Source organism: Eubalaena glacialis, chromosome 3, assembly GCF_028564815.1.
Source record: "Eubalaena glacialis isolate mEubGla1 chromosome 3, mEubGla1.1.hap2.+ XY, whole genome shotgun sequence".
NCBI lineage: Eukaryota > Metazoa > Chordata > Mammalia > Artiodactyla > Balaenidae > Eubalaena > Eubalaena glacialis.
The window spans coordinates 185,272,555-185,333,385 of NC_083718.1; the positions used below are offsets into that span (position 1 = coordinate 185,272,555).

A 60,831-nucleotide genomic window follows, 5' to 3' on the forward strand; every position below is an offset into this window, starting at 1 on the left:
AAGCCAGCCTTGGTTTCCTAATCTGTAAATTGGGAGTAAATATCATGTACTTCATAAGAGAAGATTATGAGAATTCAGTGAAATGTCACCTACAAAGCACTTCGTAAAATGCCTATCACGTATAAGGGATCAATAAATGTTCAACCCTCTCTTCCCTTTGTGCCTAAACCAAGTTTATTTTAATAACAAAATCCATTCCTTTCCCTATGTTAGAGGAGTAAATTTGGGAAATTGGGGCAGAAATATCCCAAAGGGAACAATTCTAGATTCTCTTTGAAGAGGGGATTCCTGAACACAAAAGCAGCTTGTTATCCCCATCAGAGGATATGCTGTGAGTCTGATAACCAGCACCTCTGTAACGGTATCTGTTGAACAGCAGATGCCTAGTCACAACTTACATCGATTCAGCCTGCTTCACACAAACACCCCTATGCATTCAATATGATTATCCCCATTTCAAGGCAAGAAAACTGAGGGACTAGGAGGTTAACTAAATATTGGGACTCTAATTGATTCCAGACCATGTGTCCTCCATCACTCTGCCTCCCGGAAGCGGCTTTGCAGAAGCGGCTTTGCACAAGCAGCAATAACAAATCCAGAATGTGTCTCTTCAACTTAAAATTAAAACTGTTCTATCCTTTGGTGATGACATAGCAGGGAGTTGTTTCACTGTAAGGAGGTCAGACCCTTGTGGGGGTTTTCCTACGATAAGTGCTTTGAAAATTGAGCCCCGGGCACTGCCTTAATTGATTCAACCTTGCACAGCAATTTGCAAGAAACCAGCTGCAATGTTGGAGCAGGGGTGTTCTAGCCAAGAGCAAGCCTTGGCAACCTGGGAACAAGGAGCCAATCTGCTGACTCTGGCATCCTTTGCTTTATGGAGACAAGGATGTTAGAGGCAACACACCAGTAATATTGTAGCCTGCCCAAACTCCTCAACTGATTCTTGGAAAGGTTCATTTGAGTTAAGAAATTTTCCCTTTCAAGTACAGACCTGCCAACCAACTCCATCCCACTCGACCAGTTGTCAAGCCAATCAATTTTCTTTTTGCTTTTGGGATTGGTGGTTACGATACAACTACTTCCCCCAAAGCTGAGACCTGCTAGGAAAAAAAGGGAATGGGACAGGCTTCTTGGTAGCATCTATCAACATGTAAAATTGTGCAGGGTCAAAAGTCCTTCTTGAATCTATCCCAGAGAATCACAAGTGCAGAAGGGGGCATGTGCAGAAATGTTCACTACAGAATTGTTTGTGAAAAACTGGAAAGAGACTAAATGTGTCCACCACTAGGGAATGGCTAAGAACTGTAATATGCCATACCATGGAATACCATGCAGTAGCTAAAAAGAGCAAGATATATCTATGTTGTTTACTAGGCTAGATTTCTAAGATACGTTGTTGAGTGAAAAAAAACTCAAGTGGCACAACATGTACAGAATAGTATCTGTTATATACAATATATGTCAAAGTCATTCCACAAAATAATCCTCTATATTTTCTGTGGGTACATATCTGCATGTGTGAAAGCATAGAAACAGGTTTTCAAGGGTTGGAAAACCTACCCTCCACCCCCTAAAAAAGGTAATAGTGGATGAATCCAGGTAAAAAGGAATAGAGTTGAGGGAGGGTGGTAAAAAGACACTTCAGCCTTATGTCTAAAAGGAGAATTTTTTTTATAAAGGAAATTCCCTGGTGGTCCAGTGGTTGGGGCTCTGTGCTTTCACTGTTGAGGACGCATGTTCTCTCCTTGGTCTGGGAAGTAAGATCCCGCAAGCCACGTGGCACGGCCAAAATAAATAAATAAATAAAAGGAGAATATATTTGTGTATCACTTACATAATTTAAAATTAAATTTTAAGGTAGAATGGAAATGAAAATATTATGAATGAGAGTGTGAAAAGCTGTAATATTGTCCAAAAGTAACTGTCGCCCCTCTCCGGGGAGGATTACGCTTCCCTGTTCTGTCAACATCAAGCTTGGTCATAGGACTTGCTCTGGCCAACAAAAGGTGAGCAGAAAAGGTGAGCATCACTTCTGAGCAGAAGCTTGGGGAGCCAGTGTGTGATTTGTCATGTTCTTTTTCCCTCTGCCATGAGACTGGAGATATTTCAAAGAGAGCCTGTATCCAGGAATAGACGAACGTGCAGCAGAGCTGTCGCTGACCTTTGAGGGTCATGTAATAGGTAATTGAGCAGGAAATAGACCTTTACTGTCATAAGCCACTGAGACTGCAGGGTCATTTGTCACTGCAGTGGAGCCTAACCTGTACTAGGACAGGAGGAGAGAGCAGGCAGGCACTCTGGAGCAGAGGATGCAGGGGTAAAGGGAGACAAGGTCTGGGGTCAGGCAGTCAATGAGTTCCTGGGTGGGGGTGAGGAGTACCCTGGGGAGGACACAGTTTTTTTCTACTTTGCCCTGAGATCTTGTCCTCGATTGCCTTCTGACAAAAGAAAGCAATCTGGGATGCAACACATTATTTTCTATCTGATGGCACTTGCCCCCGCCTAACTGGCAGCTCTTTCCAGCAAAAGTCCTGGGAACTTACTGAGAAAACACTCCCGGAGCACCTGGGCTTAACGGTATGGGGGTGTCCATCTCTCCTGAGCCGTATTAGTGGGGCACATCAGCTGTGCATTCCTGGAGTGGGCTATAGTTACCAATTCCAACGCCATTCAGACTTAGAGAAAGCTACAGTCAAGGAAGCAAAACAAACAAACAAAAATGATGGCAAAAAGACTTGACGCTATCAATCTAATTCAGATCAGAGGGAGGCTGACACCCAGCTGGATGGGAAATGACTCACATAAGGTCATGTGGCTCAGTCGTGTCTCTCATTTTAATTCTGAATGATAGGAAAGAAAAGAGCTAATGGACCATGGGGCTCAGCCAAAAAGGTTTGTTGTCAGACAGACCAGGGCTGCAATGCTCAGTGCCTGGCCAACTACACAGCCTTGGGTAAACTACTGAATCAGCTGGCCTTGAGCCTGACTGGAAAGGGTCAGGAAATGAGTATTGTTATTAATGTCTCTGGGCCTCAGTTTCCTCATCTGTAAAATGGGCTTAAGAATACCCACTTTGGGGGAGGGTGGGATGAATTGGGAGATTGGGATTGACATATGTACACTAATACGTATAAAATAGATAAATAATTTTAAAAAGAGAAAGAATACCCACTTTGTAGAATTCATGTGAGGCACACATGGCGGGGGGCGGGGGGGCAGTATAGCTGGTGTATTAAATTAAGACTATGCAGATGATGACCTGATGAATGAGGGGGCACAAGCAACCCACAAGGGGTCAGCAGGGAGCTCCCCCGCCCCGCATCTGAACTCCTGCTCTGGGGAAGCGAAAACCCAGGGGTCATTTCAACTGAAGGTGCAGTTTCAATACACTCACACAAAGGAGGTAAAGTAACAGGATTTATTATTATTAATGAGCAGTGGGGAGAGCAGTCCTCTGTTCCAGGTCATGAGTGAGCAGGATATGGCCAGCAGGGCAGCAAGCAAGCACCTGTTCCTTTAAGGTGATTGGGGTGGAGGTCGCTAACTTTTCACAGGCTCAGCTCTAAGTGGTTATTTTAAAAGGTGACCAGGGCAAAGCAAAGCAGGAACTTGTGGTAGGAATCCTAAGCTCGGGTCTTTATCAAAATGTCCAGACTCTGGATGTGAGCAGGGCTGTCGTACTATAAAATGCTTAGGCAGCAACCCAGCACATCTGTTTCTCATCACAATGAGGTGGTAGATTTAAACAGCCCAGTATGGAGCCTAGCATGCAGCTGGCTCTCAGTGAACATTTATTCCTATCACTTTTCCATTCCCTGAGCCTCGTGACGGGCTGCAGGAAGAATAGCAATGAATTGGTAAAGGAGAAGAGATGAGCACTGGGTCTCCAGATCAAACCAGCCATTGGGGGTGAAAGTGCTTTATCTCTCCCATGATCTGCAGAAGGAAGCAGCTTCAGAAATGAGCCCAGCCAATAGTTCTTCCAGACACTAAAGTGTAACCCACTCATCTCCACTGAGCACCATCTTCCTGTGGCTCACCCACTCCTCACCACCCCACTGTAGAAGAGCTGACCACCCAAATTTCCCGAAGGCCAGCTCATGTCCCTCTACCTATCTCCAGAGGCAAGGGTGAATCAAGACAACAATCCAGGAGGGGAGCCTACCCAGACTCAACTCGGAGGTCTGTCTCAGAAGGGACAGTGCTCCCCAACAGCTGAGTGGCCACCAAAATATGTGCTTTCAGTGAGTGGTTCCTATTTCTCCAACAAAGCCGGTCTTCCTGCTGTGAATGGACCAAGAAGCCATCCAATGGGATTCCTCTCTGTCCCATGTTTCAGCATGAACTTTCAACTGAAAGCAAGGTAAGGGCAAACATGGGGTCCTTTGTGCAGTAGACTTGGATATTGGCCTATAAAAGCCACTGGCCAACCAGGAGCAGAGCCTCCTGAAGGCCAGATGGGGCGAGCATGAGAGCCTGGGCCATCCCTTTCAAAGGAATTTTTATTCCTAAGTGGCAGGTGGTCAACTTGCCCAGTGGTTTTTGGCACCTCTTGCCACTTCCAAGGTCCTTGACTCAGGCTTCAATTTAGCTTGTATAGTGGAGTAAGTGTTAATGCGAGGGAGTACTCACTCCATCCTCCATGCCCATCCAAGCACCAGGTGGAGTTGACCCCATCTTCCACCCCAGGGATGGCATGGGACTTGGGGCTAGTCAGTCATAGCATTCCATCCTCTTGGTTTTAGCAACTAGATACACCACTCAGAAAGCCAAGAAAGCCATCGAGTTGCAATGTGATTTCCACTGGGACTGCTGAGAATTAGGCAAGTTTATAATAATGGATTTGACTCTGGGAGAATACAAGCATGGAGGTACTCAGGGCCACAATATAGAGAGAGGAAGGTGAACTTCACACAGAAGAGCATAGACTGGAGAAAAGAAGAGAAGGCAGCTGGTGACACTGTTTGAGTTCCTGGATCAAATCATGCCTGATTTATCCCTGGAATTTGTAGCTACATTAGCCAATACATTCTCTCTTTGATTTAGGCCAGTTTGAGTTGGTTCTGTGTCTTAAAACAGATACAGTTCTCACTAACACGTCTTCAGTTCTTTGGGCCCTCCTCTGATTTCCACTGTGGACATGGTTGAGTTTGGTCAGACTTTGTCTTCATGGGTCTCTGACTTGGGACTCAGCTTCCCTCTGGACTCTGCCCCTCAAACATGTTGCTTCCGGGGCCTTGGTTGGAAGCCTGACTTTGACTCCAAGATCTCCAGAGCTCCGCCAATCAGGTGGCTCCAGTCTTCATCTGCCACTAGGTGTCCACCATCATGGAAAACCTACCCAATCCGTCTTCACTCTTCCAGCCCAGCAGTTGAGACTCTGAGCTCAGAGGCAGAGAACGGCGGGAGAAGTGTCACCACGTACCCAGAGGAAAAGGGTGAGACCAGTTTCTCCACGTCCACCCAGCACTAGGACATCAGAGCCCTGCCCTCTGAGCCAGATTGGAAGAGGCCCATGAGACTGCCCATGATGTTTCTGGGTTATTCCAAGGCCCAGCCAAGTAGACACTCCTGTTGCCCACAGCCTGGTCAGCCTGAGCAGCCTGAACTCTCCCTCGGGGAGGCCATGAGCAGTCTTTATATGCTCATTCACTCTTGCAAATGGTCACTGAAGACTGTCAGCTCAAATTTTCCCTACAGTGAACATGGCTAGAGAGCCCCACCCTCCTCCCAAACCTGTCTCTTCTACTGCTCTCCTTCTAGATATCAGAAACATGCATTCTAGGATTCTAGAACCTGAAGCAAGAGGAGATGGCATCCTCAACACTCTCCCCAGCCCTACTCAGCATCACCTACAACAGCAACAAGGAGCCCCAATGGGAACTGGATGATGGCGGAATTCACACTCTTGCAACTGCAGCAGGAAGGAAAGATGGTCACAACTCTTTTATAAAATGGACCGCAGCATTCAGAATCCTCATGGAGCAGGGCAAGTACAAGTAGCCCAGGTCAAGGGTGACCAACACCCCGTGAAAACCATCCTCCCTGTGGTGCCAAGTCACTGGGACTCCCAGGTCCTCCAGCCTCTTCTTGTACAACAGCGAATGGTCCTGGAGAATATCATACTCACAGCTCACGATGCAAGCTTTGGGGAGCTGAGACACTACTTCATCATCTGCGATCAGGGGTGAGTTCGTCAAATCTAGAATGATGTTTGTCTCCAGACAGGCAGTTTCATTCAGGGGCTCATGGGACATGTAGCCTCTCTTCTTAAACTTATCTGGAATGTTTTCTGCACCCAACCACTTTCTGTACTTTTCCCAGACTTTGGCAGGCAAGTGGGCTCCTTTCAATACGGTGCTTTTCCAGGAGGGGCTGATGTCCAGGTAACCACACCAACGGTAGAAGGCCAAATTCTGCCTGAGCAGTGGAACGTTCTTGTTCTGCTGATAAGAAGGAGGTTGGAAATCCAGGGCTTGGAGAGCGGCGTAGATCAGGATCTGAGCACGGATTTTAGGGAGATCAGAACTGTCCACAAGGTTTTGACAAACTATTGTTGCCACGCCCCCACCCACACTGTCACCACAGACCACGACCTGGGCTGGATCTGCCCCATATGTATTCAAGGACTTCAAGAAGTGGATGGTAGCCACCATGGAGTCTCTCACTATCACCGGAAATCTATGCTTGAGCATCCTGTGATATCGGAAAAGGAAGTAAGGAACACAGTTTCCACTCACCACACAGCCAAAAACGCCTGTGTCTAACATCCTTCAGCCCGGATTTCTTCCATTAACGTCTTTTTCTGAAGCCTGGGCAGGTGACGTTAAGGTAGAAAGCTTGAACTAGGTGACAAACATAAAGCCTTCAGTGCTGGGCACGTAGGCTCAGAAAGTGGTATGCTATTCCCACTGTCTCAATGCCAACTGAGGGGACAGTCTGTGACCACAAGAGCCCTGACATCCACCTAATGGTCAACAGCTTAGCTATCGCCAACATGATCCCCAGCTTTCTGAACCTACCTGATGCTGCTTCCCTGACTCACACCTGTTCTCATTCTTTTATAAGGCTTGCTTGCGTGTAGATTATAGGTAATCCTGCCATGCTCACAAGTTTTGTGGGAGGATCTTGAAGACTTAAATACCAGAAGGGGCTAGCAGCTAACATACAGTCCCTCCAGATCAGCCACGCCCACTCCAGACCGTGGCTCCATGTTCATGCGGCTACGCCAGCTTGGCAGTGCTAGATCGCCTCATCTTTCAAGAGATTCCAGAAATCTGGGGTTGGCAAGAAATTTCACCATTTTAAATGCTGGCCTCACTTTTTTTTTTTTTAATTTAATTTTAAAAAAAAAAAAAGAATACTTTATGGACTCAACAAATCTTCTGTCAGCCATTTCTATTCTGATGCTCCCTGTTCTAAGATACCCTAGGTTCAGGCTGGGACAACAATGCTTTCAACTCCAAAACGCCATCTCCCTTGGAGTCATAAAATAACTTTCTTGCAGGGATTTGCTAGTATATTCTACTGATGATCTCTTGGTTCAGCACAGCCAGAACGGTAAGGCATATAGTGGCCAACAACTGGGTCAAGATTTCCATCCCATTGCAGAAATGGTTTTGGAGCCAAGAATTGTAAAGTGAGGAGTTTCTCCAGGTCTCTCTCTCTCTCATCCAGGACTGACTTCTGTAATTTTTACTTACTCCACTGGCTGTATTCCCACCAAGACGTTGGCAGTGGATATTTCTTTATGGAACGTGGCATTTAAATAAAACTTCAGGAAGTGCTTGATCAGGAGGAAGCACCCTGGCCCTGGTGACGATGTGTCAGGCAGCAGGGCAGGAGGGCGAGCCCACACCACTATGGTGTTCAGTATGCTCCTCATATCTGTCCAGTTTGCCTGATGTGGAGACCCAGGGAGGGCCCGTCCCAGGTCTCTCCTGCCCCTTCAAGGTTCCAGATTGTGTGGTGACACTCCCAGATTGGTTAAGAGAGAGAGTGGCTTTTTAATTTTTCCTTCTTCCTTCTGTGGCTCTCACCAGGGTGGACCTCCCTCTTGGGAGCACTTGGAAATGATGTGGCAGTGTTTGAAGTTGTCGGGCTTACAGCACAGGGCACTGTGGGCATTTAGTGGAGGGAGGTGCTAAGAGTTCGGAATGTGCAGGGCTGTTCTGCTCCGTGAAGAGTGTTCCACCCAGATGTGCACTGGTTGTGAAGCTCTGCACTGTATTTGCTTCACGAAGACCACCCCCCAACGCCATCCAGTTTCCAGATGATGCAGTGCTCAAAAGGCATCCTTCAAACATACCTAAGGGCCACCCGCAGGAAGGAGTGCCCCATCTCTGCCTCTCCCTGTCTCTCCCTTCCTCTCCCTCTTCCTTGCCCTCCTGCTCACTGGCTTCTCCCAGCCCGTCCCCTGCTCCTGCTGTCCCTCCACCCCCAGCCTCCCTCCCCATCATTGCCCTGGCACTCCTGGAATCCCAGCACCTCTCCGTCTTCCCCTTACTCACCCAACTGCTAGAACCACTGAGTCACTCTCCTTGCACAAATGACAGCATAAGCCATGGTGAGTTTCTAGAAAATGAAAGGTTTGAAACATTCAAGCTAGGAAGGCTAGTGGGTTTCCTTTGCCAGCCATCCTCAACTGCCCTTCTCACTAACAACCATGACAGACGGAGTGCCTAGGTTGATTCTAACAAGGTTTTGCAGACTCTCCTCTAGCTCTCAGCAGCCTTCCTCTCTCAACCTTCTCACTAGCTCTCCTCTGTGGCACTGTCTCAACAACTTTCTCTAAGACTCACCCCCCACCAACCCCATCAATTCTACAATTCATTCACAGCATCTGAGAAGCTGTCTGACCATGGAGCACAGTGGTTCAGGGGGTGAGCTCTGGATTCAGACCCAAGTTCAAATCCCAAATTTGCCTCCTTTTAGCTTGACCTGAAGTAGTAGGGGGCAAGTCCCTTCACCTCCCTGGGGTTCAATTTCCTCTTCTGTAAAATGGAGATAAAGACAGTGATAGGGCTGTTGGGGGCTTAGATGAGATCCTACATATACACAGCTTCCACAGTATCTGCCGTGTAAATATTAATATTAATAAAAGTCAACCAATAAATATTGGCTATTACTATCATTGATAATGCAGACCAAATCAAAACCATGGTCACATTAAATCCCTTATTCTCAAAGACTACACGACCCTGGCATTCCACAGATTAGAAAGCACTATATAAAGGTGGTTTTTCTCCCTAATTCATGATGGAAAAAATTAAAACAATAACATTGTCTCAATTTTGCATTTTTTCCCTCATTAATTTTTCGCAACTCTTTGTTGAGAAAAAAAAAGAGTTGAGAAAAACTGTCTGTCTGTACCAGAATTTGTCTTCATCAATAGCTACTGTGAAACACAATTGTGTGTTTAATTATTTTTATTTTTTTTGAAATCCTTATTTCCAGCTAAATAGAGGTGGTGGTCACACAACATTTGAATGTACTGAATGCCACTGAACTGTACACTTTAAAATGGTTAATTTTATGTTACGTGAATTGTATATATTTATATACATATATACACACACACACATATATATACACACAGACACATACATAGATACACATACACAGGCATATATATACATAGGTACTATAGATATCTATATCCTCACCTCCAGAAAGTGGTCAATACACTCCATATCTTAGCCTGAATGATCTGGGCCCCGCTAACTGTCCTGGTCATAATAGCAGCTTTGAGACCTTGGGGAGATGACGGGAGCGCCACCGCCCGCTGGAAGGTGGGTGTCCAGCCAGCTCCGCTCTGAGAAGATCACACTCCGGGCGGGGGGCGGGGGGCAGGGTGGTCTGAGGGAAGGACTCTTACTCAAGCTCCGTACGATGCCCCCACCGCCTTGCAGAACACGATGCCAGGCCTGAGGGTGCTTGAGGACGCCTTGGGCTGGTACAGCTTCACGGGGATCGTCCCGTACCAGAGGTCCTTGACTATCCCATCCGGATCCTTCTTGAGAGGCGCCAGATCGTGAATGAAACGGACAAATTGGGGCATAGAACAGATTCTCAGTTTCTCAAAAATCGTCCCCTGTTGGTGAGAGAAGAGGAAATGGGGCGGGGAGGGTTTCAGCGTGTGCCGTGCCGGAGCCCTGCCACCGCGGCACCCTCCGCAGAGCGGCTGGAGGGCAGACTGGACCGCAGCCCTGCAGGTCCCCCCACTGTGCCTCCATCACACCTGCAGAAAATCCGCCCCCGCCCAGGCCCACGATGCCCCAGCACCAGCCCCTCTCCATCCTCTCTCCCGAGACACCGGACACCCAGCCCCACAAACCCGGTTTCTGGCCACCCTTCGAGGGTCCCTCTAACCTGGAACGCCTCCCACCTCAGCCTGGACGGGACGTCTCTTCCCAGGGAGGCCCTCTGGACCACCCTAGTCAACATGGCCATCCTGAGCATTTGCTGCTATTTTTAAGACGTGATGACTGCATTGTGGTTATGTTTTTTAAAAGGGATGGGGAGACAGTTCTTATTTTTTAGAGATACCTACAGAAATATTTTTAGATAAAATAATACCATGTCCAGGATCCACTCGTGAGAAAATGGGAATGAGGGTAAATGTGGGAGCACAGATGAAATGAGATTGGCTGGGAGTCAATAATCACGAATGCTATGGGTTGGGTGCCTGGGGCTTCTTTATATTATTCTGTCTCCTTTGAGTTATGTCTGTAAGTTTGCATGATAAAAAATAAATATAAACAAGTAATGTGGGCTCTCCCCCAGGCATTCTCTTTCCAGCGGTTCCTCACTTTTCCTGTACCAAGGCCATTTTGGCTTTTAGTGAAGCTCGTGGACCTTATCACAGAATACCTTTGAATACATAAAATAAAATACATGGGATTATTACATTTTACTGAAATATGGTTATCAAAATACTAGAGTAAATATGCTGTAATAATATACCTTATATGCTTCCTTATTAGCACACTAAATAGAAGATCTAGTGGCTGGTCTAATACTACCATAATTTCAAAGGAATGAGGCACATATGAGATTTTTTGCAATCTCTGCAGTAGCTATAATATGCTCTGAAGATATCCGTGATTCCTCTTGGTGACAAAGTCAAGGGTTCTGCTATCCCAGTGGTAGTTTGTCCCCTTCATGCATAATGGAAGGAAATAATACTACATTTGCATTAGAGGTTAGTGAAAATGGCGCAATTTCCACCCCATCCAAATTCATGGGCTCTTTGCATTCTGTTACCCTTGGAGGGTTCTAGGAACCCCAGGTTAAGAAGCCCTACTGCACTCTACTGCCCTGTTTTACTCTCCTCACAGCACCTGCCACTCGGTCACTTGGTTTATTTGTAGTGAGTTTGCTTATTTATTGCTGCCTCCTCACCTCCCACTGCCATGAGTGTCCAAACTCCCTGCAGGCCAACTCTTGTCTGGGACTTTATTTCTCTTGCCCATCACTGATCCTCCGAGCTGGAAAGGGAGAATGACACATAGCAGTTACACAACACAACTTTGTAGAAAAAAACAAATCAAAAACTAGCAATAAGGCTACTATTTATGAACGGCTTACTCTGTGCCAGGCATGTAAAGCCCACTCTGGATAGATTAACTCATGGCATCCCCACCAAATGCTCTGAAGTGGGGTCTCTTACTTTCCCTGATTTTGCAGATGAGGAAACCGAGTCACTATATTTGGAAACCTGGAGTGTAGACTATGAGAGTCAAGGCCAGAAAAACCACAGAACTGAACCATCCCATCTTGTAAAAGCTGACCCTGCAGGTAAGAAAACTGGTTCCTGGGTTCTCCTCCCTCAAGGTCTGCAGTGAGAACAGGTGCTTGCATTCACTTTTCATGAAGTAAGAGACTTAAGAAACATATTTTCTATATTCAGTCTCTGTCAGCCCTTCTGGAAAAGTACAGCGAATCCTTATTGGCAACATGTACTAGATCCTCACCATGATCTCCTTCCAAGGATCTGATTAAATTACACACACCAGCAACAATGAGTGGAATCTGACTATAGGACAGAAACAGTTTTCCATCTCTCAAAAGCAGCAAAATATTTTTCTAAAAAGTCACATTCTGTAGTTTTGCTCATCTGTCCTAATTTATCCATCTGCTACATTTCTTCATTGTGTTACTGTTGTTGTTACATTTCTTTATTGTTGTTGTTGTTGTTACTACCTACCTGCTACCTTCTAGGTAGCAGGTAGGTAGTAACAAGGGCCCTGTGAAGGTTATTCCTATCGTCACAGCTTCACAGAGTGGTGGGTGCCGTGAAGAAAATAAGACAGGAGGCAGGATGGAATTTCTCTGTTACCTGAGAAAGTGAATCATTTTTTTTTTAAATAAATTTATTTATTTATTTTTGGCTGTGTTGGGTCTTCATTTCTGTGTGAGGGCTTTCTCTAGTTGCGGCGAGCGGGGGCCACTCTTCATCGCGGTGCGCGGGCCTCTCACTATCGCGGCCTCTCTTGTTGCGGAGCACAGGCTCCAGACGCGCAGGCTCAGTAGTTGTGGCTCACGGGCCCAGTTACTCCACGGCATGTGGGATCTTCCCAGACCAGGGCTCGAATCCGTGTCCCCTGCATTGGCAGGCGGATTCTCAACCACTGCACCACCAGGGAAGCCCAGTGAATCATTTTTTGGATGTTGTGGCTCTTAGCCCAGTCCAGCTTGAGAAACACCAGGAAGAGGTTAAGGACCATGTTACCCGATAGGAATTATTCAGGTCTGAAATATGCTGTCAGCCTCCACCGCCATGATACGACTATTAATTCAACTAGAAGATTCTGGCGCGTGTTTCCCCAGCTCCCTCCTTAATCCTCAGAAAGAGCAGACAAATAAAACACAAAACTCACCCGTGTCACCAACAGCTGGAAGAAGCAACGGAGGACCTGAAGTTTCACGGGGTGGCCAACGGCTGCAGGGATGTCTGCAGTGAGGAAATGGTTGCCGACAGCCCACAGCCCAACCCCCACGGAGAACACGCAGGCTGTAGCAAGGACCAGAAGCAGGAGTGAGAACGTCTTGCTGATTCCACCACGGGAGAGGCCTGTGCTCAGGAGGCTGTGCTCAGGACAGGCTATTTCGGACTCGGATGGGAGCCAGCAGACCTCCTCCACTTATACATCACAACCTGCCCTCACCGCCTCCCCATGTGCTGCAAGCACTGGTCCAGCCAGGTGAGTCACAGACTCAGGTGAGGGTCTGGTTCCAGGACACGGCCCGTGCGGAGGAGAAAGTGGCTCGTGCAACCTGATTTAGCTGGAAGGGAGAGCTCCGAAGTCTGAGCTTGCATCCTGGAATTGCTACTAGAAATGGCCTTGGATAAGTCACCGTGGACATCACAAGCACTATTCCCTCCACCAGCCCTGTGACCTCATCACCACCTCCTAATTCCGCTCTGGTTGCACTTACTGAGCCTCAGCCTGCCAAGGAGGCCCCAGGGCCTAGGCACTTACAGTTCCCTGCACAACATTCTTCCCTGAGACGTCAGCTCACTTCAACCCCTCCCCTACTGCGACTCTGCGACTCTGCTCAAATGTCACCTTCTGAGTGAGGCCATCCCTGGCCACCTTATTTAACACTGTAAGTCCCCACAAGCCTTCCTATACCCTCCCTGGTCCCACCTGCATACTCTGTCTCTGTGGCCTTTATCATTGCCTGAGATACCACGTGCTTCACTTCTTCACTTACTGCCTTGAACGTAACCTCTGTGAGGACAGGAATTTTTGTTTTCTTACTTGCTTTGTCCTCAAAGGCTAGATCAGGGTTTGGTACATAGTAGGTGCTCAGCAATGTCTATTGAATGAAGGAATGAATAAACAGGCTTTGTCCTTTTCATCATAAAGCAGAAAAAAAAAAAAAACTGAGCTCACCTGCCTTTCCAGGTTGGGTCAGAGATTGATATCAGTGTTCAAAGTCTTCCCTAACAACAAAGTCCCTCATCCTCTGTGATAATGATGATGTCTACTATCTTTCTCACCTCCCCACCGTGGTGTCAGGGCAGCGGTTTTTACACAGGGGGATTTTACCCCCCAGGGCACATCTGGAGACATTTTTGGTTGTCACAACTCCATGGGGGCAGGGGCTGGCACCGGCATCTCGCCGGTCGATGCCAGAGATGTTGGGAAGCATTGTACAGCGCACAGGATGGTCCCCAGAACAAGGAATTATCTGGTCAAATGTATCAATAGTGACGAGGTTGAAAAACCCTGAGTTAGTAAGACTTGGATTTGAATCCTGCCAAATGCCAGCATTCTGATCATAAGCAAGTTATACTCTCTAATCCCCCAGTTCCAAATCTGTAAAATGGGGTGGATAATAATAGTATCCCCATGGGGTTGTTGGGTGCATCAAAGGCACCGTGTCTGTAAGCATCTAGCCTGAGTCTGGGTGTGGGAACCCTTAATAGATGTCAGGGAGCAAGGCCAAGACATTTCTATGTGTTCTCCAAACCCCTTCACTCCCCTTGTAGAGGGAAAGGCACACAGGTGATAACACTTAATCTAGCCCCTGCTGCTTCTGGAGTGACCACATGATGTGTTCTGGCCAGGGGCTGTGAGTCACCACGCTGCCGCCACTTCCAAGCCTGCTATTAGAATGTTCATGTGATCCCTCATGCTCGCTCTCTCCAGAAAGGAGGGACTCCTGATGGCTAAGCTTCACAATGGCAGAGCCTGGATCTCCGTGTCAGTCCTGGAGGTGAGATGCCAGAAAGGGGACCCAGCGGGAGCACCTGTCTGGTGTTGCCTGATGGGGTATGCAGGTTGGTGGTGTTAAACTACTGAGATATAGGATCATTTGTCATGGCTACTAGCTTCTCCTGGGTCGTATTGCTGCAGTGGCAACATGAAAGCTGGGAAGGACTTCTGCAACGCCAAAGTCTAAATTTGCTTTAATTCTGTGTAACTCTTGCTTATTTCCTTCCGCTTTTATCCTTCGACTGCAAGACACTGAACTCACTCCCAGGAAAGCCACTGATCCTGATACCTGAACCCTGCATCCACCGCCATCTGAGGTGAGCAGTGAAGGAACCCAGACTGGCAGACACCCAGGCGCTCTTCCACCTCTGCTTCTGACCTAGCACGATAAGACTGGGCAATTTACTCACCCCCTCTCTGCTGGCAGCTTCTTCACTTATAAAGCAAACTGGGGTCCCAGCTCTGTGTCCGGTGCTGAGCCAAACCCTCTGTGTGTGTTAATACATTTAGTTCTGCCATCAACCCTTTATTTAGGTAGACTCTCTTCTTGTCCCCATTTTACAGAAAAGGAAACTCAGCCTCTGTGAGGGTAAGTAGCTTCCCCAAGGTCACAAAACTCATAAACCTAAGTTGTAGGGGAGCCTCAGAACCAAGCAAGGCTCTTCTCAGGCCCTTATTTTGAGCGCTGCCAAAATTTAAAGGAATAAAGAAAACGCTCAGCAGACCTTACCTACGCCTCAACCAGTCTCCCATCCAGCCGCTGCGGAAACGTGGCTGAACAGCAACGACTCAGCAGGAACTCCCAGCTCATTGCGTAACCGGCAGCCACGTTAAAAATCTGTCAGGCCTAAGATTTATTACTTTATGACAAAGGTAAAGAAGAGTCTATCAGCTATTCAGACTTACTGATTTTTTTAAAACATCCTTTTTTTTTTAAATTCTGCAAGTAGTATGCATTGATTTTGGTGTATCACCATACTGACTTCTTTCCACACTAGCAGCAGGGTCCGTTGCCTGTAGGATAGAGCTGTGTCAGGCATTTAAATAATACTTTCTGGATTTTTGTGATGTTGGTGGCATTTTTAGCTTTTAAAAATTTGTAGTTTTCCCATAATTCAAAAAGAGACATGTACCACAATGTTCATTGCAGCACTATTTACAATCGCCAGGACATGGAAGCAACCTAAGTGTCCATCGACAGATGAATGGATAAAGAAGATGTGGCACATATATACAATGGAATATAACTCAGCCATAAAAAGAAAAGAAATTGAGTTATTTGTAGTGAGGTGGATGGACCTAGAGTCTGTCATACAGAGTGAAGTAAGTCAGAAAGAGGAAAACAAATACCGTATGCTGACACATATATATGGAATCTAAAAAAAAAAAAAAAAAAGGTTCTGAAGAACCTAGGGGCAGGACAGGAATAAAGACGCAGACGTAGAGAATGGATTTGAGGACACGGGAGGGGGAAGGGTAAGCTGGGACGAAGTGAGAGAGTGGCATGGACATATATACATTACCAAATGTAAAATAGATAGCTAGTGGGAAGCAGCCACATAGCACCAGGGAGATCAGCTCAGTGCTTTGTGACCACCTAGAGGTGTGGGATAGGGAGACTGGGAGGCAGACGCAAGAGGGAGGAGATATGGGGATATATGTATATGTATAGCTGATTCACTTTGTTATACAGCAGAAACTAACACACCATTGTAAAGCAATTATACTCCAATAAAGATGTTAAAAACAAACAAACAAAAAAAAAACCTTCCTGTACTTCAGCTGATTTTCTTGTATTATCTTTTCTCTGAGGTATTGGATATGAAATTAGTTAAAAGAGTGTTTACTGTTCCATGAATATTAAGTAGTATCATCTTTATACACTGGTACTAAATAGGCTGTGAAAAACCTCAGCTGGGAACATGCTTGTCAAGCAACCAAAAAATTTTCACCATTGTGTACGTGGCCTTGAATGACTGTGAAAGCACCATGAGTATTGATTTCAATAAATAATTCTATCGAGAATCCATGAATAACAAGGATGGACTATGTTTACTTCAACCTCGTGTTACTGTTATTGAGTAAGTGCTTCTCTTTCCGGATAAGTTATAATCTCCTCGAGAGAAAGAGCTGTGTTTTATTAATCTCTATGCTTCCCCCACAACTAGCCCAATGCCTTTCTCATTTAAAAAAAAAATTGCTAATTGTGTCTTTTTTTAATTAATTTTTATTGGAGTATATTTGATTTACAATGTTGTGTTATTTTCTGCTGTACAGCAAAGTGAATCATACATATACATACATACACTCTTTTTTAGATTCTATTCCCGTATAGGTAGAGTTCCCTGTACTATACAGTAGGTTCTTATTAATTATCTAGTTTATATATAGTAGTGTGTATATGTCAATCCCAATCTCCCAATTTATCCCCCCGCCTTTTCCTCCTTGGTAACCATAAGTTTCTTTTCTACATCTGTGACTCTATTTCTGTTTTGTAAATAGGTTCATTTGTACCATTTTTCTTAGATTCCACATATAAGTGATATCATATGATATTTGTCTTTCTCTGTCTGACTTACTTCACTTAGTATGACAATCTCTAGGTCCATCCATGTTGCTGCAAATGGCATTATTTCATTCTTTTTTTATGGCTGATTAATATTGCATTGCACATATGTACCACATCTTCTTTATCCATTCCTCCATCGGTGGACATTTAGGTTGCTTCCATGTCCTGGCTATTGTAAATAGTGCTGCAGTGAACCCTGGGGTACAAGTATCCTTTCGAATTATCGTTTTCTCTGGATATATGCCCAAGAATGAGATTGCTGGATCATATGGTAGCTCTATTTTTAGTTTTTAAGGAACCTCCATACTGTTCTCCATAGTGGCTGTGCCAGTTTACATTCCCACCAACAATGTAGGAGGGTTCCCTTTTCTCCACACTCCCTCCAGAATTTATTGTTTGTAAATTTTTTGATGATGGTCATTCTAACTGGTGTGAGGTGATACCTCATTGTAGTTTTGCTTTGCATTTCTCTAATAATTAGTTCTGTTGAGCATCTTTTCATGTGCCTCTTAGCCATCTGTATGTCTTCTTTGGAGAAATGTCTATTTAGATCTTCTGCCCATTTTTTGATTGGGTTGCTTTTTTTTTATATTGAGCTGCATGAGCTGTTTGTATATTTTGGAGATTAATCCCTTGTCAGTAGCTTCGTTTACAAATATTTTCTCCCATCCTGTAAGTTGTCTTTTCATTTTGTTTATAGTTTCCTTTGCTGTGAAAAAGCTTTTAAGTTTAATTAGGTCTCATTTGTTTATTTTTGGTTCTATTTTCATTACTCTTGGAGGTGGATCAAAAAAGATCTTGCTGCGATTTATGTCAGAGAGTGTTCTGCCAATGTTTTCCTCTAAGGGTTTTATAATATCCAGTCTTACATTTAGGTCTTTAATCCATTTTGAGTTTATTCTTGTGTATGGTGTTAGAGAATGTTCTGATTTCATTCTTTTACATGTAGCTGTCCAGTTTTCCCACCACCACTTATTGAAGAGACTGTCTTTTCTCCATTGTATATTCTTGCCTCCTTTGTCATAGATCAGGTGACCATAAATGTGTGGGTTTATCTCTGGATTTTCTATCCTGTTCCATTGATCTATATTTCTGTTTTTGTGCCAGTACCATACTGCTTTGATGACTGTAGCTTTGTAGTATAGTCTGAAGTCAGGGAGCTTAATTCCTCCAGCTCCATTTTTCTTTCTCAAGATTGCTTTGGCCATTCAGGGTCTTTTGTGTCTCCATACAGATTTTAAGATTTCTTGGTTCTAGTTCTGTGAAAAATGCTATTGGTAATTTGATAGGGATTGCACTTAATTTGTAGATTCCTTTGGGTAACATAGTCATTTTCACAATATTGTTTCTTCCAATCCAAGAACATGGTATATCTCTCCCATCTGTTTGTGTCATCTTTGATTTCTTTCATCAGTATCTTATAGTTTTCTGAGTACAGGTCTTTTGCCTCCTTAGGTAGGTTTATTACTAGGTATTTTATTCTTTTTGATGTAATGGTAAATGGAATTGTTTCCTTAATTTCTCTTTCTGATCTTTCGTTGTTAGTGTATAGGAATGCAAGAGATTTCTGTGTATTAATTTTGTATCCTGCAACTTTACAAAATTCATTGATGAGCTCTAGTATCTTTCTGGTAGCACCTTTAGGATTTCCTATGTATAATATCATGTCATCTGCAAACAGTGACAGTTTTACTTCTTTTCCAATTTGAATTCCTTTTATTTCTTTTTCTTCTCTGATTGCCATGGCTAGGACTTCCAAAACTATGTTGAATAAAAGTGGAGAGAGGCAACATCCTTGTTTTGCTCCTGATCTTAGAGGAAATGCCAATTGTGTCTTAACAGCACCATTAGTGCATAAAACTAAACCAGAGGATTGAGAGTGGTAAGCACAGTGAAAATGTTTATAACCAGCCAAACAATGCAAACTTATTGAAGTACTTGACCAGTAAAATGGTTTCCTCAATTACTATGAAGTTTGAGAGGACCTCCCATGTAAGGATAATCTTTTCCAAAAGGACTTTAGCAACAGAAGAGGCAGTAGCCTGTCTGTAAGGGAAGGCTTCTCAGTCCAGTGTGAAAACGTACAGATGATGACTAAAACATATTTATATCCATGAGATGGAGGAAGTTGTATGAAATCCTTTTGCCAGACTGTGAATGGTTCATTAAGCAGTTTTAAATGTCCAGGAGCAGTAGGAACAGGCTTCCCCAGGTTGTATTGTTGGACAAGTGGGACAAGTGAGGTAGGCAATTTTGCAGCCTTTTTAATATTCCCTCAGCAATATTCAGCTCATGAATGCTATCATTTTTGTCAGTAGACCAATTGTTTAATGCAGGTACAGTGGTGAGGAGTGGGAATTTTAGAGTCTCCAGTTAGGACTGGGTTATTTGGTCCAAATCTGAGTTTTCTCTTCTTATCAAACCAACAATTGAATTTCCAATCTTGTTTTTCCTTTTCTCAGGCCAATTGTTGGGCTTCTCTAGCCAGTTTTTCTAAGTTATCTTTTGGGGAGATATCACTTTGTACCATGACAGAGGTTTGCCTGCTGTTGGTCCCTTTAAGGACAGCATTCCTTGTGGAAATATCAGCAAGTTGTTTCTCTTAGCTTCCAGAGAGTCAAGTTTAAAACTCCCCAAAATCTTGATAATGGCTAAAGCAGTCAGTAAAATATTGCATCTAATAATTCCTGAACAAAGAAGTCACTTTTAATTTTATTTCTGCTGGAAGTAAGGAAACCATGTTGTTTCCACAACATTCCAAAATCATGAGCTACTCCAAAATCATAACTACTATCAGTATAAATATTGGCAGTTTTGTCCTTGGCTAAAGTACAAGCCTGTGTAACAGTGTGTAATTCAGCTTGTTGGGCTTAAGCAGCCATAGGTAAAGATGCTGCTTCAACAACATCAAAAGGAGCTGTAATAGCATCCCTAGCACAATACCGTCACCTTTAAATAAGAACCATCAGTGAACCATGAGAACTCAGTGTTACCCACAGAAGCTTCTTGTAGATCACCACGAGGAGTCAGAATGTGATCCATCAGCATCAAGCAGTTGTGAAGGACTTCCTCAGTGACAGAGGGGGGAAGAGTAGCAGGGTTAAGGTTATTACAATGTAAAAGAGTTATGTGAGGAGGCTGAAAGAGAAATGTTGAGTGTGACGGCAATTCTGGAGAGCTTCAAATGCATGCGGTACGAAAATGGTTAAAGGGAATCCCACAACAATTTTCTCCATGGTCCTAACCAAAAGCACAGTGGCTATGATGGCGCCAAGGCAAGGGGTATCCCAGTGCCACAGGGTCCAGTTGCTCGCTATGATACCATATGGGTCTGTGATGGTCTCCATGTTTTGGGGTGAGTACCCCAAGGGCATTCCCTTCCTTTTTTTTTTTAAATATACAGGATAGCCCATTCGAAAGGCTCAGACCTTTATTTGTTTATTTATTTTATAAATTTATTTATTTATTTATTTTTGGCTGCATTGGGTCTTCGTTGCTGTGCACGGGCTTTCTCTAGTTGTGGTGAGTGGGGGCTACTCTTCGTTGTGGTGTGTGGGCTTCTCACTGTGGTGGCTTCTCTTGTTTTGGAGCACGGGCTCTAGGGCGTGTGGGTTTCAGTAGTTGTGGCATGCAGGCTCAGTAGTTGTGGCTTGCGGGCTCTAGAGCACAGGCTCAGTAGTTGTGGCGCACAGGCTTAGTTGCTCCGCAGCATGTGGGATCTTCCCAGACCAGGGAATGAACTTGTGTCCCTTGCATTGTCAGGCAGATTCTTAACCTCTGTGTCACCAGGGAAGTCCTCCCTTCCTTTTTATATACAAAAAGGAAAAGGGAATCTGATAATTGGGATGCCAAGGGCAGGTGGGTTCATCAAACTTTCCTTTAAGACCTTGAAAGCTATGTTGTCTGGTTTTCCCATTAAAAAATAAGTTGGGGTTGTTATTCTTTAGTAAAACATACAAAGTTTTGACCATGAGAGAAATTTGGGATTCAATTTCAGCAATAACCAACCAGCCCAAGAAAATCTCACAATTGGTGCTTAGTTTTGGATTTGGGGGAACTTAAAACACCATGAAGTCTGTCTGGATCTAGGTGTATCCCTTGTTCTGATATCATAAACCTTAAATGTTGAACATGGCTTTGGTCAAGCTGCAATTTTCCTTTGGTGACCTTATATCTCTTTATGGCTAAAAGCTTTAGCAAGCGGATGCTGTCTTCCTGTGAGGAAGCTTGAGAAGAAGAAAAGAAGAAAGAAACCATCCACATATTGCAATAGCATAGAACTCCTAGGGAGGTTTATATCATAGGTCAGCCTTCAGGATTTGTGAGAAATAAGGACTCTCAGTAAAACCCTGAGGCATTACTGTCCAGGTGCATTGCTGTCCATGCCAGGTGAAGGCAAAAAGGTATTGGCTAACCTTATCAACTGGAATAGGAAAGGATGTACTGCATAAATCAATTATAGTAAAGAATTTGCTTCCAGTAGGAATAGATGTCAGTAGTGTCGGGGAGGTAGGAATGACAGGGTTTAAGTGATAACAATGATGTTTATTGAGTGGAGGTCCCTGAAAAACCTCCATCCTTGGTCCTTAAGTTTCTCACCAGTAAAACAGGAATCTTACAGGGAATAGTGCAAAATAATGAGACCTTGAGAGTTGTAATAAATTATGGATGTTAGGATTTGAAGTGCTCCTTATTTATTGGGTATTGATTAATTCTGGAAAGAGGTTTGAAGAGATCTTTTTGAATTTTTATGGGAGATATGCTGTGCATTGTGCCAAAATCAGTTGGAGATTTTGCCTTGGTAGCTGATGCACTAGGGACAAATGAGCAGTGTTTCCAGAATCAGCTCTAGTACCGTCAGAGACAGCAAATAAAAGATATCAAAGGGTCATTTAATTTACCTGGTTGGATGCTTTTATGACCACTGTCAATTTCTAGAATTATTTCCCCCTTTGGGGAGAAAGAAATGTTGGCATGGTACTTCTCTAAGAAGTCTTGGCCTTATAAATGGAAAGTTGTAGAAGAACTAAGGAGAAAAGGGTGTGCATCTCTCAAAGGGCTAAACCAAAGGGAATAGGTTCAGAGACAGGAACCTCTTCAGATTTATTAGAGATCTCCACTATTTGAACTCTTTTAGGACTCCATGGCAGGGACTGTTTTATAGTAGTGTGGTTGAGCACTGAGAGTGTGGCTCTACTGTCAGTTAGGACTGGAAGAGATTCATCTTCAACTTGGAGAAATGTTCTCCAGGCTGATTAAGATGAAGGACTGGAAAGAGCCCCTGTAGTTCCTCAGAGCCCCATTACTGAGAACTGGGAGGACATTGGAAAGTCTGGTTAGAAGACTGAAAGTGCCTGAAGCACTTAAATTTATAACAATCTCTTTTCCAATGCCCTGGCTCTTTGCAATAATAGCAGAAACTAGAAGCCTTTGGGTTTGGGGAGGGGGGGTGCCTTCATTTGCTGGTGTTGAAGATTAAGAATTTTGGTAGTCTTCCTTTGAGGTGATTCATCTAGAATGAGAGAGAGCTGGTTTGACAAATTAACTAAACCTGGTATGGACATAGTTTCCATTCCATCCTGATCCTTTTTACTAGAAGGAAAAGGTCCCAGTTCAGCACATCAATAAACACAGGGTTAAAAGCTATCCAGGTGGAATCAATATCTGAAGGAAGACCAGACTTTTCTTTTAAAATAATCTGACATCCATTGTAATAGTCATGAACGGGTTCATCAGATTTTTGTGAGGAAGTCTAAATCTGGTTTCAATCTACAGGCTTTGGAAAATCCCCAGGAATTTCCCAGTGAAGTTGCCTAGCAATTCCCTGAGCCTGATCATATAAGTTAGTGGGCTGGTCTTTTGGTTGTACTTACAGACCTTTCAGGATATTCGCCATTAGTGGTTTTCATCCAATGCTTGGCCTGGCCTTCACCAACAAGCATATGAACTAGCTGATATAAGTCAGAGAAACCAGATTGATAGTTTGAATAACTATATTAAATTCCTCAGCAAATCTGTGAGGATCTTTGGTTACTTTGGGAAAATCTTTGACTATGGTTGGAGTTCAGCTTTAGTCCTGGGAGTATAAGAAATTAAGGGGTTAGCCTCTGTATCCTTGGAAGGCTTCATTTTAAAGGACAGGCTGTGACCTGGATGGACCTATATGTTGTTATACAGAGTGAAGTAAGTCAGAAAGAAAAATAAATATCGTATAATATCGCTTATATGTGGGATCTAGAAAAATGGTACAGGTGAACTTATTTGCAAAGCAGAAATAGTCACAGATGTAGAGAACAAACTTATGGTTACCAAAGGGGTAAGGAGGGTGGGATGAATTGGGAGATTGGGATTGATATATATACACTACTATGTATAAAATAGGTAACTAATGAGAACCTACTGTATAGCACAGGAAACTCTACTCAGTGCTGTATGGTGACCTAACTGGGAAGGAAATCTAAAAAAGACTGGATATATGTATATGTATAACTGATTCACTTTGCTGCACAGCAGAAACTAACACAACATTGTAAAGCAGTTATACTCCAATAAAAATTAATTTAAAAAAAAAGAGTATGCAGTCAAGAAATTTAGAAGAAAAAAGTATCAAAGATGTATGTTTGGCAGTTAATTAATAAAAATATTACATTACTAACACAACATTGTAAATTAACTATATTTCAATTTAAAAAATAAAAAATAAAAATATTTTTTAAAAAAAGGACAGGCTCTGATAAATTCACAGGAAAATGGAATGGGAAGAGTTTCAGAGAAAAAGAAGGGCTGGCTGAGAGAATTAGTAATGGGAGCTGAGGGTATAGAGGAGATGTAGGCAGCATAGAAGGGAAGGAGGAAGACGGCGCTGGAGGTGTGGCCTGAGATTTAAAAGCCAATGAAATGGAGCCTGAGACTTTAGAAGCCATTTATCTTTCTTTAATGGTTTGTTTGCCTCAGTTAATCTTAAAATCTAATTTTGCAGAGAGGCAATTTTGGGTTTTGATAACATATGGAATCCTCAAAATACCAACTGAAATAGGCATTCCATTCAGTTTTGGAAATTTTAGAGCTATGGTAGTCCAATTCAGTTTTTATTTTTAAGATTTTTTTTGATGTGGACCATTTTTAAGGTCTTTATTGAACTTGTTACAATATTGCTTCTGTTTTATGTTTTGGTTTTTTGGCTGTGAGGCATGTGGGATCTTAGTTCCCCAACCAGGGATCGAACCCACATGCCCTGCATTGGAAGGTGAAGTCTTAACCACTGGGCCACCAGGGAAGTCCCCAATTCAGTTTTAAGAAAAGTAATTTTGAGGTGTTCACAACTTCCCCGTAATAGCCATTGATAGTCTAAATTGCCTTTGGCTAGGTCAGTCCATTTAGTTAGAAATGTGAATGAGGAAGGATGGTGGTTATTAAATATATAATAGGCTAGAGTACCTGTAGGGAGGGTACCCTCAAAATATGTAGATAACTGGGATCCCATTTCTCAGAAGACTTTCTCTAGAGAAAGAGAATAATTTTCAAACAGCATAAATAGCTTACATCTCAAAACAGTTTAAACAACTCAAATAAGAGAAATAGTGTGCAACTCCAGTAGCTCAAATACCTCAAACAAATTGTAGGCTTAATACCAGCCAGTTCTAAGGGAACAACGTGGTCCTTGAGGAGCCAGGCTGAAGGTTTCTAAGCCCAGTTCCCACAGACCAGCTCCTATTCCAAAGGAATGGGCCCAAGGCTGAACCAGCACAGTTCCAATGAAACAGCCCCTGTTCCTGAAGGAATGGGTCAAAGGCCAGCCAGTTCCAATGAAACAGTCTGATTTCAAAATCAGACCAAAGTGCCAAACCAGTACTTGCATACAGAACAAGACCTTGACCAGAAAAGACATAATCTTAAAATAGATCTCAAATTAAACCTGGAGAGCTTCCAAACACAAAGAGGGCAGAAGCTCAGATTCAGGAGAAAGAGGAGCATTCCAAATCCAGGGTTGGTGAGAAAAGCAGAGAGCAACAATGGGCTCAGTGTGGGTACTGCACCAGTTTACCCACCAGCCCTGGAATCATCAGGGGTATTCTCTGGATCCCCATACTGTTGACCAAAATAAATAGACTGCCAGTTATTTCCCCAGCAAAAGTGGGTTTATTCAGGATCAGCAAAGAATTGCAACTCAGGGTCTGCAACCACGGTGAGCCATGAGCAAAACTCCACACAACAAGGGAAAGAGAACTCAAAATTTTAGAGCAGGGAAAAGGAAGTTGGGAGGGCTATAGTAAACAAAGAGTCTATGGCTTGTTGCCAGGAAAGAAAAGCACTCCTTCTTCTTATTGGGCTCTACTATCATCACAGGGTGTGAGAGCTTCCCCTGCTGGTCTCCTGACTCTATTTAATTGAGGTTTCTGTGTATTCATTTTTTTCACAAGGGTAATATAGACAACTCGTTCTCTTGCTGCTTTGGTTGTGTGTATTGTTGGTTACAGGTGCTGGTGGAAATGAGAGGGGATGGAATTGCAAAAAGTCTGGAGAAAACACACATGAAATCTGTGTGAAGTTTATTTCTTTGAAACCATCTTGGACTCCAATCTCTTCAGATTCTACAGCCTCTGTCTCCACTATGTTATCCCAGGTCCCAAAGAGCGCTTGACTGCTGGGTAGGGAGAGTTCCAGAAACAGAAACACTATTAATTCTATTTTTATGGATGAAAAAACAGAAGCTGCATTTAATTAAGCAATTTGCCCACATTCAGTGGCAGACAGAGCTGGGGTTCTAATCCAATTCAACTCAAATCCAATTTTGTTTAAATCCAAGTCTATTCACATCTGACTCCAAGGCCAAGTTCATTCCTTGTCAACAAACTACCACAGTCCACATATCACAAAGCTTATAGCAACCCCCCGAGTATCTCTCCCTTTGCGTCTCTTGACCCACTCACACTTTAATGATTTCCAATCATATGGTTCTTGAAAATACCTGAAGCTGCATTCCTGAGAGACAGATGGGGCAAAAATTCTTACTCATTGTAAAGATGGGAAAGCAGAAGCCTGAGGTAATGGGTGCTTGCTTTATTATTTAAGAATATTCAATTCTAATCCTAAAAAGAAAGAAAGAAAAACAGGATGAATGAAACTCATAATAAGTGTTAAGCATAGAAGTAAAGTAAGCTGGTAGCTCAAGACATAGACAAAACACATAGGAAGTGTCAAATACAGATCATGAATAAACAGGGAGTTTGGAGACAAGGAAAGAAATTATAGTAATCAAGACAGCATGGTACTGGCACAAAAACAGAAATATAGATCAATGGAACAGGATAGAAAGCCCAGAGATAAGCCCACGCACATATGGTCACCTTATTTTTGATAAAGGAGGCAAGAATATACCATGGAGAAAAGACAGCCTCTTCAATAAGTGGTGCTGGGAAAACTGGACAGCTACATGTAAAAGAATGAAATTAGAACACTCCCTAACACCATACACAAAAAAAAACTCAAAGTGGATTAAAGACCTAAATGTAAGGCCAGACACTATAAAACTCTTAGAGGAAAACATAGGCAAAACACTCTATGACGTAAATCACAGCAAGATCCTTTTTGACCCACCTCCTAGAGAAATGGAAATAAAAACAAAAATAAACAAATGGGACCTAATGAAACTTAAAAGCTTTTGCACAGCCAAGGAAACCATAAACAAGACGAAAAGACAACCCTCAGAATGGGAGAAAATATTTGCAAATGAAGCAACAGACAAAGGATTAATCTCCAAAATATCCAAGCAGCTGATGCAGCTCAATATCAAAAAAATAAATAACCCAATCCAAAAATGGGCAAAACACCTAAAAAGACATTTCTCCAAAGAAGATGTACAGATTGCCAACAAATACATGAAAGAATGCTCAACATCACTAATCATTAGAGAAATGCAAATCAAAACTACAATGAGGGATCACCTCACAACAGTCAGAATGGCCATCATCAAAAAATCTACAAACAATAAATGCTGGAGAGGGTGTGGAGAAAAGGGAAGCCTCTTGCACTGTTGGTGGGAATGTAAATTGATACAGCCACTATGGAGAACAGTATGGAGGTTCCTTAAAAAACTAAACATAGAACTACCATACGACCCAGCAATCCCACTACTGGGCACATACCCTGAGAAAACCATAATTCAAAAAGAGTCATGTACCACAATGTTCATTGCAGCTCTATTTACAACAGTCAGGACATGGAAGCAACCTAAATGTCCATCGACAGATGAATGGATAAAGAAGATGTGGCACATATATACAATGGAATATAACTCAGCCATAAAAAGAAAAGAAATTGAGTTATTTGTAGTGAGGTGGATGGACCTAGAGTCTGTCACAGAATGAAGTAAGTCAGAAAGAGAAAAACAAATACCGTGTGCTAACACATATATATGGAGTCTAAAAGAAAAAAAAAATGGTTCTGAAGAACCTAGGGGCAGGACAGGAATAAAGACACAGATGTAGAGAATGGACTTGAGGACACGGGGAGGGGGAAGGGTAAGCTGGGACGAAGTGAGAGAGTGGCATGGACTTATATATACTACCAAATGTAAAATAGCTAGCTTGTGAGAAGCAGCCGCATAGCACAGGGAGATCAGCTCGGTGCTTTGTGACTACCTAGAGGGGTGGGGTAGGGAGGGTGCGAGGGAGACGCAAGAGGGAGGAGATATGGGGATATATGTATATGTATAGCTGATTCACTTTGTTATAAAGCAAAAACTAACACACCATTGTAAAGCAATTATACTCCAATAAAGATGTTAAAATAAAAGAAAGAAATTATATCATGCATTAAGATATACAGTAAGATAGTAACAGCACACCATATTAAAAATAGAGTATTTATGAAACAATATTTGGTGAAACAAACAAGAGTACCACTTATAGAAAGAAAGTAATGGAAAGATTAAGTCAGAAGTCATGAGCGTGCCATGTGTGCATTGATAGCCACGTCATCCTAAATTGGCCAATCATTGGTAACACCCAGTATGGCTCCATTCTGGCCCTAGGCATTGTCTCCCAAAGAATGCAGATAAAATTCACAGATACCCAGCAGGCTAATAGGTGAACTGTTGCTGTGGCCAGGTGTACCTGCTCCAGTGTCTCTCTGATGAAGTAAGCATGTGTGTTGGTTCCAGACACCCTCCATCTGTTGGAACCCCTCTGGTCCTCTTAAACACACCAACAGAGGGGAAGGTGCATGCAACAGAGGAGAGAGGACATGTCAATATTGCCTAATCCTATATGGAGCAGGTATGAACCTTCCACCCCCTGGCACCTTACTTTACATGGTCTAATTTACTCATCACTTTTCCCCTTGCTTCTTGCTGTTTTTAAAATGGACTTAAGCCTTGTGATTAGACCATCTTAATTTGGTCTGTGAGCCTTTCTGTTCAGTGACCTTCAGAATACCTTGCCTGGTAGTATTTGGGGCTACTATTGCATCAGTGTAATAACCCACAGCACACATGGCTGATCTTGAACAAAACTGTGAATTAGAAACTTATCTATGACCTTTTGCCTTCTTTGTTAGGCTTGTATGCTGCCCCATAGTCACCTGGATTCCCTCCATCAAAATTGGCTCCTTCCTCAGGTGATGAAATTTTCTTTCCTCTATACACTGTCTCATTTGCCAAAACTTGTCTGCTTTGTGTCTCATTTCATCTATCATCGTGCCGCTATTACCACCAGTTTGAGGTTGAAGAGTCAACCTTCAAAACATGTGCTTCTTAGAAATTTAAACCTATTGTTTTGAGTATGCTGCCACCAAGTGGCAGTCAAGCCTCAAGTGTGGCTATGTCTATTCTTTCCATCCATGAAGGAGTGAAAAGAGGGAGATGACCGGGGATCTAAGCGTAGCGCACAGGGACTCTTGGCCAGTACGTGATTAGATGGTTGTAGAGAAAGTAGTTGCAGTGAAAACCCAAAGACAAGGACCTAAGACTTAAACAGAAAAGAATTTTGCTCTTCCATAAGTAGAAATGGAACTGAATGCCACTAGCTTCACCTTGTCCTGGTGATAGATGTTTTTGGTGACTATAAACCATGAGTTCAAGGGAGAGGCTAAGTGGATAGACCTCCTCTCTCTACCTCAACCAGACAACTCTGTTTCATACATCAGGGTGCCATATACATTTTCATTGATTTAAAAGATGCTACAGGGCTTCCCTGGTGGCGTAGTGGTTGAGAATCTGCCTGCCAATGCAGGGGACATGGGTTCGAGCCCTGGTCTGGGAAGATCCCACATGCCGCGGAGCGACTAGGCCCATGAGCCACAATTGCTGAGCCTGCGCGTCTGGAGCCTGTGCTCCACAACAAGAGAGGCCGCGATAGTGAGAGGCCCACGCACCGCGATGAAGAGTGGCCCCCACTTGCTGCAACTAGAGAAAACCCTCGCACAGAAACGAAGACCCAACACAGCCATAAATTAATTAATTAATTAATTAACTAATTAAAAAAAAAAGTTGTATCAATTCGGAATCCCACCAGTAAAGTATAAGAAAATAACTTTAAAAAAAAAAAAGATGCTATAATTTTAAAAGGAACTGTTACTATGTTTCAAATCCCTCTCAGAAGTTGTCTTTCCATACTTGAGTTATTATTATAATTATTAAAATTATAAATACTAGCTTATCCCTGTTGACCCAACTCTATGGAGGGTGGTCTGCTGGACAGGGAGGAGGGAAGGACAAGACTTTGGAGGCTGGAAAGGAAGGAGAGGACATGGAAGACCCCTAACAACAACAGAAAAGTGCTAGAAGGAGGAACTAAGAGTAAGGACCAGGACCATAGAAGGTCCTGAACTCTTCCATCTGAATAAACAGAGAGAGAGAGACCCTGGCACACCTAAAACTCCCTGGAACTTGTCTGGTTTTGCTAATATAAACACAATAAAGATCCTAATGAATTCAAGAGCAAGTCCAAGTTTAACAACGATGTCACTTGATGACGCTAACACTTAACGGAACATGTACAATGTTAGGCATTGCTTTCTCATCCTAAACTAGACTCCCAGAACCAACCGTCTACCTCCCATGGTGGAAGTCTAGTGATCAGGGCCAACAAATTGCATGTTTCTGGCTCAAATAATGACTTAACAGAGGTGTCTTTCTTCAAAGGAAACAGGCAAGGAGAAACGTCAGAAGAACTGTTTGACTTGAACAAAAGAAGAGGACTGACTGGCCCCAAGTCAAAGGACTGGGGAAGGCTGCAAAATGTACCCCAAAGGGCTGGGTGAGCCCCAGGCAAGCTGGCCAAAACCTAGGAGGAAACAAGCCTGTCCAAGTTAATGAAGTCGTAGGTTTGGGGAAGCAAATGTCTTCATGAAACTAGCTGTTGTCAAGTAAGAAAAGAAAACTCAACTCCTGGGAATTCCCTGGCGGTCCAGTGGTTAGGACCCAGAACTTCCACTGTAGGGGACCTGGGTTCGATCCCTGGTCAGGTAACTAAAATCCCACAAGCTTCACGGCATGGCCAAAAAAAAGAAAAGAAAAGAAAAGTCAACTCCTGGGACAACATTTGTAAAGGATTTGTGGTTAGGGTCATTTGCAGCCACTGACTGCAAATCAGAACCATTGCCATGTATCCCATATCACATAAGAGTGTGGTGGAGGAGACACCTCCAGACACTCAGTGTCCACGCCCAAAGCTTGAGAAGTTATCCCAGACTTGGGATGGCTGTGCATGCAGCAACTGTGCAGGAACCTACTAGGATGGGAACCCTCTCAGAAGCAAGGAGTTTTTGTCTGTTTCATTCACAGGTATATTCCACATGACAGGACAGTATCTGGCGGGTGACAGGTATTCAATAAACATTATTGAGCCAAGTGGATCATAGTGGATCATTGCCCAGAGCCACCTGCGTTTTATGGTAGAACCAGGACTTGAACCCTGCCCTGCATGGATAGTGCAGCCAGGATGTTTTCCACTGTGCCACGTTTCAGTAAGGATTAGTCAGCAAAGATGTTCTACCTCTGCATGCCTATTACTTCAATGGATACCATTGATTGCTTTGCTTATATTCCTTGGAGGATTATTAGCCCGTCTCACCATTGCTGGTTATTTTTTTGAGCAGATATGGGGTTTTTTGGTAATGACTTTTTATACTGATACTCAATGAATACAAAAATAATAACATACAAATTTGATACAAAAAATTCTCACACTGATTTCTTTGCAGAGCCTCCTAATACCGGATCCTAATACTAGATACTGGTGGAGACACCTATCTGTATTCCATTCCCAATGCTTCTGGGTACCAACTCTGTCAACTGCTGACTGATCGTTAAAATACATGGGCTTTTATTCTACCCTTTTTTCTTCCTCTAGCCTTTGTTAATTCTATTTTCCTATTTTACTACATTCATTCCTGGAAGCCAGCTGACACTGTCCCCAGGACCGGCGGGCCCAGCCCCAGTAGCAGTCAATCCTCCCACCATAACGACACAGGCCGATGGACGACACTATTTGCCTGGGCCACCTCCCGTCGAACTCCGCGGCCACCTGCAGGTAGAGCGAGGACCCGAGCACCAGCGCCAGGAGGAAATCCATGTTGGGCGGCGAGTCCCGCGCGGCGGTTCAGCTGCGCGCGGGGAGCAGGTTGGGGGTGCTGGGCTCGCAGGAGAGGCGCGCTCGGCTCCCCCGAGGAGCTGCGGAAGCCGTGAGCCGCTGTGGCCGCCGCGGCTACCGCTGCCGCGCTCCTAGGAGCGCGGCGCCGCGCGCAGCCGGAGCAGGTCTGCGCGCGGCATCCGGAGCCCCTTCCGGCTCCCTCCCCGAGAGGGGAAGTGCTGCAAGGGAAGCTGCGCCGCCTGCGGGGAGGGGCGGAGCAGCAGGTACGGTTTTATCTATGTGGCTAATCCACCCACCCTCCTTAAAAATCTGGACACAGAGAGTTGCCTCCAGACACCCTGCTGCCTCCGCCCTTGTGAAGGCGCCTCCCCGTGGCCGAAGAGATGAAGTGCAGAAGGAAAATCCCTGCGCTGAGGGGGCTGCAGAAACTGTGGCTTCTGGTCCTACCTTTGCCACTCATGGCTCTGAGGACCCATAACTCGCCAGATCACAGACGCCTTCCTGGAAAATAAGGGAGTTGGACCAAGCAGTTTCTGAGAACCCCTGATTAATCCCCCATCTGATGCAATGCCATTCACGTGCCCCAGGTTCCCACCCACGGCTGGCCATCCTGCTCGAAGCCCCGTGGCCCTGATCGAGCTCAGCTTCCTGCTTGCTCCATCTAGCGAATGTTTTCAATTGGAGCTCATGCTCACAGCAAACCCTTATCAGTCCTTATGTGGTCCCACTCTTGTTTTACTTATTTACTTCCTTTTATTTCTATTCCCCATTTCTATTTCCTCTCCCATAGGCACCCGCCCAAGTATGTTTGATACATGTCTGTGAATATACATGTCTTATGAAACACATTGTATTGTTTGTGTGTTTTCTAATTAACATAAATTTTATGTTGTTGTTTTCATTCTGTCTGTTATACTTTTTTAATTCTCACTGAGTTTTTAAGATCTATGTTGCTGTGTCTACATCTTGTGTGTTCTTTGTAGTTACTGAACAGTATTCCACAATATCAGTGCAAGCCGTTTTACTCATTGTTTTCCTAGTGATGGAAACAGGTTGTCTCTGTATGCACTCTGATGTATGCCATGTATGTCACAGCACTGGGTGACAGTTTATCGGGAATACCCACGCAGAGGGGTTGTTGGGCCTTCGGGTAGACACGTGCCTAACTAACTGAATACTGGCAGAGGGCTTCCCTTCCCTGGTGGCGCAGTGATTAGGAATCAGCCTGCCAATGCAGGGGACACGGGTTCAAGCCCTGGTCCAGGAAGATCCCACATGCTGCGGAGCAAATAAGCCCATGTACCACAACTACTGAGCCCACGAGCCACAACTACTGAGCCCGCGAGCCACAACTACTGAGCCCACGCACCTAGAGCCCGTGCTCCACAACAAGAGAAGCCACCACAATGAGAAGCCCGAGCACCGCAACAAAGAGTAGCCCCCGCTGGACGCAGCTAGAGAAAGCCCACGCGCAACAACGAAGACCCAACGCAGCCAAAAATAAATAAATTAAATAAATTAAAAAAAAAAAATACTGCCAGAATCTCCCAGATGCCTGCAGCTCCCTAGACAGCAACAAGCAAAGATTTCCATTTCCCCACATCCTCAGCAGCAATTGCCCTCTTTCTCATTCTTGCCCGTCTGATAGATTATAAAGGCACATCTGACTGTTGTTTTAATTTACATTTTTTATTTATAGTGGATTGGAACACTTTTTCATATCCACATAGCAGTAATATTTCCCATTCTGTGAGTTGCCTTTTGACATCCTTCACCCATTTTTAGGCAGGTGTGTTCTGTCTTTTCTGCTGCATTTCAGGAATCCCTTGTGTTTTCTGGACATCTCTTGTTACTTTCAGACATCATATGATTTTTCTCTGAGACTATCATCTTTCTGATGACTTTTCTATGGTGTCTCTTTTGAGCAGAAATTCTTAAGTTTTTTGTATACAATCCATACCGTTTTTCACCCCGTGGTTTATGCTTTTTGTATGTTATTTAAGTTGCTTGCCAATTCTATGCCATAGAAATATCTTTCTACATTTTCTTCTAGTAGATTTATAGTTTTACCTCTCCTGCTTTGGTTCTGAGGCCATCTGGATTCCACCTCTATACAAAGTGTCTGTAGTGTAAGGTGCTAGCCAACCTTTATTTCTCCCCTTGTCTTGAATGAGATGTCACAACACCATCTCCTAAACAATCCATCTTTTCCTCACTGATTTGGGGTATCACCAATCACCTATCAAGTCTGTTTCTGAGCCCTTTATTCTGCCCTGTGGGCCTATTTGTCAGTTCCTGTGTTGGCATCATGCTGCTTGTATGACTATGTCTTTGCATTGTAGTATGTTGTTACTACCAGGTAGGAAAAATCCCTCCTCTTTACTCTTTTTTTCTGAATTGACCTAACTATTCCTTCCTAATTTCCTCCTTTTCTTGATGATTTGGTCTGCTGCGGTTGACTCCAGGGTATGGAGGTCAGTTCAACTCAGCATGAAACCCAAACAGGAAGATCTGAGCCCCCTCCTCGCTGCCATGCATTCCTTGCCCATCAGCATCTCACCCTCTGCACTCTCTCTCTTACCCAATTGACAGAAGTAGAGAGTCACGCTCCTCAGTAACCACATAACTCATGTAAACTCTGGAAAACAAAGGATAATCAATAGACTCAGTCCGGTTTTACTCAGTCCTATAGCCCAGAGCCAGGACAGTATCTGACTTACCACAGACACTCCATAAATATTTGTATGGTTGAAAAGAGGGCAAAAATAAATGGTATCATTCTCATGTCAAAGCTTATATTTATTGTCTACCTTTGAGCTTTCTGCATAAGCATCTGAGCAGAACCTGATCTAGGCTTTCTCTTATGGAGGACATTTTACAACTTCAGTGGACTCCACTGCATTCATTAATGAGAGTGTAGAATTAATGTCAGACCTACGATGGTTATAATACGGATTGATGGGGAACCAGCGCCTGGTAAAGGGAAAAGGTGCTACTCGTAAGATGCAGCCCTTTGCTGGAGTTGCTTGGAGCTTGGTTGTTAAAATAAAGGTTAAAAAGCTGATGAGAACTTCAAAGAAACTATGCTAATTGCTGGTAGGGACAGAGGAAAGAAAGATCCAAAAGCCAAGATCATCAAATGCTGACTCTGTTCAGCAAGTCCAGGTTTTTATAGCTGAACGTTTAAAGCTATATGTTTCTGAAGACCTCTATTGTTAGGTATTCCAGAGTGGCTGTACCATTTTACATTTCCACCAGCAATGAATGATCCAGTTTCTCTGCATCTTTGCCAACATATGATTTTATCACTATGTTTTTATTTTAACCAACCTGATGGAAGTATAGTGATATCTCATTGTGATTTCCTATGTGTTTCTGATCATTTAATAGCTATAACAAAATAACTTAAGAGGTGCATGAACTGTATAGTACATATCACACCAGCAGGACATGGGAAAATAATTCCACTATTACACACATTAATATTTCTACAGCAAACCTATGAACATCACATAAGTGAATAAATAAGGGCAATAAGTATCCTCATCCCAATTTAAATCTGAATATGCGAACAAATGAGCTCAGGTCAAATATGACTGCCAAACAAGTTGTGAAAAAATTCTCAGCTTTCCCAACTGTCTGGATATTGGAGCTGCAGATAAGGAATTTTGGACCTGTTGATAAATATATAATTCTAGATGGCCTAATTCCATTAAGGCATCACTGGAACTGAATCAGTGGACAGTAAAGAGGATAAGCTGGGAGAAGATGCTGCTCATTCATTCTCTTATTCATCCACTGGACAAATACTTACTGAGTACCTACTATGTGCCAGCAAATGAGGCTCTTCCTATACGAAGCTGAGTAAGGGAAGCACCTCTGGAAAACCCCACCCCCTCCAGAGTAGAAGAGGTTGCCTCGCTGGGACTGGGGGACACGACCTTGGGTGACAACAGCCTCATGGGTGTAGTTCAGGGTCCTTCTTTATTCTCACGCTGTCATGTACAAAATGGACAAATCTGGGCATGGAGCAAATTCCCAACTTCTCTAAACTATGTCCCTGTTTGAAAGAGGGACAGAGAGAGAGACCATCGATTGGTTGCAGGATGAAGTGATTCTTTTCACGCAGCTGGCGCTGCCTGTTTCAGATGAGGTTATGCACAGGTACAGCTGCCGTTTTGGGTGCGCTCTCAGCTGGTTTTCCCCTCTCACAGGTGATTATCAGAAGCTGCTCCTGAAGCTCTAAGAAGTAAGGTGGATGTGAACAAGGAGAAGGGGGTGATTCCTCCTTATTGGATAGAATTTCCTCTTAGCCTCCATACAAAACCCCCTTGGCCCATTTATCCTATGCTGGCTCTTAATTCTAACTATCCAGGACATCATTTCCAAGGTAGTTTGGTGTCTTCGTTTATTTCTTTATCTGTTCATTCAACAAACGTTTGTGGGAGGCCATTGCTTTTCTAGGCCTATAGCCACATTATGACTTTCATGGACCCTCGGCACTTCGGCCTTCACAGGCCCCTTCCTGCACACACAGTGCATAGCACAGCCCAGTGGCTGACCCAGAATTTGTCTTTGATTTAGGCCCCTTGTAGAATAAACTTTGCAGATGGAAAGACCTATGTTCAACTCGCACCACTGCCTGAAGCCGTGTGGCTGTAGCTAAATGAATGACACACTTCATCAACAAAGGGAATAATTAGTGTCTTGAAGGGTTTCAAAGGGGATTAAATAGATTTATTTATGGAAAGTCCAACTGAATGCACTCTGCAAAGGCTCGTTGCCTCTCCCATGATTTCTTGAACACCTACCACGTGCCTGGCAGGGACTCAGCGCACACTCTCTAAATGTGACAGAGGCAATGCTCAAGGCTACAAGTCCGCAGGGAAGCCCCTGGTAATGGGATTCCTGAAGGTGGAAAAGGTGTGACTGGGACCTGGTGGCCACAAATGCCCCATGGAAATCCGTTTATTTGCTCTATTACCAGCCGTGGCTGGGACAGAATGAAGGAGCTCACTGGGTTATTCTGCGGAGCCCTCCGCTCAAAGGCAATGCACAGCGAGTTGACGCAAGTTGGCATATATATACCTGTGAACTGTCCACGTGTCTTCCCATCTCACTCAAGGAAACACCAAAGGCCTTAGAATATCCTCAGGGTCCTACACCATTCCCCACCCTCTCACCATTCCCTCCCTCTCCCCTGCCCACTCTGTCCTAGCCACACTGGCATCCTGGCTGTTCCCCAAACACACGTGCCTTCTGGACCACTCTTCCCCCAGGACGCTCATGTGCTTCACCCCCTCACCTCCTCCAGCAGTTACTGCCACCCCTCTTCAAGGCCGTCCCAGGCCAGGTATTTCCATCCCCCTGCCTGCCTTTTCTTTTCCACAGCACGCTGCCCCACCAGCACACAGTCTCTTTTAGTGGGCTGCCGAGTGCATTCATTGGTTGTCCGTCTACCACTAACAGGTAAGCTCCATGCAAGACTCGTATCCTTTTCATTCACCACTGGATCCTCATCACCTTGAGCAGGGTCTGGCCCAGAGTATGGGCCCTATACATATTCGTTGAATAATATAAAACTCAACTGCCCTACAGTCATATCCTGGAAACTTTGTGAGGACTGCATTTAGCACTGACCTTGGCTCAGAGAATATGCAACTTTATTTTTATTAAAAAATACTGGGAAAATGGTCCATGTTTTCACTTTGTTTCTCAGGTTGTCCTGAGGACAGAGGATTTCCTGAGCCTTGTCCCAGGATTGGGCTGGCAAGGCCTTGGCCTTCCTGGCACTTATTTCCAGATTACCCTTCCCTGTGCCCTACATTTAGCAGAGTGCCCTGCAAAGAACAGGTGCCTGATCAATGTTTATTGGATAAAAGACTAACGTTCTCTTGTTCCTTGACAGTGAGCTGAGAAAAAACTGTCACCTGGAGAAGACTCGGTATAACTCTGTCCCCTGCAGACCCCCAACCTTATAATTTGTGGAGTGGCTCCAGGGCCTGGCTCTCCCCTACAGGCAGAAGCTTTAGCAAATTCAAAGTGTCCCCATGTTAAGTGTCAGATTCATACCTGGGGAGGCCCTGTCCCTGCAGGAGTGGAGCCCTGGCACCTTGTCCCCAGGGGAGGCATGCTGAACCACCATCCTGGTCAGGAGATGGCCATAGGGGGCCCTTCTGGGTGAAAAGCTTCCCTGGCCCAGCTCCTGGGAGATTGGGGAAACTTACAAAAGTTACCTCAGATGCCCTTGGCTCTTTACTCATTTGTAAAATCAGAGATAGGAGAGCCAAGTTCAGCCTGGGTAAGAGGGAGCAAATCCTGAGGAGTGACACATTCACCCACCCCATTCTCACCTCTCCTGTCCCACTGACCTGATCTTCGCAGGTTAAGGAATTGCTTCATAATTACTCCTGTATTAACCAGGTATTTTATTTTCTGTAGTCTGATGCTTTGACATCTGGTTCCTGCTGACCCAGAAGGGACCCGCTGACCCAGAAGGAACCCCCCCTACCAGAGTTAGCCAATTCCTACAGAGAGTAAACACTCCCCTGTGAGTGAGATTTTCAAATGCAAACCAGCCCATCCAGAGCCCACACCCCCCAACTACCTCCTCTATCCAGTTTTCACACTCTGGGCCACTATCCTCCTGCCCTAAGCACCCCCAGGGCTGGGTGCCAGACAAGTAGGGGCAGCCCCTATGCCCCAGAGGCCACTGAAATTATTCACAGTAGCCAATCCTAAGCCTGCTCACCTGGCCTCACCTGTTCCTTCCCATGGAAACCACGATAAAGGCTCTTGCCCAGCATTCTTCCATCTCCTCCTGCTCTTGACCAACCCCAGCGCTTGCTCATGTGGACCAAAAACACTACTTTGGTCCCCCAGTCAAAGTAGGGGCTCACTGTGGTCAGGTGACAGACATGGTCTTGCCTCAAGTCCAACTCTCAGGAGGCCCCATTGGGGCACTTGTATTCCTGAATGTCTGATTGGAATGGACGTCCTTGGAAACTGGCAGAGTCCCCACACTGGCTCTCTGACCAAAGAGAGGAGGGTCGGGGGTAGGAAGAGCTAATTGGAAGGTCCTGGGTCTTCACCTCTCTACCAAGAGGGTAAACCACATATCACAGGGAACTGCAGAGAGTACTACCACCACAAAAGACGTGAAACAAGCACTTACCACACCCCTTATTAAACTCACCAGTTTGGAATATGCAGAAGTCAGACAGATCTTGGAGAATGGATGATCCTAAACTTACTCATGCAGTGACTCCAATTGCAGCTGCTCTCCCAGCTATACTTCTTTATTGAAGCACATCAACACAGCCCCTGCCACTTGGTATGCAGCCACTGACCTGGATGATGCCTTTTTCTGCATAGCAATTTGTAAGGGATACGAGAGCCATTTGCCTTTATCTGGTAGGGTCAACAGTATACTTTTATAGTCTCTCTTCAGGGTTCTGTCAAATCTACTTTTGCAGGAAAGTATATAGTGTGAAATGATAGAGAGAGAGAGAGAGAGAGAGAGATTGATTGATTGATATTGTGGAAGTGTATATAGTGTGCAGAGATCACGATCATGACATTCCATCCAACATCACACTGATCCACTACCTTGATGACATTGTGCTGATTAGACCATCTGGGCACACAGCAGCAAGTACTTTATATGCTGTATTAGTCAGGGTGCAACCAGGAGACAGAGACAGGGAATCACAGATGTAACGAACAACCACTACTCCTAAGGCAAGATGCAGACCTTACTTTAGAGCCATGGCTAGAGCTAACTGGAAGGGGTGCCAAGGAAGCAAATCATGGGAAAGTGCCTTGTTAGTAGCATTCGGCTGTAAAACTGCCTGAATGGTACCAAAGGAGCTGCTGTCCACTTGGGTGTGATGGCTGCTGTGGGAGCCAGGCACTGAAGAAGCCATTCACTGCAGGACCGTGTGCTGGAGAAACTGCTGCAGGAGCCCAGTGCTAGAGAAGCCAAGAACTGCAGGCGTCTGGCCAGAGGAGTACGCTGGAACCAGAAAGAGACCCATCCTTTTTCAATATTCCTCCAGCGCCCTCTACTGACAAACTTTAACATTGTTCCAGATGGCAAAGGAGAAATATGAAACGGGAATATCAAGAATTGTGAAATAGGTCTGAGATTTTATCCTACTCGCAAACTAACAAGTTAGCCTGCCCCCATTTCAAGGATACTGTCAGAAAACATAGGATACCTTGCTCAGATTCAAAGACTTTTATTACTTATAGCACAGCAAACAGAATGAACCTCATTTTAGCACTAACTCTCCTTCCCTCTGAAGTCGCATGGGAACTTCAGAGATGCCCAGGTGGATGGTGTGCATATAACAGGTTTGCATTACAGCTTAGGAACCCTGACCTTAGGGAGCTCAAATCTTTTATAAGGAAGCAAATTTGCCTGGTCTTTTCCCATTATTATTTTTTTTTAATTATAAGATTTATTTTTTAGAGGAGTTTTGGGTTCTCAACAAAATTGAACAGAAAGTACAGACAGTGCCCATATGCCCCCTGTATCCACACATGCACAAACTCCCCCACTATCAATATCTCAATCCAGAGTGGTACATTTGTTATAATAAATGAACTTGCATTGACACATCCTTATCACACAATGTCTACACTTTACATTAGGGTTCACTCTTGGTGTTATGTATTCTATAGGTTTTAACAAATGTATAAAGACATATATCCAATATTAGTATGATACAGAGTAGTTTCACTGCCCTAAAAGTCCTTTGTTCACTACCTATTCATCCCTCCCTCCTTTCAATTGCTGGCAACCACTAGTTCTTTTACCATCTCCACAGTTTTGCCTTTTCCAGAATGGGGTAGAGTTGGAATCATATAGTATGTAGACTTTGTAGATTGACTTCTTTCACTTAGTGATATGCATTTAAGATTCCTCCATGTCTTTTTTTTTAATAGATCTTTATTGAAGTATAATTGCTTAACAATACTGTGTTAGTTTCTGTTGTACACCAAAGTGAATCAGCCATATGCATACATGTGTCCCCATATCCCCTCCCTCTTGAACCTCCCTCCCATCCTCCCTATCCCACCCCTCTAGGTTATCGCAAAGCACCGAGCTGATCTCCCTGTCTATGCTGCTGCTTCCCAGTAGCTAACTATTTTACCTTTGGTAGTGTATATATGTCAATGCTACTCTCACTTCGCCCCAGCTTCCCCCTCCCACCCCATGTCCTCAAGTCCATTCTCTATGTCTACATCTTTATTCCTGCCCGGCAACTAGGTTCATCAGTACCATTTTATTTTTTAGATTCCATATATATGCATTAACATATGGTATTTGGGCTTCCCTGGTGGCGCAGTGGTTGAGAATCTGCCTGCCAATGCAGGGGACGCGGGTTCGAGCCCTGGTCTGGGAGGATCCCACATGCCGCGGAGCAACTGGGCCCGTGAGCCGCAATTACTGAGCCTGCGCGTCTGGAGCCTGTGCTCGGCAACGAGAGGCCGCGATAGTGAGAGGCCCGCGCACCGCGATGAAGAGTGGCCCCCGCTTGCCACAACTAGAGAAAGCCCTCGCAAAGAAACGAAGACCCAACACAGCCATACATACATACATACATACATAAAAAGAATGTAAGCAGACAAGAATAGCATTAAAAAAATAAAAATAAATAAAAATTTTTTTTAAAAAATATGGTATTTGTTTTTCTCTTTCTGACTTACTTCACTCTGTATGACAGACTCTAGGTCCATCCACCTCAGTACAAATAACTCAGTTTCGTTTCTTTTTATGGCTGAGTAATATTCCATTGTATATATGTGCCATACCTTCTTTACCCATTCATCTGTCAATGGACATCTAAGTTGGTTCCATGTCCTGGCTATTGTAAATACTGCTGAAATGAAGATTGGGGTGCATGTGTCTTTTTGAATTATGGTTTTCTCAGGGTATATGATCTGTAGTGGGATTGCTGGGTCATATGGTAATTCTATTTTTAGTTTTTTAAGGAACCTCAATACTGTTCCCCATAGTGGTTGTATCAATTTACATTCCCACCAACAGTGCAAGAGGGTTCCCTTTTCACCACACCCTTTCCAGCATTTATTGTTTCTAGATTTTTTGATAATTGCCATTCTGACTGGCACGAGGTGATACCTCATTGTAGTTTTGATTTGCATTTCTCTGAGAATTAGTGATGTTGAGCATCTTTTCATGTGCCTCTTGGCCATCTGTATGTCTTCCTTGGTGAAATGTCTATTTAGGTCTTCTGCCCATTTTCTAATTGGGTTGTTTGTTTTTTTGATATTGAGCTGCATGAGCTGTTTGTATATTTTGGAGATTAATCCTTTGTCTGTTGTTTCATTTGCAAATATTTCTCCCATTCTGAGGGTTGTCTTTTTGTCTTGTCCATGGTTTCCTTTGCTGTGAAAAAACTTTTAAGTTTAATTAAGTCCCATTTTTTTATTTTTGTTTTTATTTCCATTACTCTAGGAGGTGGGTCAAAAAAGATCTTGCTGTGGTTTATGTCAAAGAGTGTTTTTCCTATGTTTTCCTCTAAGAGTTTTATAGTGTCCAGTCTTACATTTAAGTCTTTAATCCATTTGGAGTTTATTTTTGTGTATGATGTTAGAGAGTGTTCTAATTTCATTCTTTTACATGTAGCTGTCTGGTTTTCCCAGCACCACTTATTGAAGAGACTGTCTTTTCTCCATTGTATGTTCTTGCCTCCTTTGCCGTAAATTGGGTGACCATAGGTGCGTGGGTTTATCTCTGGGCATTCTATCCTGTACCATTGATCTATGTTTCTGTTTTTGTGCCAGCACCATATTGTCTTGATTACTGTAGCTTTGTGGTATAGTCTGAAGTCAAGGAGCCTGATTCCTCCAGCTCTGTTTTTCTTTCTCAAGATTGCTTTGGCTATTCGGGGTTTTTCGTGCTTCCATACAAATTGTGAAATTTTTTCTTCTAGTTCTGAGAAAAATGCCATTGGTAGTTTGATAGGGATTGCATTGAATCTGTAGATTGCTTTGGGTAGTATAGTTATTTTTACAATGTTGATTCTTCCAATCCAAGAACATGCTATATTTCTCCATCTGTTTGTATCATCTTTAATTTCTTTCATCAGTGTCTTATAGTTTTCTGCATACAGGTCTTTTGTCTCCTTAGGTAGGTTTACCCCTAGGTATTTTATTCTTTTTGTTGCAGTGGTAAGTGGGAGTGTTTCCTTAATTTCTCTTTCAGATTTTTCATCATTAGTGTATAGGAATGCAAGAGATTTCTGTGCATTAATTTTGTATCCTGCTACTTTACCAAATTCATTGATTAGCTCTAGTAGTTTTCTGGTTGCATCTTGATTTTCTATGTATAGTATCATGTCATCTGCAAACAGTGACAGTTTTACTTCTCTTTTCGGATTTGAATTCCTTTTATTTCTTTTTCTTCTCTGATTGCCATGGCTAAAACTTCCAAAACTATGTTGAATAACAGTAGTGAGAGTTGGTAACCTTGTCTTGTTCCTGATCTTAGAGGAAATGCTTTCAGTTTTTCACCATTGAGAACGATATTGGCTATGGGTTTGTCATATATGGCCTTTATTATGTTGAGGTAGGTTCCCTCTATGTCTACTTTCTGGAGAGTTTTTATCATAAATGGGTGTTGAATTTTGTTGAAAGCTTTTTCTGCTTTCAACAAAATAAGCTTTTTCTGCTTATTGAGATTAGCATATGGTTTTTATCCTTCAGTTTGTTAATATGGTACATCACATTGATTGATTTTCATGTATTGAAGAATCCTTGCATTCCTGGGATAAACCCCACTTGACCATGGTGATTGATCCTTTTAATGTGCTGTTGGATTCTATCTGCTAGTATTTTTTTGAGGATTTTTGCATCTATATTCATCAGTGATATTGCCCTATAATTTTCTTTTTTTGTGACATCTTTGTCTGGTTTTGGTATCAGGGTGATGGTGACCTCGTAGAATCAGTTTGGGAGTGTTCCTCCCTCTGCTATATTTTGGAGGAGTTTGGGAAGGATAGTTGTTAGCTCTTCTCTAAATGTTTGATAGAATTCGCCTGTGAAGCCCTCTGGTCCTGGGCTTTTGTTTGTTGGAAGATTTTTAATCAAAGTTTCAATTTCAGTGCTTGTGATTGGTCTGTTTATATTTTCTATTTCTTCCTGGTTCAATCTCAGAAGGTTGTGCTTTTCTAAGAATTTGTCCATTTCTTCCAGGTTGTCCATTTTATTGGCATTTAGTTGCTTGTAGTAATCTCTCATGACCCTTTTGTATTTCTGCAGTGTCAGTTTTTACTTCTCCTTTTTCATTTCTAAATCTGTTGATGGGAGTCTTCTCCCTTTATTTCTTGATGAGTCTGGCTAATGGTTTATCAATTTGTTTATCTTCTCAAAGAACCAGCTTTTAGTATTATTGATCTTTGCTATTGTTTCCTTCATTTCTTTTTCATTTATTTCTGATCTGATCTTTATGGTTTCTTTCCTTCTGCTAACTTTTGGGTTTTTTTTGTTGTTGTTCTTCTTTCTCTAATTGCTTTAGGTGTAAGGTTAGGTTGTTTATTCGAGATGTTTCTTGTTTCTTGAGGTAGGATTGTGTTGCTATAAAATTCCCTCTTAGAACTGCTTTTGCTGCATCCCATAGGCTTTGAGTGGTCGTCGTTTTCATTGTCATTGTCTCTAGGTATTTTTTTATTTCCTCTTTCATTTCTTCAGTGATCTCTTGGTTATTTAGTAGTGTATTGTTTAGTCTCCATGTGTTTGTATTTTATACAGTTTTTTTCCTGTAATTGATATCTAGTCTCATAGCGTTGTGGTCGGAAAAGGTACTTGATATGATTTCAATTTTCTTAAATATACCAAGGCTTGATTTGTGACCCAAGATATGATCTATCCTGGAGAATGTTCCATGAGCACTTGAGAAAAAAGTGTATTCTGTTGTTTTTGGATGGAACGTCCTATAAATATCAATTAAGTCCATCTTGTCTAATGTGTCATTTAAAGCTTGTGTTTCCTTATTTATTTTTATTTTTGATGATCTGTCCATTGGTGAAAGGGGGATGTTATAGTCCCCTACTATTATTGTGTTACTATCGATTTCCCCTTTTATGGCTGTTAGCATTTGCCTTATGTATTGAGGTTCTCCTATTTGGGTGCATAAATATTTACAATTGTTATATCTTCTTCTTGGATTGATCCCTTCATCATTACGTAGTGTAATGTCCTTCTTTGTCTCTTGTAGTAGTTTTTATTTTAAAGTCTATTTTGTCTGATATGAGAATTGCTACTCCAGCTTTCTTTTGATTTCCGTTTGCATGGAATATCTTCTTCCATCCCCTCACTTTCAGTCTGTATGTGTCCCTAGGTCTGAAGTGGGTCTCTTGTAGACAGCATATATACAGGTCTTGTTTTTGTATCCATTCAGTCAGTCTATGTCTTTTGGTTGGAGCATTTAATCCATTTACATTTAAGGTAATTATTGATATGTATGTTCCTATTACCATTTTCTTAATTGTTTTGGGTTGTTTGTTTTTTTTAACATCTTTATTGGAGTATAATTGCTTTACAATGGTGTGTTAGTTTCTGCTTTATAACAAAGTGAATCAGTTATACATATACATATGTCCCCATATCTCTTCCCTCTTGTGTCTCCCTCCCTCCCACCCTCCCTATTCCACCCCTCTAGGTGGTTACAAAGCACCGAGCTGATCTCCCTGTGCTATGTGGCTGCTTCCCACTAGCTAGCTATTTTATGTTTGGTAGTGTATATATGTCCATGCCACTCTCTCACTTTGTCCCAGCTTACCCTTCCCCCTCCCCGTATCCTCAAGTCCATTCTCTAGTAGGTCTGTGTCTTTATTCCTGTCTTGCCCCTAGGTTCTTCATGACCTTTTTTTTTTTTTTTTAGATGCCATATATATGTGTTAGCATATGGTATTTGTTTTTCTCTTTCTGACTTACTTCACTCTGTAGGACAGACTGTAGGTCCATCCACCTGACTACAAATAACTCAATTTCATTTCTTTTTATGGCTGAGTAATATTCCATTGTATATATGTGCCACATCTTCTTTATCCATTCATCTGTTGTCTTTTCCTTCTCTTGTGTTTCCTGCCTAGAGAAGTTCCTTTAGCTATTGTTGTAAAGCTAGTTTGGTGGTGCTGTATTCTCTTAGCTTTTGCTTGTCTGAAAAGCTTTTGGTTTCTCCGTTGAATCTGAATGAGATCCTTCCTGGGTAGAGTAATCTTGGTTGTAGGTTTTTCTCTTTCATCACTTTAAGTATATCCTGCCACTCCCTTCTGGCCTGCAGAGTTTCTGCTGAAAAATCAGCTGATAACCTTATGGGGATTCCTTTGTATGTTATTTTTTGTTTTTCCCTTGCTGCTTTTAATATTTTTTCTTTGAATTTAATTTTTGTTAGTTTGATTAATATTTGTCTTGGTGTGTTTTTCCTAGGGTTTATCCTGTATGGGACTCTCTGTGTTTCCTGGACTTGGGTGACCATCTCCTTTCCCGTGTTAGGGATGTTTTCAACTATAATCTCTTCAACTATTTTCTCAGACCCTTTCTTTTTCTCTTCTTCTTCTGGGACCCCTATAATTCGAATGCTGGTGTGTTTAGTGTTGTCCCAGATGTCTCTGAGATTGTCCTCAATTCTTTTCATTCTTTTTTCTTTATCCTACTCCTCAGCAGTTATTTCCACCATTTTGTCTTCCAGCTCACTTATTCGTTCTTCTACCTCAGTTATTCTGTTATTGATTCCATCTAGTGTATTTTTCATTTCAGTTATTGTGTTGTTCATCTCTGTTTGTTTGTTCTTTAGTTCTTCTAGATCTTTGTTAAACATTTCTTGTATTTTCTCAGTCCGTGCCTCCATCCTATTTCTGAGATTCTGGATCATTTTTACTATGATTACTTTGAATTATTTTTCAGGTAGATTGCCTATTTCCTCTTCATTTATTTGGTCTTGTAGGTTTTCACCTTGCTCCTTCATCTGTGACATATATTTTTGCCATCTCATTTTTTTTTTTTTTTTTATGAGTGGGATTGTGTTCCTGTCTTACTGGTTGTTTGGCCTGAGGCTTCCAACCCTGGAGTTTGTAGACTGTTGGGTAGAGCTGGGTCTTGGTGCTGAGATGAGGACTTCCGTGAGACCTCACTCAGAGGAATACTCCCTGGGGTTTGAGGTTCTCTATTAGTTCAGTGGTTTGGACTCGGAGCGCCCACCATAGAAGCTTCAGCCTGGCCCCCAGCTCATGAACCAAGATCCCACAAGCCACGTGGGGTGGCAAAAAAAAAAAAAGAGAGAGAGAGAACAATAACAAAGTAAAAAATAAAATTAGACTAGGAAACTAACAGATATGTTAGAAAGAATATAAAAATAAAAATATAGGGCTTCCCTGGTGGCGCAATGGTTGAGAGTCTGCCTGTTAATGCAGGAGACACGGGTTCGAGCCCTGGTCTGGGAGGATCCCACATGCCGTGGAGCAACTGGGCCCGTGAGCCACAACTACTGAGCCTGCACGTCTGGAGCCTGTGCTCCGCAACAAGAGAGGCCACGATAGTGAAGAGGCCCATGCACTGCGATGAAGAGTGGCCCCCGCTTGCCGCAACTAGAGAAAGCCCTCGCACAGAAACAAAGACCCAACACAGCCAAAAATAAATATAAAAATAAATAAATAAATAAAAGATTACTATTAAAAAATAAATAAATAAAAATAAAAAATAAAAATAAAATTATAGATGAATCAACAACCAGAAGGTACAACAGTACCACAATAGTAAAAAAGAGGAGGGAAAAGAAAAAAAGAAAAGGGGGGGAAAAGCCCTCCTCCTCATCTGTAGAGGGTGGAGCCTAAGCTAGGGCAAGATTTGGGCTGTGGGCAGGGCCTATGCTTAGGACCCACAGGGCTGGAAAAGGCCCTGGGGGCTGTGGGGGTGGGGCTTAGGCTCAACGGAACAGAAGGGACCCAGGCGTGTCCCCCACCCTTGGTGTCAGAGGGCAGGGGACCTCACCTAGGAGCCCTGCAGGCTTCCTGGGCTCAAGTGGGTGGGGCAAATGCCCTCCTCTCCTCTACTGCTCCTCCGGTCCTGGAGGGTCCCTCCCACCTGCCTCTCCTGTTCTCCCCTCAGCCTCCTTCCTGTGCCCCCACGACCAATGCAGCCAGGAGGAGGGCGTGTCTTGGAGGGCAGGGGACCAGCCTGCGAGCTCAGCAGGCTCCCCGGGTCCTAGTGGGCGGGGCAATTGCCCTCCGCTCCTCTCACGCTCCTCCCGGAGGGCCCCTCCCACCTGCCTCTCCTGATCTCCCTGGCCTCAGGGGTGCCAATCCTATCTGGTCTCCACTACTCCTCCCCCCTCAGTCCCCCCACACCCTACTGGTTCACTTGGGGGTTCCTCCCATCTCCTTGGGCATCAGGGTCCTGCACCAGCCGCCAGCAGGTGCCCTAGTTGTGGGGAGATGCTAACTCGGTGTCTTCCCACACTGCCATCTTGACTCCGCACCCCCCATGTCTTTTTACGCCCTGATAGCTCATTTCTTTTTAGAATTGAATAATAGTCTAATGTCTAGATGTATTCATTTATTTATCCATTCACCTACTGAAAAACATGTTGGTTGCTTCTAAGTTTGCAACTATGAACAAAGCTGCTTTATTTATCCATTCACCTACTGAAAAACATGTTGGTTCCTTCTAAGTTTGCAACTATGAACAAAGCTGCTATAAACGTCCTATACTGGTTTTGGTGTAGACATAGTTTTCAGTTCATTTGGGTAAATACCAAGGAGCGCAGTTTTGGGATCATGTGGTAAGCGTATGTTTAGTTTTGTAAGAAATTGCCAAACTGTCTTCCAAAGTGGCTGTACCATTTTGCATTCACACCAGCAATGGAGTGGTCCTGTTGCTCCACATCCTTGCCAGCATTTGGTATTGTCAGTATTTTGGATTTTGGCTGTTCTAATAGCTGTGTAGTGTCATTTTGATTTGTAATTTCCCAATGACAAATCATGTTGAACTTTTTTTTCATATGCTTACTTGCCATCTGTATATCTTCCTTGGTGAGGTGATTTGCCCATTTTTAAATCAGGTTGCTCTTTTTTATCATTGAGTTTTAAGAGTTTCTTGTATATTTTAGATAAGTGTCCTTTATCAGATGTGTCTTTTGCAAATATTTTCTCCCAATCCATGGCTTGTCTTCTCATTACCTTAGCACTGTTTTTCACAGAAGTTTTTACTTTTAATGAAGTTCAGCTTATCAATCTTTTCTTTCATGGATTATGTCTTTGGTGCTGTATCTAAACAGTTATCACCTAGATTTTCTCCTATGTTATCTTCTAGGAGTTTTATAGTTTTGCATTTTACATTTAGACGTAAGATCTATTTTGATTTAAATTTTGTAAAGAGTGTAAGGTCTGTGTCTAGATTCATTTTTTTGCACACGGATGTCTATTTGTTCCAACACCATTTGTTGAAAGGATTATCTTTTCTCCATTGCATTGCTTTTGCTCCTTTGTCAAAGATCAGTTGATTATATTTGTGTGGGTCTGTTTCTGGGCTGTCTATTCTGTTCCCATGATCTATTTGTCTATTCTTTAGCTGATACCACACTGTCTTAATTACTGTGGCTTTATAGAAAATCTTGAAGTTGGATAGTGTTGGTCCTCTAACGTTGTTCTTCTCCTTCAATACTGAGTTGTCTATTCTGTGTCTTTTGCCTCTTCATATAAACTTCAGAATCAGTTTGCTGACATCCACAAAATAACTTGCTGGTATTTTTATTGGAGTTGTCCTTGAATCTATAGATCAAGTTGGAAGTAACTGATACCTTGAAAATATTTAGTCTTTCTATTCATGAACATGGAATATCTCTCCAGTTATTTAGTTCTTTGACATCTTTCATCAGACTTTTGAAGTTTTCCTCACATAGATTTTGTACGTGTTTTGTTATTTTTATACCTAAGTAAAAAAATAGGTATAAAATGGGGGGAGTAACTTATTTAGTTTTTTTAAACATTTTTTATTTGTTTATTTATTTATTTTTGGCTGTATTTGGTCTTCGTTGCTGTGCACAGGCTTTCTCTAGCTGCAGCGAGCAGGGGCTACCCTTCGTTGTGGTGCGCAGGCTTCTCATTGCAGTGGCTTCTCTTGTTGTAGAGCACGGGCTCTAGGCAAGCAGGCTTCAGTAGTTGTGGCACGCAGACTCAGTAGTTGTGGCTCACAGGCTCTACAGCATAGGCTCAGTAGTTGTGGTGCACAGGCTTAATTGCTCCGCAGCATGTGGGATCTTCTCAGACCAGGGATCGCACCCGTGTCCCCTGTATTGGCAGGCGGATTCTTAACCACTGCACTGCCAGGGAAGTCCCAGGGGGAGTAATTTAAATGGTATATGTTTTTAACTTCAAATTCCTCTTTGTTCATTGTGGTATATAGGAAAGCAACTGACTTTTATATATTAATGTTGTATCCTGCAATTTTGCCATAATTACTTATTAATTCCAGGAGGGTTTTTGGTCAGTTTTTTCAGATTTTCTACATAGATGATCATGACATCTATGAACAAAGACAGTTCTGTTTCTTCCTTCCTAATCTATATACCTTTTATTTCCTTTTATCATCTTATTGCATTTGCTAGGACTTCCAGTACAATGTCAAATAACAGTGGTGAGAAGGGATATTCTTGACGTTTTCTGATCTTACCAGAAAAGCTTCAAGTTTCTCACCATCAAGTGTGATGTTAGCTGTAGGTTTTTTGTAGATGTCCTTTATCAAGTTGAAGATGTTCCCCTCCACTCCTAGTTTGCTGAGTTTTTATCATGAATGAGTGTTAGATTCTGTCAAATGCTTTTTCTGCATCTATTGATATGATCACATGATTTTCCTTATTTAGCCTGTTAACCTGATGGATTGCATTAATTGACTTTCAGATGTTGAGCCGGCGTCTACACCTAGGAAAAATCCCACTCTATTATGGTGTATAATTCTTTTTATACATTTTTGATTCAATTTGATAATATTTTGTAGACAATTTTTTCATCTATGTTCATAAGAGATAGTAGTCCATTGTTTGGGGTGGGGTTAGGGGGATTTTTGTAATGTCTTTATCTGGTTTTGGTATTAGGGTAATGCTGGCTTCACAGAACAAGTTAGGAAGTATTCCTTCTGCTTCTATATTCTGGAAGTGAACTGGTATAATTTCTTACTTAAATGTTGGGTAGAATTCACCAGTGAACCCATCTGAGCTTGGTGCTTTCTATTTTGAAAGTTTATTAATTTAATTCAATTTCTTTAATAGGTATAAGCCTATTCAGATGGCCTATTTCTTTTTGCGTGGGTTTTTTGCAGCTTGTGTCTTTAAGGAATTCCATTCATTTCATCAAGGTTATCAAATCAGTCAGCATATAGTAGTTCATAATATCCCTTTATTATCCTTTTAGTGTCAATGGAATCTGTAATAATGTCCCCTCTTTCATTTCCGATGTTAGGAACTTGTGTCCTATCTCTTTTTTTCTTAGTTAGCTTGGCTAGGGACTTATTTATTTTGTTGATCTTTTCAAAGAACCAGATTTTTGTTTTCTCTGTTGATTTCTTATTTTCAATTTCATTTATTTCGGCCTAATTTTTATTATTTCTTTTCTTCTCCTTACCTTGCACATAATTCCCTCTTCCTTTTCTAGTTTCCTAAGGTGGAATCTTAGATTATTGATTTTAGGTCTTTCATCTTTTCTAATATGCATATTCAATGGTATAAATTTCCCTCTAAGCACTGTTTTCACTGCATCCCTCAAATTTGATAAGTTGTATTGTCATTTTCATTTAGTTCAAAATATTTTTTAAATTTCTATTGAGGGACTTCCCTGGTGGTACAGTGGTTAAGACTCTGCACTCCCAGTGCAGGGGGCCCAGGTTCCATCCCTGGTCAGGGAAATAGATCCCACATGCATGCCACACCTAAGGGCCAGCGAACCACAACTAAGGAGCCCACCTGTCACAACTAAGACTGAGTGTAACCTAATTAATTAATTATTAAAAAATAAAAACAAAGGGTGCAATTCAATGATTTTTTTTAAAAAATTTTCTCTTGAGATTGATTCTTTGACCCATGTCAAAGGATTTTGGAAATTTTTTTAGTCATTATTACTTCAAATATTGCTTCTTTTCCTCTCTCTCTTTCTTCTCCTTCCGGTGTTCCCATTACACGTATATTACTTTTTACAGTTGTCCCACCATTCTCAGATATTCTTTAGAAGTGTGTCTTTAATCTCCAAGTATTTGGGGACTTTCCAGCTGTCTTTCTGTCATTGATTTATAGTTTAATTCCATTGTGGTCTGAAAGCAAATGTATGATTTCTATTCTTTTAAACTTGTTAAGGTGTGTTTTATGGCCCAGGACCTAGACCATGTTGGTGAATGTTCCATGTGCAAGTACCTTCCAATAACAAAATGTTTCTAATTACTCTCTATTGTCCCTTGTATCATTGCTGTCATTCATTTCACTTACACATAAGCACATGTAATTAAATATATTATTGCTTTTATTATTTTGAACAAACTGTTATCTGTTAGATCAACTAAGAAAAGAAAAATAAGTATTTTACCTTCATTTATTCATTCTCCAAATCTCTTCCTTTCTGTATGTAGATCTGAGTTTCTGACATGTATCATTTTCCTTATCTCAAATACAAAAAACAAAAACAAACAAACAAAAAATCTTCTTTTAACATTTCTTACAAGACAGGTCTACTGGCAACAAATTTCCTCATTTTTTCTTTGTCTGAGAAAGTCTTTATTTCTCCTTCACCTTTGAAGGGTAATTTCAACAGGTACAGAATTCTAGGTTGATGGGTTTTTCTCTTAATTCTTGAAATATTTCACTCCATTCTCCTCTTGCTTACATGGTTTCTGAGGAGAAATCAGATGTAATTCTTATCTTTGCTCCTCTATATATAGGTAAGGCATTTTTTCCCCTCTTCCTTCTTTAAAGACTTTTTCCTTTATTTTTGATTTTCTGAAGTTTGAATATGATCTGTCTAGGTGTAGGTTTGGGGCATTTATCCTTCTTGGTGTTCTCTGAGCTTCTTGGAACTGTGGTTTGGTTTCTGACATTATTTGGGGGAAATTTTTGCTTCAAATATTGCTTCTTTTCCTTTCTTTCTTTCTTATCCTTCTGGTATTCCTGTTACATATGTTGGGCTGGCCAAAAGGTTCGTTTGGGTTTTTCCATAAGGAAAACCTAAACAAACTTTTTGGCCAACCCAATATGTTACATCTTTTATAGTTGTCCCACAGTTTTTAGATATTCTGTCTTTTTTTTCTTTTTTTTTTCCTCTTTGCTTTTCAGTTTTGGAAGTTTCTACTGTCATATCCTCAAGCTCAGAGATTCTTTCCTCAGCTGTGTTCAGTCTCCTAATGAGCCCATCAAAGGTGATTTTCATTTCTGTTTAAGTGTTTTTGGTCTTTAACATTTGTTCTTTATTCTCTTAGAATTTTTATCCTCTGTTTACATTATCTGTTTGTTCTTGCATGTTGTCTACTTTTTCCATTGAAGCCCTTAGCATATTAGCCTTAGTTGTTTTATTTTAAATTCCCAGTCTGATAATTCCAACATTCCTGCCATATCTGACTCTGGTTCTTATGTTTATTCAGTATCTTCAACATGTGGCTTTTGTCTTTTAGTATGCCTTGTAATTTTTTGTTGAAGGGTAGACATGATGTACTGAATAGAATGAATGATGGTACATATGCTCTTAGTAATGTAGCAGTAAGGTGTGGGGGAAGAGGAAGCATTTATAGTCCTATGATTAGGTCTCAGTATCTTAGTGAGCTTGTGCATCCAGGGCTGTGAACTTCACCAATGCTTCTCAACCCCAATTTCCCCTCCTCTCACGTTACATGGGACAAGATGGCTGGAGAGGGCTGAAGTTGGGTATTTCCCTCCCCCAGGTATGTTAGGCTCTGATAAAATAGATTCTCTAGCAGACTCGGACCTGGTAAAATAGATTCTCCTGAGGGCAGGCCTTGTTAAGAAAAACAGAATGCTCTGGTATATTTCAAAAGGGTTCCTTTTCCCCTCTAGAAGCATGCCAGAAGCATGAGGGGAATTTTTCTCCAATATTCACTGTGAGAATCTGATAGAACTCCTGGAGGCAAAACTCACAAAAGTGTGGGGGCTTCCCAGTGACAGGCGCCCCTGGAGTTTTTGACCCCCAGCCTTGTCCTCCAGCAATGAACAGATACAGTTCAGGTTTTCCTACCTTGGCACTGGTTCCTATGGAAGTTTCTGCTCCTCGGTTTCTGCTCCAGTAAGTTGTAATCCTCTGTATGTGCCTGTATGTCTCACCAACTTTTTTGAGGGGGGTGAGGGCCGGGGAGGGCAGTGGTTTTCCCTGTGTCCTCACTTCCCTGATGGATCTAAGAAGAAGGGTTGTTAATTTTCAGTTTGTCCAGCTTTTGCCTTGTTGTTACAATGGAACGACAACTTCTAAGCTCCTTACATGCCAACCTAAAACTTCCCCATTATTACATTATACCAGATAGTAAACAAAGCTGCCCTCTTCTGGAAACAGTTGGGGGGGTGGGGAACACTACCTCTGTCTTCCAGGATTGTTTACTCTACAAATGCCTTTGAAAAGACTGTCTGGATCAAAAGCTACCAGTACCTGTTCACAAGAAGTACAGAAACATGAGAGACCCATGGAGAATCGTCTCCCAAAAATATTTCCTCATTTCCACATGGTCTTGGCTTCTGGCAAATTTTTCCATGAGTATGCTTCTCCTTCAGCCACTCCAATTAACCTGACTGACAGAGGCTGGGAGGAGGGGGAAAATCTTTAGTTTATCTTACATAGCATTTGATTAACAGTACTTTCTACGGGGCCCCAAGAATTAGGATAAGGCTAACATGTAGCAGATGCAGCCAGTTGAAAAAATCTGATAAACCATCAGGATTTACCTTGGAAAGGCAAGTGGCTTTCTCTTAAGTTTTGTATTGATTTTTCTATTGGACTTGAAGCATAAATCCAGGTACAGCAGGATGTATTAACAGCTGTGCAAACTCTGCCTCATCCCACAAGGAGGGAAACTAAAGCAATTTTATCATCTGCAATAACGCTGGGCAGGGAGTCAGGGCTTATCTGAATGTATGTTAGAGCCAAGGTGATGTTTCCTTAAACACTCAAAGACCTCATATGAGGTTTTTCACCTCTTGGGAGGTACAAATCACTGTATTTGGGGGAGGGATGCAAGTTAATACGTACCTTCCACACAAGAAGTATGGCCCCATGGGAACACATGGTGCCCCTGGAAAGAAAATATGGCTTACAATTTTGGGGTCAACCAGGTGGGACCTACATCAGTTGTAGGGTACAGGTTGACAGTAACTGGCTGGTCGTATGCGGTAGGGTTTCCAAGTGACAGAGCAGCTTCTACTACAGCCTGAACTTGCTACAGAGCCTTCTCTTGCTCTGGTCCCCACTCAAAAAAGGCAATAGGCTATGAGTTTTGTAGCTGAGCATGTTGCCTCCCCAAAAACCAGAAAAGCCTAACGAGCATTGTGCATTTGTCATAGTAGGTGATACAAGTGCAGCAACTTCTCTTTTATCTTGGAGTTGAACCCCTGGAAATTTCACTAAGATGGTTGCCCCCTTGATTGTTGAGGGGTTCATGTCCCACCCCCCACTTTACTTATGTCTCACTAAGGTTTTCTAAACTACATGCTTACCAGCTCCATTAAGGTTAAGTAACTCACTGGATTCAGTGTCCATGTGCCTAGCCATTTCATGCTACACACTATGCTCACCCCTTGACACTTTCCCCTATCTACTCTGGTCTCAAACTGCTGTTGAGTCTCCTTCTACCTCCTTAATAAGATGCAACTCTGTTCTCTCTTCTCTAGCCCTACAGCCAATATTGTCATTCCATTCCTCCATCCCTTGTTCCATTCTAGTGGATTGTTTGGGGGGTTTGTGTGTGTGTGTGTATGTGTTTTTGTTTGTTTGTTTTTGCTTTTGTGGAGAGCAGGGAGGGGATGGGGGATTGTTGTAGCGTTTTAACTAACCATTCAGTCCTTTGCAACATGTTTCCCAACTTCCTCCAGGACACTTTTTCTAAAATATAAATCTAATCATGTTGCTTCTCTGATTAAAAACATTAGTATCCCAAAGGCTTTAAGTTAAACTCTAAACTTCTTTACATGGCCTACAAAGCCTGTGGGAGCTATCCTTTGCCTGACTTTTCAGACACTCTTGCCACTCCCCCACTCATGCCTCGAATATCCCTGGGTGATCCTGGGTGAATCATCTCACTCTTGGAGCAGCTGTTTCCCCAGCTGCAAAATGATGGGGTTAGACAAGGGATTAATCTTCAAAATATACAAATAGCTCATGCAGCTCAATAACAAAAAAACAAACAAGCCAATCAGAAAATGGGTGGAAGATCTAAATAGACATTTCTCCAAAGAAGACATACAGATGGCCAAAAAAAAACATGAAAAGATGCTCAACATCACTAATTATTAGAAAAATGCAAATCAAACTACAATTAGGTATCACCTCCCACCAGTTAGAATGGCCATCATCAAAAAATCTACAAACAATAAATTCTGGAGAGGTTGTGGGGAAAAGGGAACCCTCCTACACTGTTGGTGGGAATGTAAATTGGTGCAGCCACTATAGAAACAGTATGGAGTTTCCTTAAAAAACTAAAAATAGAGCTACCATATGATCCAGCAATCCCACTCCTGGTCATATACCCAGAGAAAACCATATTTGAAAAGAGACATGCACCTCAATGTTCATTGCAGCACTGTTTACAACAGCCAGGACATGGAAGCAACCTAAATATCCATCAACAGAGGAATGGATAAAGAAGATGTGGTACATATATACAATGGAATATTACTTAGCCATAAAAAAGAATGAAATAATGCCATTTGCAGCAGCATAGATGGACCTAGAGATTATCATACTGAGTAAAGTAAGTCAGACAGAGAAGGACAAATATCATATGATATTATATGTGGAATCTAAAAAAAACGCTACAAAAGAACTTATCTACAAAACAGAAATAGAGTCACAGATATAGAAAACAATCTTATGGTTACCAGGGTGGAAAGGAAGGGAGGGATAAATTGGGAGATTGGGACTGACATAGACACACAACTATATATAAAATCGATAACTAATACGGACCAACTGTATAAACCAGGGAACTCTACTCAATACTCTGTAATGACCTATATGGGAAGAATATGAAAAAGAGTGGATATATGTATATTTATAACTGATTCACTTTGCTATACAGCAGAAAGTAACACAACATTGTAAATCAACTATTTTACAATAAAAAAAAAATTTAATGATTGGTTAGACTAGAAGAGCCCTATGTCTTTGTCCAGCCCTTTAAAAAAATCAATAATCTTGACTTTTTACTTATCAAATCTTGTACTGTGATACATTTAGCTGTCCAGATACTTTGTGTGTCCACAATTTCCTATAAGTGTTCCTGGATGTAATTTTTAGGTAGATCCTTGAAGGCAGAAAATGTCTTCAGAAGATTTTATTGTACTTGAGGCTAATAAAGACTTGCAAAAGAAAAAAGAAGATGAGTGGTGTGATTTCCTTCTCCTGATTGGACCCTGACTAATACAAGAGCATAGAGTTTATCATAAAAATAGACTGGGAAGAGACTAGAGGAAGGTCCAGATTACTGCCCCTTGGGGAAACCAGATGATGGTGATGTGATGGGAGTTAGGACTGGGGAGAGATGAGAGGACCTCTCCTGGGGGACCCTATGGGGAAGAGTCTCAACGTACAGCCCATAACTATCATCACTAGCTCCAGAAAGTCAAGCCAATGTATTTCCTAGGCAGAGAAGTTGTGTTGACTCTTCTTCCCGTCCCCTTCTGGAGACACCTTTTGGAGTGGACAGACTCTACAGTGGCCCCCAAGATCTCCACTCCCTGGTGTTCACATGCTTGTGTGATCCCCTTGTGTGGGCAAGACCTGTGATTTGCTTCTAACTAACAGAATAAGGCAAAGGTGATGGCATATATGTGATTACATTTGTGATTAAATCACTTTAGATTTTAGTGGCTAGCTTGCTTAAGTCTTTCTCCCTTGCTCACTTTAAGGAAGAAACCAGTCATTTGGGGAAAACTCACGTGCAAAAAACTGTGAGTGGCTTCTAGAAGCCAATAGTGGCCTCTGGCCAACAGCTAGCAAGCAACTGAAGCTCTCCATCTACAACTTCAAGAAACTGAATTCTGCAAACAACCTGACTGAGCTTGGAAGTAGATCCCTCCCCAGTCGAGCCTCAGATGAAACCACAGCCCCAACACCTTGATTGCAGCTAAGCTATTCTCAGACTCCTGACCCACAGAAACTGTGAGATAATAAATGTGTGCTGTTTTAAGCCACTAAGTTCATGGTAGTGTTGTTACACAGCAATAGATAATTAACAAACTTTTCCATCAAAGCTGCTTGCATATAACACATGGATCATGATGCCTGTCCATGCTCCCAGGATCCCAGTCCAAACTGCTTATGTAGATATCTGCCCCCTCGGCAAGGATCCAAGACACCTGTAAGACTCCCTCCTCCAGGTGAGGTCCTTGGCACCAAGAGATGCTATGGTTGCAGAGAAGAGAGATCCTCCAACTTTAGCACTTGGGTGGGACTAGGCAGCAGAGAGGCCCAGTGCTACTACAAATGTATCTAGCAAACACAGGCCCAATGCAAAAACTAATGTGGACTGCCCCCAGCATGCAATACAAATATTCTCTTCCTTTTCTCTGTGAGCAGAGAAAGTGGTGTGGGCTAAGTAAAGGCAAGGTTCTTTGTAAAAGTGGGACCAATATATAAGTGCACCAAAGAAAGCTGACACCTTACTGCTTTAGGGAATGCAGTTTCCATATCCCAGATGGCACCCAGAGATTCCCAAGACTGCCTTGGCTCTGAGACCCTGCCTCTTGGTAACCAGTGATCTAATTTTGGAATTCAGATTAAAGACTTAAGCCCAGGAAAAGTCCCCAGCCCCCAGAGCCCACCCTTTTCCTCACTACCTTCCTCTTGCTTCTTCTTGCATCTCCCTTTCCAGTGATCTCCTCCAAAACTTCCCTTTAGTCCAGCCCAAATGTGGCTATACTGAGGGCAGAGATCCACTGCAGCAGCATTTCTCAGGCCAACTGGAACCAATCTGTAACCAATCTGCAGGAATTTGGCTGGTGACCTTTGGCCCCAGGAACAATTAGGTGCCCCCTCCTCCAACAGGGACCTGACCCCAAGCAATGCTTCAGCATTATGCGTATATACCCACCACGGACAGTATGGTCAGCTGTTGGCATTCATTCTGCAGAGGTCTTGTGTGTTAGAGCTTTGAGAAATTTTAAAGGCATTTTTTTCTCCATTGACTATTTATTTCACCTGAATGAGAATGTTAGAGAATGTTGCTAGATCCAGAATTGAACACTGTTGGCACTGAAAGGAAACAGACACAGTTTGGATTTTCTCAAACACTAGGCAAGACTATTCTTAGCTTACTTCTCATCCTTCCCCTGCAGGGTAAGCCCTGACTTAGCATCTCCTTAATCAACAAAATACAATTCATCAAAGGACTCAGCACGTAGTAGAGTCCATACTTGCTATGCCCTACTCAGGGTCCCAGGGTTACAGTGTGCTCTTTATATAACTGACTATAGCATTCACAATTTTCAGGGAGCATGGGAAAGAGAAAGGTTTCCTATCAAATAATATCAGAGATCCATGAAAGCCATCCTCCACGTGGTACCATGTCACGGGGACCCCCTGGTCCTCCAAGCACTTCTTATAGAGCAAGATGTCATCACGGAGGATGTCATACTCACAGCTCACCAGGAAGGCCTCGGGAAGCTGGGCAATGGTCTCATCATCCTTTATGGGGGGTGTATGTTCCACATCCAACAAGGGATTGTTTTCTACATAGGCAGCCTCATTGAAAGGGGCAGGAAACACGGGTTGGTAGTCTGTCTTCTTTTTTTTTTTTTAGTAAATTTATTTATTTATTTATTTATTTTTGCGTGTATTGGGTCTTCGTTTCTGTGCGAGGGCTTTCTCTAGTTGCGGCGAGCGGGGGCCACTCTTCATCGCGGTGCGCGGGCCTCTCATTGTCGCGGAGCACAGGCTCCAGACGCGCAGGCTCAGTAGTTGTGGCTCACAGGCCTAGTTGCTCCGCGGCATGTGGGATCTTCCCAGACCAGGGCTCGAACCCGTGTCCCCTGCATTGGCAGGCAGATTCTCAACCACTGCGCCACCAGGGAAGCCCAGTCTGTCTTTTTGAATCTCTCGGGTACGTTGTCCGCGCTGACCCACTTCCAGGACTTCTTCCAGACTTCCGGGGGAATAAAAGCACCACTTAAGATGGCATCCCACCAGGAGAAGTCGATAAGCACATATTTAAACACGCATCATGAACTTCCGGGTGAGGAACTGGACGTGTTGGTTCTGCGGAAAGGATGGCAGCCAAAAATTGATGAGTTGGACAATGGGATAAATCAGGACCGAGGAAGACCGGATCTGCCCACCAAGGTCTGAGAGGTCAAGGTCGCAATCCCTGCCCCAGCGCTGTCTCCGCAGATCACAACGCAGACCTGCCAGAAGGAAGCAGAAATGCCCATGCCTCCTTGGACTCTCTCTTGCCCATCCACCACAGGGGTGAAGGCTCTGCAGAACCAAACAGTTGAAAGGCTGATCTCCTCCAGGAGCTTACTTAAGAAACCACATTATGTCTTGATGAGGAATCAGGGGGCACCCAGCTCCTGACCATTTCCCCCCGTACAGTGCTCTCGGGGCATTTCCTCACAGGCACCATCCACCTGCAGCCCCCTGGCAGCCTGAAGAACCTTACCTGCCTTTCTTCCTCCACCAGCCTGTCGATCAAAACCAGTCTGGCCTGTGTGCTAGGTCTTTTCAAC

General features: G+C 42.9%; 2 protein-coding genes across 2 annotated transcripts in view; both read right to left on the bottom strand.

Annotated features, from left to right (window-relative positions):
- Positions 1–5,939: 5,939 nt before the first annotated feature.
- On the bottom strand, positions 5,940–31,871 carry LOC133087274 (arylacetamide deacetylase-like 3). Its single transcript, XM_061184101.1, is given in 7 exon segments — positions 5,940–6,699; positions 7,013–7,021; positions 8,514–8,577; positions 9,881–9,913; positions 9,916–10,096; positions 12,885–13,078; positions 31,757–31,871. Coding segments are annotated over 7 exon segments (1,356 nt in total).
- A 27,677-nt stretch (positions 31,872–59,548) lies between these two features.
- Positions 59,549–60,831, bottom strand: part of LOC133087275 (arylacetamide deacetylase-like 4) — a 10,071-nt gene continuing 8,788 nt past the window's right edge. Inside the window, 4 exon segments of the mRNA XM_061184102.1 lie at positions 59,549–59,887; positions 60,172–60,322; positions 60,324–60,417; positions 60,420–60,580. Of these exon segments, the coding sequence (XP_061040085.1) occupies positions 59,549–59,887; positions 60,172–60,322; positions 60,324–60,417; positions 60,420–60,580 (745 nt within the window).